At 48.4% G+C, this 52,591-nt stretch overlaps 3 protein-coding genes and 1 pseudogene across 3 annotated transcripts; 2 read left to right on the forward strand and 2 right to left on the reverse strand.

The window, feature by feature from the left end:
• Positions 1–15,755: 15,755 nt before the first annotated feature.
• Positions 15,756–16,118, reverse strand: LOC142425331 (methionine-R-sulfoxide reductase B1 pseudogene; annotated as a pseudogene).
• A 15,563-nt stretch (positions 16,119–31,681) lies between these two features.
• LOC142426121 (cadherin-3-like) lies at positions 31,682–34,307 on the forward strand. Its single transcript, XM_075531592.1, has 4 exons — positions 31,682–31,838; positions 32,721–32,896; positions 33,444–33,539; positions 34,290–34,307. The coding sequence occupies exons 1-4, from the start codon at positions 31,682–31,684 to the stop codon at positions 34,305–34,307; spliced, it is 447 nt and encodes a 148-aa protein (XP_075387707.1).
• Positions 34,308–34,559: 252 nt separating this feature from the next.
• LOC142426259 (5-hydroxyisourate hydrolase-like) lies at positions 34,560–36,230 on the forward strand. The gene is made up of 4 exons (XM_075531751.1): positions 34,560–34,625; positions 34,859–34,998; positions 35,633–35,768; positions 36,141–36,230. Exons 1-4 carry the CDS (start codon positions 34,560–34,562, stop codon positions 36,228–36,230), a joined length of 432 nt encoding a protein of 143 aa, XP_075387866.1.
• An 11,995-nt stretch (positions 36,231–48,225) lies between these two features.
• Positions 48,226–49,622, reverse strand: TMEM121 (transmembrane protein 121). The gene has a single exon (XM_075532101.1). The coding sequence runs from the start codon at positions 49,485–49,487 to the stop codon at positions 48,537–48,539; it is 951 nt and encodes a 316-aa protein (XP_075388216.1). The 5' UTR covers positions 49,488–49,622; the 3' UTR covers positions 48,226–48,536.
• Between the last annotated feature and the right edge of the window lie 2,969 nt (positions 49,623–52,591).

Here is a 52,591-nt window from a genome sequence, read left to right on the forward strand (position 1 = left end):
AAGCCCTTTAATTTGGCTGAATTCCCTACTAGTCATTCCTCATGACCCCCTGAAATGACCTCACCATGCTCCTTGGATTCCCAAATATTTTTGTGCCAACCTTCCTCAGCTTAATAAGAACATAGAGGAACCATTCTCAGACTCAGGAGGCTGGTAGCACCTGGGAGAATTTCTGAGAAGAGTCAGGAAGCATTTTGGTAGAGGCTGTAAGCATGACACAGCCTTCCTGCTGATAGCTCTTCCTCCTTCCTCCCTAGAGAGAGTCTAAATGAACTTAAAATTTGTGAGGATCCTGGACCAGGTTATTTTTAATCTTTCCTTCCCTACACCACTCCACATCTGTTTATCTTGACCAAACTTTTCCCAACGTCTCAGCCTCAAATTCACTTTCCTGTGAAGCTTTCTACTCCTGTAAAGAGTTACAGACTCTCCCAGCCCCCACCTCACTATCATGACTCCAGTTCTACCTTACAAATCCGGCTAGACCAAAGCATGTACACTGGTGCAGATAAGAGCTCTGGACATACAGAATTCAGGACAGATAAACCCCTTAGGAGCAGTGATGGGAGTAGCGATACCACGAGGGTAGGGGGAAGGTGGGGGGTGAAAGGGGGGAACTGACTGCAATGATCACTGTATAACCACGCCCCCCTGGAGGATGAGTGGGGGGCATGAACAACAAGAACTTGGGTGAATGGAGACAGCGGATTCTGTACAATATGAAAAATAATAATTTATCAAGTGTTCATGAGGTAGGGAGGGTTGGGAAGGAGGGAAATAAAAGGAGCTGATACGCTCACATTGAAAGAAAATGATTACAGCATATGTACAAATGTGCTTGACAAAATTGATGTATGGATTGTTATAAGAGCTGTAAGGGCCCCCAATAAAATGATTTACAAAAATAGAGAGTTTCAGACTTGGAAACTCAGAGGTAGTTCTACCATGTCCTGTGTAAGGTTGCTATGGGTCAGAATCAACTCTATAGCAATGCGTATGGTTTTGGGAGTCAACCTTGAGATTCTTACCTCAGTGTTGCAGGCAATTGCTGGCTTTCTGGCGGTTTCTGCAGTAGTTTACTAGTAATCTGAGGGATGGAATGCTCTCTTGGTTCCCTCTACATCATCAAGTGAAATTTAAAATGACAATTGGTTGTAAGCGAAGGCATTCTTTTAAGAACCAATTTCTCCGCTCAACTCATATTTTTAGCTATGCTGTTTAGGAGGGAGTAGTGTTATGGTGTAGTTTTATGTTAGGTAGCTAGAGCTGGGACCAGGGGGTCTACTGGGCAGGCTCCAAATTCAGGCACTTGAGGCAGGGAGGCAGTGCACCTAGGTGGGTGCAAACCAGGCCAGGTGGGCTTAATTCAGCCAATGGGGTCAACCAATAATGTCAACCACGCCTCCCAGCCGAAGCCACTAAAGGCGGAACCTGGAGACCACCTCCCTGTTTTTCTGTGGGGTCTCTCTCTCTCTCAATCCTTTCTTTCCCCCTTCCCCCTCTCTCCTCTCTTTCTCTTCTCTTCTCCTCTATCACCTTCTCTCCTTAATACAAACCCATTTGGATCAACAATCAGTCTTCGATATGAATTCTTTCTCCTGTGATGCCAAGAACTGAGGTATTTCCCACCCGAGAAACCTAACAGTTATGCTGTGATCCACATGGTTGGCAGTTCAAAACTACCAGCAGCTCTGAGAAAGACTGGTTTTTCTACTACCATAGACAGAGTTTCAGAAACTCAGAGGGTCACTGCAAGTCAAAAGTGACTTGATGACAGTGAGTTTGGGTTTTATTTTTTGGTTTTAGGGAGAGGGTTCACAGTTCATATACCAGCACACCTGCACAGAGATTGTTTCTGAAGAGGTGGAGGACTCCAGGCCCTAGGAGTCCCTGAAAGCAAACTCAGATATGGTCAATTTTGACAGGAAAATTGGTAAAATACACAAAGAAAAAAGAGAGGTTGGTTAGATGCATTTTATCATAGCTGTATTGTGTAACAGCATGCACTCTTAAATGAATGAGGTCATTCTGTATGAATCCATTTGGAAGAATCTCCAAAATATAATATTTAATGAAATAGGCAAGATACAAAAGAGTAAAAAGTAAGCTTTACTTGGACATGCGTACATGATCATCAAAAAGAAACAGAAAGGCCATGGTTGCCTCCAAGGCGGAGATTCAAAGGCTAGGAAGCGAGTGGAGGGAATAATGGATTTGCTCTGGTGATCATCCTTTCCCCAGCTTCCTGGGTGACATAACAGCGAACTTCTTGACTACTACCTAAAAAGTTGGCAGCTGGAATACACCCTGAGATGCCTTGTGTTTTAGGGTAAGAGGATACCCCAAATCTCAAAGATAATTTATTAAATCTTAAACAGGACAAACACATGCCATCCAGATGAGGGGAGGGAAACTATTAGCAAGAGGTCTTATTGATATGTAAGGGCTATCTGAGATTCACAGACTTGAAAGGACATGGCGGCAGATCCCAACATCACAGTTCCAGGTGGGACTACAGAAGCAAGAATAGGACAAGGATTGGGACCTGTGTTAAAAAGGACAGTTTACAAGACTGGTCCAGGGCCGAACAACCAAGGCTTTGGGGGCATGACTCATGACTGTGCAGCCCAGAATGGCAGCCTCGATTCAAGGATACACTTAGGCAAGTCTCTAAGCCCCACCATGGGCTGCCTAAGGGGTAATCCACTTTCCAATGCCCTCTGCCTGGTGGCAAGAGTGTTCACATTCCTGGTCAATGGTCTGAAGGAATTCACTGGAAGCTTAATCCACGTGGGGACTATGCAAATAAAATTTTGGCTTTCACTGTTATCCACAGACTTCTGCAAATTGTGAATTCTCAGAATTTCAGTTGAAAGGCAGGCTTGATGATCTGCTTCTGAGGAGGTCACTATGGTGCACACAGCAGGTCACTGTGCATGTGCACAGGAATCAGTTCAACAGCAGCCAGCAGCATTCTCCCTTATGTTGCTTGACGTTTGCTTTATGCCCACATCTCTCTCTCTCTCTCTCTCACACACACACACACACACACACACACACACACTCACACACTGGTATTTCAAAAAGTCCCTGAAAAATTCCATTCTCTTTTGATTCCTTGTTCCACTGACTTTTGGGAGCCCGCTTGTGTGCATATATGACAACATTTATTTGCTGAAAGTGAGGAGGAATTGAACCACTTGCTGAAGATCAAGGATTGTAGCCTTCAATGTGGGTTACAATTCAATATAAGGAAGACCAAAATCCCCACAACTGGACCAATAGGTGATAAACAGAGATAAACAGAGAAAAGGGCTTCAGTTGTCAAGGATTTTGTCTTGCTTACATCCACTATCAATGTTCATGGAAACAGCAGTCAAGAGATCAAAAGGTGTATTGTAATGGGTAAATCTGCTGCAGAACACCTCTTTATAGTGTTGAAGAACAATGATGTTACTCTGAGTACTAAGGTGCACATGACCTAAGCCATGCTATTTTCCACTGCATCATATGCATGTGAAAGTTAGACACTGAATAAGGAAGGCTGTAGAAGAACAGATGCATCGAATTGTGGTCCACCAGAAGACTACTGACAGTACCATGGACTGCTGAAGGACTGACCAATCTGTATCAGAAGAAATAAGGCCAGAGTGCTCCTTAGAGGCAAGAATGGCAAGACGCCATCTTACATACTTTGGACATGTTGTCAGGAGAGACCAGTCCCTGGAAAAGGACATCCTATTTGGTACGGTGGAGAAGCCATGAAAAAGAGGAGGTCCTCGAAGAAGTGGATGGACTCAATGGCTTCATCGGTGGTTCGGGCACAGGAACAATTGTGAGGATGGTGCACGACCCTACAGAGTTTCATTCAGTTGTATGTGAGGTCACGATGAGTCCAAGTGTCCTCAATGGCATGCAACAACAACCAGCCAGAGCAGAGAGGAGCAATCTTCCTTCTGGGACTTCCCTGGGAAAGTCTTCAATGGAAATTGGGAAAGTCTAAGACCCTATGGTCATGAGTCATAGTGGTCAGAAGGCCCCAGAACAAATCCAGTAAGCCTTTCTAATCTGTGATCCTCTCCGTGTCTCAATAATGGCCCCATTCTCACTTATGTAGTCCTGCCTGAGACAGTGATGAATTGCTCTTCCGCCAATCACATTTTTGTGGCAGATTTCATCCATTTCTATAATTAGCGACATGGCCACACAGCCTTTGGACCCCATTATGGCCTCATGCTGATGGTCTCCTTCATCTAAATCATTTCTCCTACTTTTGTCTTTCTTCATTAATTGGATATCTGAGATACATATGGAAGGGGCATTATCTCTACAATAAGAGAAAGGGATGAGGTGGTGGTGGTATGGAGTGGGGTGGCACACCATCTCAGAGAATGAGAACAGCTGTTTCAATGGTTCCCACTGCAGTGTGGAAACTGCAGGTACACTAAAAGAGCACAGTAACGACAGCATTAAGGTCTTAGAGCTTAAGGACTCCCTCCCTCCTTAGGCCTCTCTTTCAACTATAAAATGTAACTCTAAAGTGCAGAGCTTCTCGGACACAGCTTTCAGGAAGCCTGTGGATCCAGGAAAGCCCCGATCTCAGCAGAACCAATTTGGTAATCCACAGGTCTGATTTTACACCAGTCAGCTCACTTGGTCTAGATCACTCAATTATGTTCACATAAATTACAACAAACAGGTTCACACTGTCACCACATTTTCTAGATAAGAAAACTGGAACAGAAATAGGCTGCCAAATTACTTGGCTTCTTCTTGTTTTTTTTTTAATTCAACCATTTATTGGGGGCTCTTACAGCTCTTTTTTAATGTTTTATTACATTTATTGAGTACAGCAGAGATTTAAAAACAACACTAACCCAATGGTCATGTCCATTTTGGACGTGCTGGCTTACACCGGACTGCTGAGAGGTTATATATTTTTTTCCTTTTTTACATTTTATTATGGGCTCATAAAACTCTTATCACAATCCATACATATACATACATCAATTGTATAAAGCACATTCCCCGCCCCAATCATTCTCAAAGCATTTGCTCTCCACTTAAGCCCTTTGCATCAGGTCCTCTTTTTTTTTCCCCTCCATCCCCGCCCCCCCTCCCTCATTTGCCCTTGGTAATTTATACATTGTTATTTTGTCATATCTTGCCCTATCTGGAGTCTCCCTTCCCCCTTTCTCTGCCGTCCATCTCCCAGGGAGGAGGTCACTTGTGGAGCCTTGTAATCCATTCCCCCTTCCCAACCCACTCACCCTCCACCACTCTCCCAGCATCGCCCCTCACACCCTTGGTCCTGAAGCTATCATCCACCCTGGATTCCCTGTGCCTCCAGCCCCCATATGCACCAGTGTACAACCTCTGCCCTATCCAGTCCTGCAAGGTAGAATTCGGATGATGGTAGTTGGGGGAAGGAAGCATCCAGGATCTGGGGGAAAGCTGTGTTCTTCATCGGTACTACCTCACACCCTGACTGACCCATCTCCTCTCCTAAACCCCTCTATGAGGGGATCTCCAGTGGCCGACACTTATAAAAGAAATAGCCAAGTGAATGTTTGGGAAAACAACAGCTCCCACTATGTTGCGCAGGGAGCCCTGGTGGCATAGTGGTTTTCACTTGGCCTGCTACCAACATAGTTCAAAACCACCACCCGCTCTGAGAGAGAAACGTTAGGGCTTTCTACCTCTGTAAAATGTTGCAGTCTCAGAACCTCACAAGGGCTGTTCTACCCTGTCCAATAGGGTTGCTGAAAGTCAGGGTTGCTGTGAGTCACAAAAGATGCAATGGCAGTGAGTTTTCAGTTTGATTATTAAGCAAAACTATCAAATTCTGAAACTATTGTTTCTCAACCTATCCTCCATCAAGACCTACCTAAACACTTTTAAAAAATAAGTCATTTTATTGGGGGCTCTTACACCACTTATAACAATCCATACATCAATTGTATCAAGCACATTTGTACCTATGGTAGCATCATCATTTTCAAAACATTTTCTTTATACTTGACCCCTTGGTATCACCTCCTTTTCCCCCCTTCTCTCCCACTCTCCCACCCTCATGAAACCTTGATAAATTATACTTTCATATCTTTCAATGTCCACGGTCTCACTTCACCAATGTTTCTGTTGCTTGTCCCCTTGGGGTGTGGGTGTTAATACATCAATCATTGCTATTGGTTCCCTCTATCTCACCCCTACCTTCATGTTATCACTACTTCCATTACTGTACCTGAAGGGTTTATCTGTCCTGGATTCTGTGTGTTGAGAGTTCTTATCTGTACCAGTGTACATGCTCTGGTCTAGCCGGCTTTGTAAGGTAGAGCTGAGGTCATGATAGTTGGAGGGAGTGAGCGGGAGAGGAAGCATTGAAGAACTAGACAAATGGTATGTACTGTGGTATGAGTTGGGGTGCCAGTCCCCCCCACTAATCTTGGGTTCAATAAGCACAATTGTATGGTTAAGATATATAAATATTATATTAAAGTCATCAGGAGCATGAGCAATAAAAGAGACATTACAATAATGCAGTCAGACACAATTCATGGTAGCATGCTCACCTCCTGGATGGCCATGATCTTACCAGCCAGGTCCACGCACAGTGTGGGACGAAGGGAGGTGGGATGGAGACCAGGCAGGAGGCTCGAGGACTGGGCTGGAGGCTGGAGCCCCAGCACAAGGCTGGCTTCCCCAGACAAATGGCGCACAACGTGGGACAATATGAGTTATACCCCATATAACAATTATATGGCCCCATTGGTATGTAGAGTGAATTTGAAAATTGTATTAAGTGAGGATCCGGTGTGGGGATTGACAGAGAAGTAGTGGAAATAGTGAATGAGTATTTTAAAGAGGATAATGGGAGCAAGGTAAAAGTAAACCTGAAACTTATGGTACCATGATCATCTATTTACTGAAAAGACAAGGTGTAAAAGTAACGAAGAAAAAGATACAATGTTTTCTAAAAGTAGTAAAAAGGTATACTTCATGGTTCTCAGAGGAAGGAACTTTTGATTTAGAGACCTGGGAGGAGGTCATTGTAAACTTAAAGGAAGCACAGAGATGGGGAGAGTATCCCTATGGAGAAGTGGTCTCTGTGGGTATGTTAGGTAGCTTAGTCTAGCGAATTGGGAAGTCCATTTACGCATGCCCAGGAGAGCCAGCAAAGGACAAAAGCTGCATTTTCCCTCCAGTGGGCCCAGATGAGCATTACACCTGGAGCAGCCCACCTGGGCCAGGTGATTGCAACTCAGCCAATGGGATCGACCTGGGGTTGTTCACCACACCTCCCCGGGAACCCTTGAAAAGGCAGGGACCGGAAGGGAGAGGCTCTCTTTGTCTTGTCTTGGCTTGTCTTGTCTTGCTTGGGTGGTCTGGTCGTCTTCGTGGGAGGAGAGAGATTCTTGTGTGATCTGGGGCAGTCTCTGCCAGGCCGCATGGTCAAAGGAATCCTATAGGTGCCGCGTAAAACCTGAAGCTTCTTTTAACTCTCATTAAATTCACTTGGATCACGAGCCCGGCTTCGGCGTGAAATCTTTCTCGCCTGGAGCCAAGGACTGAGGTTGAAATTTAGGCCGGAGAGAGAAACCTAACAGGTACAAGTTAAGATGGTTTTAAAAACTTTTGCAGGAGGAAGAGAATGAGGATGATCAGTCTAGTGAGAAGTCTTGTGTCTATTCAAATCTAGAAAAGCAAGCTAAAGTGTCTGTGAATAAGCATGATATAGGTTATGAAACTTTAGGAAAAACGGAAAAGACAGGAATTGATTTGTTATCTAAAGCCTCCAATTCTAGAACAGAACCTCATGGCCAAAGCCTATGCTCTCACGAGACTGCAGACTCCGAAGGTTTAAAGGTGATACAGTACTAGAGGCAGTGGATTGCAAGATCCAAAGCATGGCTATAAAGCAATCCCAGGAAGCTCCCTTGCTTTCAAAGGTAGAGAAAGCCAAGAAGCAGAACAGGCAACATCTAAGATGCCCAAACTTAAATCAGATGAGAAGCAGTCAGAACGGGTTTCAGACAGATGAGAAGATTTTAGGCAGGGCCAAAAGAACAGAGCCTGAGTCAGAAGGGGACATAATAAAAGCAGCTGCTCTCCTGCTGGAATTTAGTGTAAGAAAGGCCAGAGATTGTAAAACAATCAAGCAAGCCAGCCCTGAAGATAGAGAGATTAGCTCCAAAGAAATGCAAACTAGGAGAGCTAGCACAGAAGGGGAAGTTCAGGAAGTGGAACTCAAAGCTAGACAGATTGAAAAGAGTAGCTCAGAGAATAGACATACAGAAGCAAAGTATAGGAAAGCACCTTTAATCTCTACAGTAGGAAGAGGGATTGCAGGAGATTTAGAATGTAAAATGGCAATCAATGATTATGGCCCAGACTGACATTTTGTAATTAGCTTGATAAGGGCTCTAGCAGAGTCTGACAGCTGGACCCCTTCAGACTGGAGAGCTTTATCGAGAATTTGTCTTTACTCTTCAGAATCCTTGCGATATCAAATGCTATGGAAGGAAGCAGCCCTTGCAAGAGCTGGGAAGAATGCTGAGGATGGGATAGATACAGGAATTCATCAATTGCTAGGGGATGCGAATTATATTACAGTTGAGTCTCAACTACAGTTTACAGAACAGACAATAGGACAGATACGTGAGGTTTGCTTACAGGTCTGGGAAAAGATAATTCCATCAGAAGAGAGAAAGCCGAATTACAGGGCTATAAGACAACGGAATGATGAGCCTTATGCTGACTTTGTGTCCCGACTGGAAGATGCTATTTCCAAGTGTGTGAAGAATGTTCAGGCAGTAAGAGACCTAGTGCACAAGCTATCTTATGATTTCTCTAATAAGCACTGTAAAAATGCCTTGCATCCCTACAGCGAACAGGGCACTTTGCTGGGTTATTTTAGGATATGCAGGAATGTAGAGGCAGAGGAATACAAGGCAGGCCTCGTGCCAGCTTCATTGGCAAACTATATCAGAGCTGGAAGAAAGTGCTTTAGTTGTGGGAAGACAAGTCATCTTCAACGAGTGTAGGCAGAGCAGGCTGCGGCCAATGTCAGAGCATGGGCCAGGACCATGGAGATCGGGTTTAAACGAACCTGAACTCTGCCTCCATTGTAGGAAGGGAGCTCATTGGGCGAGCCAATGTCATTCAAAAATCAACAGTGAAGGGTCGCCATTAGCAAAGACTTCCTGGCGGGAAAATAGTGGAAGGAGCTTGATGCAGAACCCTCATAGCAGAGCGTGGGAGGCAAGGTGTCTGCCTACTGGAGCAACGAAGATCTTTGAGAGAAATCGCCATTACCTCGCAGCCTCACAGCAGGAGACCAGACCTAGCTAAACAGGCAAAAACCTAGTCTCTGTTCTCACTGCAGTTGGTTTGAATAACCAAGAGATGGCTCAGAAGCCCTCACAGGAGCTTGATCCTCAAAAGCAGGGACCTCTTATTGAAAGATTAATACAGTTTCTATCAGGAAGATTTAACCTTAGTACTCAAGAAATTAAAATTGATACTGGAGTTGATAAGAGTTGTAAGGAAAAGTCCAAAACTGTGATTGAATCAGAAATTAGGAGCAGGAATTGGGGTCCACTGCCTAAAAGAACTATAGGATATTTATTAAGAAAGTCCAACATAAATTCTCAAGGTGTTGCTGGAGTTATTGGTCAGGATTGTGAAGAAGAAATTAAGGCAGTAATGAGTTCTGATATACCATGGTTTATAAAAATGTAGGATCACGTAAGCCAATTTTTCCTTCCTTGCATTTCTAGAGTAAAAATTTATACCTATCAGGAAAGAGTACTTGAGAAGTTTGACCTCCCTTTAAATCAAGCGGTCTTCTGGAATGCTGTTGTGGAGAAACAGCGCCCCCACATGGAATTAGAAACGGAAGGAAAAAGGTTTTTAAACTGTGGATGCAGGGTCATTTCCTTAGGGCATTCAGGAGGGCCTAAGACCCTCCCATTAACTTCCCCTAAAGCCAGCATAGAGGGAATGAGTGAAGTTAGCCAAGACAGAATATTGCAAGGTAAAATCATACAGTGTGAGAAGCCTGAAAGGCAAAACGGCTTAATTGAGCCTATAACCTTATTGGTAAGCTTGGAGAAAAAAATGTCTGCTTGGTAAGTTACTTCAAGATCAGCTGAACAAATTTATTAAGATTTTTTTCAGTCTTTCAAAGTATAATAAGAAATTCTCCCAATTAGTTAGCTCTCTTAATTCTCTGAGGGATGGGAGCCAGTACTTACATAACAATGAAGGCTATCTAACTAGTAGTTTTACTGGTTCAAGATCTAGCAAGGTAACTGAGACTGCTAGCAATGCTTTACTATTTAAATTGTTAAAACAGAAGGGGGAGAAGAGGAATCCTATGTGTGACAAAGTTCATTTACTCATTTTAACTAAAAATTTTTTCTCCTTACTAAAAGCTTGTAATAAAATTAGGGAAGATAAACACGTTTTCAATTCTACAGAGAAAATTGATCCTAAGAAATCTGAGGATGATGGAAACCGTGTTTGGGATCCAGGTCCATTCACCTGGAGAAAAGGCTATGCATGTATGTTTTTTACAGAATAAAACTGATGGACTCCATTTAAAAGGACACAACCACATTTGGAGAAAGATGCACAAGGAAGAGATGGAAAAGCCACCCAATATTAATCATAAATCCTTTTTTCAGGTTAATGATACTCCAAAGAGAGAGGCTATTTGTTTATATTTTCACAGGCAAAGGAGATAGGTGGATTTCTCTTCAGCCAGCAAGGCCCAGAAGAAAGCAGGGAAGCTGATGTGTGACCTGACCCCCGTCCTGTTATTGAAGTTATTCAAAACGTCAAGAAGACCTCGAAGATTCCTGAGAATGGCGATTGCTGACTGCTGAGATATTTCTTCCATTGCTGATGCTGTCTAAGAGACACTCTGGGATGCTATCATAACTGAACATTTTATACAATGTGACTGGAATATTACTGCAGACTGCTTTGCGGAAAGATCAGGATTTTGAATTTGTCAATGCTATAATGTGATTGGAATGTAACTGATTTCTGTATAACCCCTTATCCTTATAATAAGACATTGCATGATTGGGATTTGATTAGGAAACATTTGCAAGGGTTTAAGGGAAACATTTCATTAGATATTGATCAGCTTAAAAAGGATATTTTCTATACATTCAAAGACAAGCTTGAGGCTTCTCCTGGCTCTGATGTGATTAAGCAATTGACGAGTAGCATGGAAGGGTTGGACCCGGGAGCTTGGGGGCAAAGTACTTCACATAGCTTAAGTTCCAGTCTGTGTTTTTATCATCATAATTGTGATGCTTGCAGTCTCATGTCACTTCTATAGGAAGCTAATAGATATGAAAAGAGACCATGTTGCCTCCGTGACACTATTGAATCTTAAACATAATGCAGAGAGGGGAAATGTGGGATACTAGCACCAAGGGAAATAATACTGGGACTTATTCCCTGACTGGTACAGAGGGAATCTGGGAGACTAATGTTCCATGGCTGGAAGACCGCCACTCTGGTAGTTGGAGATATACTCCAAGTTCATGTTCCTGCAGTAATCTATCATTTCCACATATTCTCCCTTAAAGCTGTGCTGCCTTAAAGTGAGCGCATGGTTGATTCATTCTCCCTATAGAAGCAGACATTCCTATTTGGCTCTATTTCTTCCCACCGCAGTATCCAATCTCTCTCATACCTTCCTCAAATAGCACATGGGAATAAGGGGACTTTACCCCCAGTGCCTGGATTCTAAATGTTTCTATTAAGCCTGAATTTTTGGCTATATTAATTGGATCATGAAATTTTGCCGTGACAGCTTTAAATGTATAGAAAATGAATGATTTAAAAACACGTCGGTCGATCACACAGGCTGGTGTGTTCTTCCATGTGGGCTTTGTTGCTTCTGAGCTAGATGGCCGCTTGCTTATCTTCAAGCCTTTACTATCTTCAAACCAGTCACTATCTCTTTTGATAGCCGGGCACCATCAGCTTTCTTCACCACATTTACTTGTTCACCCACTTTGGCTTCAGCAGTTGTGGCAGGAGCGTTAGCATCATAGAGTTCCAATTTAATAAAAGAAAGTATTCATGCATTGAGGGAGTGTTTGAGTAGAGGCCCAAGGTCCTTCCGCCACCTTAATACTCAAGCTATAAATATAGACACATAGATCTATTTCCCCATCCTCCTATATATATTTGCATGTACATGTCTTTGTGTAGACCTCCATGAATGCCCTTTGACTCCTAGCTCTTTCCTCCATCTCCCTTGACTTTCCTCCTGCCCTACTACCATGCTCCATCACCACCTGGGCTACAGCCATACCTCCTCTCTACGCAACCTTACCCTTGATCATTCCCCACCAGACCTGCCACTCCCCCCTCTCTCTACCATTTTGGGTCCCAGAGGGATCAGTTATCAGGCATCAAAGAACAAAAAATCATATCATTGGCTGCACACCTCCATGATAGGATCGCTGAAGACAAATGGGTGCCGGAGCCGCCGGCCAGGACCTGCAGGAGCTCACCGCCGGTCAGCGCGGGGCCCGGAGCCGCCGCGACCCCCGCCCTCGGCCGCCCTCAGCCGCGCGCCGCATCCGGGTCCCGCGCCGCTGCTCTCACCTGCCCAGCGCCCCGCGCAGCGCGCTCCGGATCCTGTGCGCCGTCAGTAGCCCCAGCCGCTGCCCGCCCCGCTCGTCACCTCGCGCCCGCCCGCCGCCCACGGCCCACTCCGCCGCCGCCGCCCGGAGCCCGCCGGGGCCTCCAGCCGCCTTTCTGGAGCCTCTCCTGGCGGGTCCTGAGGGACCGCAGAGCCCCCGGACCCCTGCCTTCCGGAGCGGCCCGCAGCCGCCTCGCGGGGACCCCTCTGCCTCGGCGTTATCTCGCAGCCCTTTGCCCCACTTGTGCCCCGCGGCGCCGCAGACCCCAGAACCCCCTTCCTGAGCGTGGGAGCGCGGGGATGTTGCCCCGCAGAGTCGATGCCCTTGAAAGGCTGAAGTTCCCACTTCCAAGTTCAAGAATATTCTGTGTGTTCATTTTTGTGATAACAGCTAACACTTTGCTGCAGTTTCATCGTTTAACCAATCCTTTTCGTATTCTGCTCTCCTGTTCGCTTTTCTCTCAACCAGGAAATGTCACACCCCTCATTCTTGGATCACAGTTGGATTTTTTATTGATTATAAACCCTAATGTCGACTTACTGTAAAGCACCTGTACGAGGAGGCTTCAAAAATTCATGGGAAATTATCTTCTCTTTTCATTCCATTCTCCCACGATCTTTCCGAAGCTCCCGCATATTGTGATGCCAGTGTACAATTAGTAAAACCCCTCTGGCAAATAATTCAGTAGTCTGGGATATAATTTAGAACTATATGCTATGCAAAGCAAAGGTGGCAAAACAATCCAGTGGTAAAGGAATGCTTTGGTTAATGAGTGGTTGAATTGGCTGAATTTACAAGAAATCAAAGGAAGGAGCATACTACATTCAAAAATAAACTCCAGGAGGATTAGAGCGATAAAATATTCAAAGCATTAAAAACTTAGAGGGATTTATTTTCAAGAGTAGCAAGTTAGCTTTAGTGAGGTGTAAACTTTAAGCAAGACAGGAAGGCTCATGCCTTTAAAGGAAAGATAAAGCTATTTGACTATGTACAAATATGTTTACCTTTTAGCATGGTATCACAATGACAAGAAAAGTGTTTTAAAAGAACAATTGGCTATGCAAAACGCATGGCAATCTAACATAAAGTTTCTATAAATTATTTTATAAGACAAATTGCTCGGTTGTGTGTGTTTTTAATACAGACAATGCATACACATAGACAACTAACAGAAGAGAGGTTCATAAGCATGATTCATAAATATTGAAAAGATGCCCAATGTCATTGAAAGCCCTGGAAACATAAAGGGTTGAGATATAAATATGAAAGTCATCGAGAGTATGAGCGATAGAAGAGATATTACAATAATGCAGTCACACACATTTCATGGTAGCATTGCTCACCTCAGCCCCGCTTGGTGGCTTGGTGGTCCACGTGGAGAGAGGGGGAAGGGAAGGAGGACAAGGGGAAATGGAAACGGGAGGGTAAAGACATACATCACAGGAAGGACTTGCACTATGTTATACAGCAGTGAGAGGGGGTGGTCTAGGGCATACCTGCAATAGGAAGAGGAGGGATTGGGGTATACACGTGACAAGATGGGCGGATCCTACATTTAGGATGGCAGCTTAACTTTGACCTGTGTTCTGGATCTCCATATGAACCATTATCAGTAGGGTGTGAACGCCACCTACAGGAACCAAGCTAATGGTTCCAAGTTTTTACAGAGAATCAATCCATTGTCTCCAGCAGCAGGGAGCAGAGACTGCAGTCTGGCAGCATTGCCTTGAGGGACTTTGCAAGCATCTGACCCACACACATTATCCCTCTAGTAGGAATCAACCCAGTTAACAACTTAAATTGAGGCTTTTTATCTCCAGACTACATATTTCTATAGGAGTAGAAAGCCTCATCTTTCTTCCCTGGAGCTGGCTGTTGGTTTTGAAGAGTGAAACCTTGTAGTTAACCGCCCACCCCATAACCTCCTATGGCACTAGAGCTCCATGACTCTGAACTAGCCAGGTAAAATGCTTTGCCCTCAGGCAGCATTTGTTTGCTTCCACCCACTCCCCTGGCCAGCCCTGTGAGGAGCAGTCTAGCCCTCAAGAACTTGCCTGAGTATGCCCTTGTTGGGAACTGGGGTACTGAGGTTGCATGTTCATGCCCTGGCCAAGATGGTTGGAGGGCCCTGAACCAATCCTGTAAACTTTTCTAATCTGCAATAATGTATTTACTCCAATCATGGTCCCTTTCCCATTTCTGTAGTCACATTTCCAACTGTGATGGTCTGATCTACTGGGAACGTGACTTTTAAAGGGGCTTCCTTTGTTTTCCATGTGACCGAGCTGTTGTGGATCCCTCAGTCCCCATTATGGCCTCATGCTTACGGTCTCCCTCAACCAGATGATTTGTTTTGTCTGGACTTTGTCCCATTCAAGACTTTTTTTTTCTGGGTCTCCTTGCTTTCTTAGTTTCCAGGCGATCGGTTCAGAAAGTTGGAGAGGGTGAGGCTGCCACCAGGAGCTCTGGACATACTCCCCTGGGGCAGGCTTGGCAGGTACAGACTGTGGACAAAACCTCCCAGGCCATACAGGGGACTGGTAGGAAGACCATGGATCAGTGGCTGCTCTCCCACACAGATGGATACTTGGGATTCAAGGGTTGTGCCATGGGCCTGCATGCCCCAGCAGGTCACGGACCATCAGTGCCCTGGTGAGCCTGGAAGGATTTGACCAGAGCGATTCATACAGTGACCTGACTGGAGCTGCCGGCTGGGACATAACCTTGTGGAGGTTGCATCTGCTCACACAACTTAAGGGGTCAGCCTGGGCCCTGGTGAGGGCTGGAGCCCCTTTGGGAATTGGGGCTCATAGGGGTGAGACCAGACAGGCAGGTAGGGGCCGCCAGGCTGAGGAGAGAAGCCAAAGGTGTTATGTCTTTCAAGACACAGACACCCTAAGACCAGAGTCCCAGCCTTGAGCCTTGGAGGCCAAGATGAACCAGCCCTCTGCCCCACCCTGGTGCAGGGGGTAGGATCGTCAGGAAGCACCGCCCCACCCCCATCCAGCCCTCCCTGCCTGAAGGTCAGTAGGCTGTAGTTCTAAGGGGGGGGAGGGTGACCAATGCCTGTGGCCACTTGGGGTTGGGCTGCCCGCTTACTTCCCCTGGGAGGCAGATTTGTTGCCTTTAGGGATGAACTTCAGGGAGCTGCTGAATATTCAGAAGCGGGACTGCCCCCGTTTGGGGCTATCATTGATGAATTTGTGGCCAAGCCCATGGCCGCATTGACCGCAGGACACCTTAAAGGCATCATCAAGCTGATTGCGCTCAGGACCCTTGGCCACGCTGTCATCGTGGACGGTCTCCGTGGAGGCTGGCCACGGCGACGAGTGCTGTACTTGGAGCGGCTGGAGAGCAGCTCGTAGCCGCACTTGGCTCACACGTAGACAGCGGGTTCAAAGTGATTCTGGAAAACCTCGCCCCGGAGAAGCTGCAGAAAGACATAGTGGCACCGGGCTCCTGTCCTGCTCTCACACTCCGAGTACGCCGACCCCACGGCCTCGGGGCTCCCAGCTGGACCCCAGTCCCGAGACCAATCACACCTGCTTTTATGCACCTGCCCCGGAGCTGGGCGCCCCGCCCTACTCCGGACCCCATTCAAGATTTAACAAGTGGGTCTCTTTAAATTATATTTGAACTTGGGGTCTTCTCCCTGCCCTAAAACAATGCACAAAAAGTATATCCCAATTCAATCATTTCTACACGTACAATTTGCTAACATTCATTATATTTCTGAAATTAGGTAACCAAACTTTTCACCTAACCTTCCAAGTTCCTGTGTCAATCTGATCACAGACAGATTATTCTTTAAAAGAACACAATGTCCAAAGCAGATCTTTTTTACTGATTCAGCTATTGGTTGGCTTTTAAAAGGCTTTCCAAAAAATCAAACCTGCTGCTATCAAGTCAATGCTGACTCATAGTGAATACCTGCTATGGGCTTCTGAGACTGTAACTGTTTACAGGAGTAGAAAGGCCCACCTTTCTCCTGCAGAGCGGCTGGTGGTTTCAAACTGCTGACCTTGTGGATTACAGCCCAATATGTAACCACTACACCAACAGCGCTCCTCAAAAGGACTTTAGGGGATGTTTTTGGTTTAAGGTTGAAGGATCTCCACTTTTTCTTTCCCCCCCTTCTTTTCATCCACTTGATATTTGATTCATACTATTTCATACACATAAGATAGCTCTTTTTCATAACAGTTCATACAGTGCTTCTACATTCTCCTCCTATAGTATATGTGCAAAAATGTGTACCTATCATTAACACTTTTACAAAAGGAGCACACATGTATAACCAGTTCACAGATCAAGAAAGAGAACCTGACGACATTGCAGACTCACACTTGAAACCCCTCCCACTCTGTCCCCAACTTCTAACATCAGAAATCTATTTTTCCTAGTTTTGAATTTTATTAAGTGAATTCATACAATGTGATCTCTTTTTATGTCTGACTTCTTTTGCCATATATTGGTCCTAGACTCTTGGTGATATTCCTATACAACTGTGTGTAGCAATACCTTGTTCATTTTCAGTTGATAGGTATCATTGTATCATTGCCTTCTCCCCAGGTTTCCCTCCGATGGTTCAACCTATATAAATTAGGCAACCCATCCATGTCCTAGTCTGAACAATAAGAAAACATATAGTTGAAGAAAGAAAGGGTTAACAGAAAAAGATGAGAGAAAAGGGAAAAAAAAGTACATAGGTCTAGGTCTGTTTCCTGGTCCCCATGAGACCCTCCCCTCTGTTCCTGAGGGAAATTTGGGGGCTCTTCCTCCCAGCCCTAAGTCCATTCTTGGCCCATCTTGGGGCTCCTCAGGGGCTCTGTGCCTCGGCTTTACTCCAATTGCTGATCTGTTATGTTCCATTCCCACATTGTCTCCCTGACATGTGTCCTCATTATTGTCCTCTGACTCTGTATGCTCGTTAGGGGACAACGGGTATTGAGTAGTCCCACAGTCCTCTCTGTGCCCCAGCAGCTCCATGCAGGGACCTCATCCTCTGGGCTTGGTGTGCCCATATGGAGCCTAGGCCAACTGGCCCTTTCTCTTTTTCCTTCTTGGTTTGCTTCCGTCTGGATATGGTAGGTCCGTTGCTTCCCCCCACCAGAAGGTCTAGTGTCATTCACTGCAGCTGACACTTCCAGGGTGGGGGTCAGGCTTGCTCTGACTGGGGCCGGCCCTGTAATCCAGTCTTTTCATGCATTCCTCCACATGTTACGTTGCCCTCCTGGTTGGGCGAGCCATGGTGGGGTCTGTAACACAACCAAAACTCTCCCCCTAGGTGGGTTAGTGCCCTGTTCCCCACATGTCATCATCTCAGTTTCTCCCTACCCACATTCTCCCTCCTTCTTCCCTCTTCTTTATGTTGGATTCACAGGTACCTCCCTGTGTTTGGTCTGACCTCCCCCCGATTGCCTATGCTTCCACCCGTATATTGTGAGATAAGTGTTTTTTCTTCTACTTTTGCTGTGCGGTTGTATTTACCTCAGGGGACTCATGTTATGTTTGTCCTTTTGAGATTGGCTAACCTCGCTTAACCTAATTCCTTCCAACTCTTCCATGATAGCCTGTGCTTTTTAGTGCTGCACATAAGACTCCATTGGAGAACACATGTATTGATTGCAATTACTATGTAAATAATTTATTCTTGTTTATTATTTCTCTCCTCTGATCCTCTGCTCCTTTTACAAATCATGTTCTTGTTCTTCAGACTTCTTTTCTGTGCCAAAATCCGTTCCACCCTAAAGGGGTCGTGTACTTTCAGACAGGCCATCTGAGGCAACTAATTATGCATCACATCAAGGTCTCTACTGAGAAAAATTTTCTAACTTGAACTAAATATTTTAAATGTTGCATTTGGGAGGGGCGGGGGACCAACATTTAACATTGCTTTTCCAGCAAAATAGCACTGCCCGTTCTGCTGTTTTTACCCTCAACAATTTTATTTTCTACTGCTGCTTTCTTCATGTGCACCCAAAAGGAAAATTTTTAAATTAACCGTGTGTACAAAATGTTACCCAACACAATTTTTTTTTAATTAGTAGGACTTTTGTTTAAAGTTTTAAGTCTTCCAAAGCGGGTGCATATGCAAATGTGGTGAAGAAAGCTGATGATGCCTGGTTATCAAAAGATATAGCGTCTGGGGTCTTAAAAGCTTGAAAATAAACAAGCAGCCATCTAGCTCGGAAGCAACCAAGCCCACATGGAAGAAGCACACCAGCCTGTGCAATCACGAGGTGTCGAAGGGATCAGGTATCAGGCATCATCAGAATAAAAAAATCATATCATTATGAATGAGTGGGAGTGCAGAGTGGGGACCCAAGACACATCTGTGGGGAACTGGACATTCCCTTACATAAGGGTCTCTGGGAGGAGACAAGCCAGTCAGTGTGCAGTGTAACAAGAATGAAACATACAACTTTCCTGTAGCTCCTAAATGCTTCCTCCCCTCACCCACTATCATGATCCCAATTCTACCTTAAAAATCTGGCTAGACCAGAGGATGTACATTGGTACAGACAGGAACTAGAAACACAGGGAATCCAGGACAGATGATCCCTTCAGGACCAGTGCTGAGAGTGGTGATACCAGGAGGGTGGAGAGAGGGTGGGGTAGAAATGGGAAACCGATTACAAGGATCTACATATAATCTCCTCCCTGTGGCATGGACAACCGAAAAGTGGGTGAAGGGAGACATCAGACAGGGTAAGATATGACAATATAATAATTAATAAATTATCAAGGGCTCATGAGGGAGAGGGAAGTTGGGTGGGAGGGGGGAAATGAGGAGCTGGTGGCAGGTGCTCAAGTGGAGAGCAAATGTTTTGAGAAGGATGAGGGAAATGAATTTACAAATGTGCTTGACATATGGATTGGAATAAGGGTTGCATGAGCCCCTAATAAAATGATTTCTTAAAAGTTTGAAGTCTTCATTTTGATTTTTTTTTTTGGTAAGGATGTATGTTGTGTGCTTAACTTTTATTAGCTACTGTTAAAAACTGTGATGTGTGAGTAGAATATTACATATGCAAGTTCATGTTCAAAGAATGGCTGCTGCTGATAAAATAAAAACCAGCATTTATTTTTCTAAAATAATAATGGAAACAAAAGATCAAAGTGAAAGTCCAAAGGGACCATGAAACCTGCTCTGGATCATAGAATAGCTACAGCAAATAGAAGGGAAAAAAATAAAGAGCTGATTTTTTTGTTCTTTGATGCCTGATACCTGATTCCTTTGACACCTCATGGTCACACAGGCTGGTGTGCTTCTTCCATGTGGACCTGGTTGCTTCTGAGCTAGATGGCTGCTTGTTTATTTTCAAGCCTTTAAGACCCCAGACGCTATATCTTTGGATAGTCAGGCACCATCAGCTTTCTTCCCCACATTTGCTTATGCACACATTCGTCTTCAGCGGTCGTGTCGGGAAGCTGTGCATTATGAAATGCCAATTTAATGGGAAAAAGTGTTCTTGCATTGAGTAAGTTCTTGAGTGGAGGTCCAATGTCCATTGGCTGCCTTAAATATATGCACGTAGATCTATATCCCTACCATCATACATAAGTATATTTACATATGTATGTGCCTGTATTCAGACCTCTACAAATACCCTGTGCCTCCGAGTTCTTTCCTCTAATTCCTTTTACTTTCTTCTCGTCCCACTATCATTCTCAGCCTTCACTTGGGTTTCAGGAATTTCTCTTGGTTACTTGCCCTTGATGAATCCCTATCAGGTGTCTCACACCCTCCTTGTCACTAATTTTGGATCACTTTTTACTCCCTTGGCCTTGGATTGGTCAACATCACCTCCTTACCCCCGCTTCCCACTCTCCCATGTCCCCATAGAACCATCAGTCTCATTGTTTTCTCTTCCAGACTGTTCATCCAGGCTATCTTATCTAGATAGATCTGCATTGATAATAATATGCACCAAAAAACAAGGCATAGCAAGACAAAGCAACAAAAGAGAACACAACGATGACAACAGAAAAGAAAAACAATGACCCAGCAAAGAATAAATTATTTTAAGAGAAAGAAAAAATTTTAAAAAGAAAGAAAAACCTTTAAATAGATCAAGGTCTGATTTTTGACCTCAAGGCGTGTCCTCCAGTCAAGTCTGATGGGGTCTGGCCCTAAAGTCTATCCTTAGCACTCCCTCGGGAGCTCCCTGATCTGCTCCCTCCATTGCTCTGCCGCACCCCTTCAGTGTTTTGCCTCCGTGTCTTGCGGTCAGTCCGGGCCAGTCCCAACCCTGAGTCTCCATCAGGTAACTTTTTATAGGAGTTGCATTGAGACTACAGATCAATTTGGTAAATTTTACTTATTCTTAATAATATTATGTTTGTCAATTCATTAACACATGATGCCTTTTGATTTAGTTTGGTCTTTATTAATTCATTTTAATGGGTTTTTGGGGTTTTTTTTAGTTTTCAATGTACAAAGTAAAGTGTCAAGAACTAAAGATGCCCCTTTGAGGACTGGTGTGTCTGTCTATGCATGCAAAAGCAAAACAATAAATAAAGAAGATAGAAGAAAAGAAAAAGAATCTGACACCAACCAAAATGACATGCAATGCCAAGAGCTGGTGCACTATGACGCCAACACTATCATTCAAATGCACCAATTCTTTGACTTTCCACATTCGTTGTCCAAGTTTCACAAACCTCAGTCAATTGAAAACACCAAGGTTTAGGTCAGGCACACTTCAGCCCTCAAAGAGGCAGCAGAATTGCCTAGGGCAGTGCACTGAGGCGCAGACGTGAGGGAGATCAGGGAGGAAGTGTATGCAATAGAAAGGTGCAGTTACAAAGTACAGTTTGTTATGACTATACCAGTGTATGGATGATATAGATATAAACCAAAACTAAAATCACTGCCATCGAGTCAACACTGACTCACAGCGCCTCCCTGTGGGTTTCTGAGACTGCAATTTTATCACAGCAGAGAGCCCAGTCTTTTTAATGAGGAGCTTCTGGTAGTTTCAAACTGCCGACCATGACGATAACTGCCCAACACAAAACAAATACACCAGCAGGGCCCCTGGAAATATATGTATATAAATCATGATATATTTAACTTTATAATTTTGTGACAACAAGGGATCTAAAATAGATGGTGAGGAAGGTGTGAAATGCCTGGTGGGGGTTGATCAAGTGTAAACTAGCTGAGAGGAATTATCAAGAGCTGAATGAAGGTTGAACATGAAAGCAGGATAGGAGGAAAATAAAAGGACATAGAGTAGCGGTTCTCAATCTGTGGGTCTGGACCCCTTTGGGAGTCAAATGACTCTTACACAGGAGTCACCTAAGGCCATCAGAAAACATGTATTTCCAAAGGTCTTAGGAACCGAGACAACGCTCCTTTATCTGCTACCAGGCAGGTCCGCCCACCTGCAGATACGCCCACATGTGAGTCCCCTGTGAGATGACATCATCGCACAAACCCCATCACATACACCCCATACAAATACAGGTGTATGTGACAGGGCTGGCAATAAAATGTACTTATGTGGACCACTCACACATGTGTAGAGAGTGGCTACTGTGTAGAGAGCAGCTACTGTGTAGAAAGCAGCTGCTATGTTGAAAGCAGCGGTATTGGGGGTAAAGTGACATTTCATGAATTATAGTTACTGGGTAAATGTAAAATCATGTACTGTAAAATCATCAACTATTGCAAAAAAAATCTGTACCATGGGAACTTAATCTGGATGATGATCAGTTGATTTATATTCAGCTGTGGTTGATGTGAATACTGCCACCTTGTGATATTAACAAGTATGTAAAAAAAAAACAACAATAAAAATTAGGTTGAAGATACAGATAATTAAAACAAGTCCAAAAGCAAACCTATGACCTTTGAGTACATCCCACAGATATTTACAGATCATCTCAAAAATAACTCTGCTGCACTAAACTTGACCAAACAACAAAGGATGACATAAAAAACATCATACATGATGTAATTTAAAAATTAAATTTAAAATACAAGTGAGGGAATAGGTGCTAGAAAACTGTGAAGCATACTCTTGAAAGTAGAATAGCTAAAGCAGATAGAAGAACTGATGAGATACACAAGCTGAACAGAAAAATTTCAAACAGCTGTTTGAGAAGACTAAAGTGAAATGTGAAAAGACCTGTAGTTAGAAAACCGAAAAGGAAGAATAAAATTCAAGGCTTAAGTTGTAATACTGAAGGATTCTATAAGCAACTATTAAGTGATATAAGAAGCATTAAAATAAGATAGAAAGAAATAGTAATTAAACTAAAGAGAACTGGCTAGCATTCAACCATTTCCAGTGGTAGCATATGATATATAGTCAATTAATATGGCCGTTCTAAGCATCATTCTAGAGGAGCCCTGGTGGCACAGTGGTGATGCATTGGGCTGCCAGCCTCAAGGTCAGCAGTTCTGAACCATCAGTTGCTCCTTGGGAGAAAGACAGGTCTTCTACTCTTGGAAACTCTTTTTTTAAAAAACATTTATTAGGGGCTCATACAACTCTTATCACAATCCATACATATACATACATCAATTGTATAAAGCACATCTATACATTCTTTGCCCTAATCATTTTATCATTTTCTTTCTTTTTTTTTTTTTTTTACATTTTATTAGGGACTCATACAACTCTTATCACAATCCATACATATACATACATCAATTGTATAAAGCACATCCATACATTCCCTGCCCCAATCATTCTCAAAGCATTTGCTCTCCACTTAAGCCCTTTGCATCAGGTCCTTTTTTTTTTCCCCTCCCTCCCCGCTCCCCCCTCCCTCATGTGCCCTTGGTAATTTATACATCATTATTTTGTCATATCTTGCCCTATCCGGAGTCTCCCTTCCCCCCACTTCCCTGCCGTTCCTCTCCCAGGAAGGAGGTCACATGTGGGTCCTTGTAATCAGTTCCCCCTTTCCAACCCACTCGCCCTCCACTCTCCCAGCATCGCCCCTCACACCCTTGGTTCTGAAGGTATCATTCACCCTAGATTCCCTGTGCCTCCAGCCCTCATATGTACCAGTGTACAACCTCTGCCCTATCCAGCCCTGCAAGGTAGAATTCGGATGATGGTAGTTGGGGGGAGGAAGCATCCAGAATCTGGGGGAAAGCTGTGTTCTTCATCAGTACTACCTCGCACCCAACTCACAGGGGCGATTAGACCCTGTCCTACAAGGTCTCTATGAGTTTATATCAAGTGAATGGCAGTGAGGTTTTGAGCCAAAATTCCTTAAGTGACGTCTTATCAATGTGCATTCTCTGCGGGTGGCTGTGATCCCATTCGGGAGTTCTTTGTTACAGGACAGAAGTGGGGATAAGCCCTAACCTTGGTAGAGGATATGAACCAACCCACATCCTGTTTTCTTGGGTGTATCTTTAAGACTACTTTAGTGAAAGGTATGACTTAAAACATCATCATTCATTTACAGTGGTTTATGGTCGGCTAACAGGTACACCACACATTCATCAAAGCCATTCCTCAGTATATAGGAGTTTGTAAGTGGCAGAGGCTGCCAAGGACAGATGCACAGGAGGCTGGCACAGAGGAGCAGCACCAAAACTATGGGGTACCTTCTTCTCATCTGGCCCAAGACCATGGAACTGTACCACAGAGTAAGAGGTGGGCTGGCTTCCTGGCCCATGGAGACAAAGGCCAAGGGATCACATGGCTAAAAGACAGGGACAGAGAGAGAGAGATCATGTGGCTTCTGGATAGGGAACAAATGATTTTATCCTTAATGTTTGCTGATCCTGACTTATGATGATCTATTAACTTCCCTAATAAAACCCCATAAACCTAAGAATTGTTGAGTTTTGTGTGGCCATTGGAATAAACTATTGAACTTAGCATAGAAATAGACTGCTGTGGGAAGAAAGGTTGATATCCCAATAGATAACGAAGGATAGCATACATCTGCATTTGTATGCACATATTACTATATCTGCAGGTCCACCTAGATGAGATAGGCTGGACAAACAATGTGAGAAGAAAATAACAGGACCAACGGTTCTGGAGGGACATGAGAGTGTGGGAGGTAAGGGAAGGGAGGAGGTGTTGGCCAACCCAGGGACAAGGGAACAACGAGTGGTTCAAAACCAGTGGAGGGAGGGGATGAGAGGACTGGTAGGCAGTGACCAATGGCAAGGTAACCTTGAGGAATTACTGAAACCAGAATGAAGGCTGAAGATGGTAGTGGGACAGGAGGAAAGCATAAGGAAATAGAGAAAAGGAGAAGGAGGCAAAGGGCATACATAGACACCCAAGTACAGACATGTACATATGTAAATATATTTATAATTATAGGGGAAATAGACCTAGGTGCATATCTTTATAGGTTTAGTAGTAGGGTAGCAGGTAGACATTGGGCCTCCTCGCGCACACTCCCTCAATACAATAGCACCTTGCTCAGCTAAACAGTCATTCCATGATACCTACCTTCCCGATATGATCGCTGAAGACAGATGTGTGCATAAGCAAATGTGAAGAAAGCTGATGGTGCCCGGCTATCAAAAAGATATAGCATCTGGGGTCTTAAAGTCTTGAAGGCAAACAAGCGGCCATCTAGCTCGAAAGCAACAAAACCCACAGAGAAGAAGCACCCAAGCCTAAGTGAACACGAGGTGTTGAAGGGATCAGGTAGCAGACACCAAAGAACAAAAACCATCATTGTGTGATCACCTTCCCCACATAAATGCTGAAGATGAATGTGTGCAAAAGTAAGTGTGGTGAAGAAGGCTGATGGTGCCCGGCTATTGCGAAAAATAGCATCCGGGGACTTAAAGGATTGAAAGTAAACAAGCGGCCATCTAGGCCAGAAGCAACAAAGCCCACATGGAAGCAGCACACCAACATGTGTGATCATGAAGGGCCGAGGGGACTAGGTTTCAAGCAACAAAGGCGGGGGGAAAAATCATATCATCGTGAATGAGGGGAGTGCGTGATGGGGACCCAATGCCCATCTATAGACAACTGGACATCCCTTGCAGAGGGGTAGTGGGGAGGAGATGAGTCAGTCAGGGTTCAGTGTAGCAACAATGAAACTCAAAACCTGCCTCTAGTTCTTAAACGCTTCCTCCCCTCCAATTATCATGATCCCAATTCTACCTTGCAAACCTGGTTAGACCAGAGATGCACAGTGATACAGTTGGGATCTGGAAACACAGAGAATCTAGGACAGATGAACCCTTCAGGACCAATGGTGAGAGTGGCGATACTGGGAGGGAAGGGGGTGTAGAAAGGGGGACCTGATCTCGGGGATCTACATATAACCTCCTCTCTGGGGAATGGGCAACAGGGAAGTGGGTAAAGGGAGACACCGGGGAGTATAAGATAAAATAATAATTTATAAATTATTAAGGGTTCATGAGGGAGGGGCAGCAGGGAGGGAGGGGGAGAGAAAAAAGGAAAATGAGCTGATTCCAGGAACCCAAGTGGAAAGCGAATTTTGAGAATGATGAGGGCAACAAATGTATAAGGGTGCTTTACTCAATTGATGTATGTATGGACTGTGATAAGAGTTGTTTGAGCCCCAGTAAAATGATTTATAAAAAAAGAAGGATGGCACACAGAGGCCGAGTAACCTCTGCCTAGTGGCCAAAGGGAAGCCAGAGGAGATCAGAGATGCGCAACTCCACTGCTGTTTATAGCAGCACATAACCAAGCTTCTAGTGCAATGGACATGCTTACAATGCATTTCTGTCGTGAAAGGCAAGATAAGTAGCACAGGGTTGATGTAAACCTGTACTATTCCAAACTGGTCCAAGAGCTGCCAGCTACCCGTGTGGCTCTGGCGGCTCTTTACCCCGTGAAGCAAGACCTTCCACATCTTAGCATTTCAGCTCCTTTCTGCTTGTGTTGAACCAATGCCTGCCATCCCAACCCCCCAGACACCCCTTCCCATCCTGCCTCTTTTCCGTGATTGTCTGCACCTTGCAGCCTCCTCTCCCTCTTCCAGCTGTCTGGCTGACTCACCCCTTCAGTGTCCTATTTGAATTCCTGAGAGAATCATGATGGTTCCTGCTATGTAAAACTGCATGATCATCCATCTCACAGACTACCGGTTACCTTTGTTCAAGTGGTCTGTCTAGTTATAGGCTGTGGCTGCAAGGATGACGTAGTGAGTTCAAACCACAGCCACCATTTAGAGATGAGCTACCATCCAAACTCTGTCATCCGCAGGAACCTATCTGGGAAGAGCATGTTCAGCTGGGTTCCCTAGAGAAGCAAAGCCAGTGGTCCTTGGAGGTGTTGTATGCAGAAAGGCAGTTCTACCCAGAAACACTTTACACACCTGTAGTAAGAGCTCCATCCAGTCAGGTTCAAGTCAAGCTTCTCCTGTCCCGTGGAAGCTAATGAACAGGAAGCAGGATGACAAAGCAAAGACAGAGGTGGGCTGAGAACAGTGGCACAGACTGGTCATGCAGAGGTCTGAAGTCAGCCAAATGAATCCACCGACAGTCCACTCAGGACCCCTGGATTGGCAGCTGATGCAACAGAAGATCAAGGAACCAGATGCATGGTTCAGTCCTGGCAGATAGGAAAGGACCAAAGAGGATTTGACTCTTCTCAGTCGCTCACTCTTACACAAAATGGCTGATGACATCAAGGAGGTGTCGTCGGGCTGCGACCCAGTTGAGAGCTTGGGCACCACCCCTACCCTTACCCGGGAGAGGCTAGCATAATCCCTAACCATCCCACAGAGACCAAGATGTGACAGATGTGAGTCTTGAGCTGAAGGATTCATATAAAACCAACCATTTCCTGTCTCAGTTGATGCTACTGATTTTTCAGAAGATTGACAGACTTTTCTTGGAAGGCAACTCTGAGTAGACTCAAACGACCAACTTTTCATTTCAAATCCAGGCCAGTTAACTGTTTGCATAGCCCAGGGACTCCTAAGGATTTGTAGGCTGATTTAAGATTTGATGTAAAATGATGTGATGTGCTTGGTGAAAAGTTATCATTAACATTAACATCTCCCCCATTGCTTGAAGGTCCTCTGATGATTGTGAAACTTGTTCACTATCCCCCACTCCAACCTGACAGGAAGTCTGGGGCAGATGACTTGTTGGATTCTCACTGGATTCTTGAAGCGGTCCGCTGGCTGTTTCGCTCTGTCAGCCCTTGCAGGAGTAGACTTAGAATGTCTCAGATCAACCTGATCTCTGCTTCTGGCCACAAAGACAGGCTGTCCTAGATAAACACCTTGCAGTCCAAAACCAATACGCTCCTCCACATATATAATAATATATAATATATCCCACATAATATGTAATAATATATAATATATGTCCCACATCATATATAATCATCATCATAATAGTAATGACATGAATGAACTATTATTGATCACTGATCAAAATATAAATAACACTATGAAATGGGACTATATGAATGAGGTTACACTTAGTAATGAGTTTTTTTAGATACAACACCATAAGAATATCTACATAAAATAAAATATTGATTAATAGGATATGATCAAAGTCAAAACCTCTTAACTGTAAAAAATAATTCCCTAACAAGAAAATATAAAACATGCAACATACTTGGTAAAGTTTTGCAAATAATCTGTGATAAATTAATTTTAGTTTAAAAAGACAAATCATTCTTAAGTAAATAAGAATGTTTAATAAACATTAAATATTCAGAATATCTGATTAAATGTCAATAGTCATTTAACTATAGATAAATACACTGAAAAGTTATTTAAGTAATTTTATTTTTGAAAATGCACATTGAAACAAGAAGATGATACTACTGACCAAATAAACTAAATGTTTCCCATCCCAAGACCATACAAAGTCATTTGCTCCCAAGTAAGCAAAAGACAAGGGATTCTCATGATTGTATTGTTTTAATGTAAATTGGTTCAGCTATTTTCAGAAATAATTGGACAGTTTCTTAGAAAATCTACCATTGCTTTACTATTTTATCTTGAAACAGGCTCCAAGGTGTTTGCCTCGATGAGTTGAAAATATATGTCACCCAAAGCTGCACACTAATGATTTATAGTAGATTTATACATAATTAACCAAGTTTGTATTATAATCAGCATGGCCTTCAACATATGAATAAAAAAATCAGTGTTATATCCATGCAATAAATATTATTGTTATTTTTAAGAGCTATCAAACCATGAAAAATATTTAGATAAATCCTAATTTGAAGTAGTCATTAAAAAAACAGTATTTATTATATGGTTTTTATTTAAAACTTTTAAAAAGAGAAACCTATAGAGATATGACAAACTGATCAGTGACTGCCAGGAATCTGGAAATACGGCGTTCAATAGGGGGAGGCATAGGCACATTTTTACAGTACCAAAATCCTTCTCCTTGTTATTGCCATGGCGTACATATGGCATTTTGATTTACAAAAGCACTTAAAACTTCACAACGTAAAGAGTCAACCTTAGCTACGCAAAAATAAAAATAAAAGCTTAGAGATCTTAAGATAGAAATAAAATTATAAAAAGTGATGTTATTAAAAATGTATGAGACCAGGGAATCCAGTGTGGATGATACCTTCAGGACCAGGAGTGTGAGGGGCGATACTGGGAGGGTAGAGGGTGAGTGGGTTGGAAAGGATCTACATGTGACCTCCTCCCTGGGGGATGGACAACAGAAAAGGGGGTGAAGGGAGATGCCGATAGGGCAAGATATGACAAAATAACAATTTATAAATTATCAAGGGCTCACGAGGGAGAGGGAAGCGGGGAGGGAGGGGAAAAAAAGAGGACTTGATGCAAAGGGCTTAAGTGGAGAGCTAATGCTTTGAAAATGATTAGGGCAAAGAATGTACAGATGTGCTTTATACAATTGATGCATGTGTATGTATGGATTGTGATGAGTTGTATGAGTCCCTAATAAAATGTTTTAAAAAAAACAAGAAAAATAAAATAAAATAAACCTAAACAAAAAAATATGTATGAGACAACTGTCTGAAGTTGGCAGGGACACCATGCAAACATACATAACTCTAAGATGAACAATGACTGTAAACCTAAAGGCAACATAAGTGCACACAGCAGCACCATGCTCTCTCCTTTACAAATTCCTTTCCCATGACTACAAGGCTCAAAATATTAAATCATTACACATGTACAGTACAACTAAAAAGTATAACATTGCAAATATATAATAAGAAATTAAATCAAAATGTTCTCTATACAACAAAATGCTGGACAACTTTAAACAATAACAAAACACAACATAGTTTTGGATTATAATGCAAAGTGTAAAATCAATATGTCTGAGACTTTATCATATTAGTAAATGATTGAATGAGTAAAACAAATGGGGTAAAGAATCACCTCCCACAATAGAATTTCAAGTAACTTGTATATGTACTCATGCAGCCACTAAAAGAGTAAAGTGTGAAGTCCTTCGAGATTGCATTTTACTGTGGCCCACAATTAATTTAATTAGATGGCATATTGAATTTAGTGAAGCTACTGTAAAAGCTATCTTTATAGTGCTGGTTACAAAGAAGTCACCTTGAGGAATAAGGTGCACCTGCCACAAGCCATAGTATTTTAAATGGTATACACCTGAAAAAGTCTTTGCTTGACCATAAATTATTAAAACTTAAAATATTTGATACCTTTGAATTATGATGTTGATGATGAATATTTAATACATAGTAGACTCCTAGGAAAAAATAATTATATCAGTGTTGGAACCAGTGCAGCCAGAATCCTCTGTAGAAGTGAGCTTGGCAGGACATCATCTACTATACTTTGGACATATTCTCAAGAGGGGTCAATTCTTGGAGATGGACACAGTAGCTGCCACAACAAACTCAAGCCTAGTTTGTGAAGATGGACCAGGACCAGGACCAGGCAGTGCTTTGTTCTGATGCACAGAGGCCACTCGATGCCACCTGACAGCAACAGTACAAATGGAAACAAACCAACTTAACATATCTTGCTGTTTGAACTGGAACAACTCAGAATAGCACACATTTTTGTGTGTATGTGTAGTTGCCTCGATAATATGAATGTGTTTACATTCAGAACATGAACATTTTGGCAACTGTAAATGAGATAACTCTGCTGAACTAGAAAGAAGAAAACAGGCTAGGAGATTAAGGGATGCCAGGTCATATTTGGCTCCAGAGGGACTCTTCTGTGTATGAGGAAAGAGGGTCAGATGTCCTGGCCGACTCACCTGGAGCAGGAGGTGTCTTCTCAGAGTGACAGGGGTGTGTCAAAAAGCCAGGACAAGGAAAGTAAGCTTCTGGTCACATCTCCCTCGCAGCCCAGCTCTGGAGGGAGCTCTCTGGCTATGCTAGTTTGAAGGCCTAGATCCTGGACGAGTTACCAGGCCTCAGGGAGTCTGTCCCCACACCTGGGAGAGCAGGGTGGCAATCTGCAGTGCACAAGCTTGAGTGAGGGGGCCATGAGGTGCTCCTGAGCGGACAGAAAGGGCCTCCACAAACTGAGGAAGCCGAGCCTCAGAAATGCTGTGCCGAGCCTCAGTTTTCCCACCTCCATGGGCAGCGTCTGTGAAGTGCTGAGGACATGTGGTCACTGCACAGCAGTGGTTGTTCGTCGGAGTCCTCAGGCTCGACCAAACTAAAGTCCAACAGGGACTAGTTCCTCCACTGGATGTGCTCGAATCAAGTCCACCCCCAACTCTCCATACCTCGCCTGAGGGTCGGCCAGGGATGCAGAGACTGCTCATATCTGCTCCCTCAGACTTCCTGGGGTCACTCCCAGCTACAGGGAGTCTGGGCACTGAGGGACTGGATTGTCGCATTCAGATAACACGGGGGATGGTGAGGAATGAGTGTGTCCTGGCCCTGGACTGGACTTTCCCCGTGCTCAGCAACAGATATGAGAGGAAGTGGGTCTCTCCAGGCCCGGCAGGCAGCAGGGATGCACGCTAAATGGTCCCCATCAGTGGGACCTGCACACTGTCCTCAGATGTCAGGAAGACAGCCATGCCAAGTGCCCCCTGGTGCCCTGCAAGGCCGATTCCCACCCACTCCCCCATCATGCACCCACAGCTCTTCCTCCACGCCACGGCAGAGGACAGCACTGCCATCGAAGACCCACAGGAGACTGTGATCTCGGTGAGGGACCAGAATGACAACAGGCCTAGGTTCACCCAGGAGGTCTTTGAGGGGTCTGTGATGGAAAAAGCCAGCCCGGGTGACTGCACTGACAGGGACGAGGGGCACTGGAGGCAGAATCAGGGACACGGGAAGATTCTGGAAGCAGGCAGAACAGAGAAAGTCCTAAGCTCCAGGGGGAGGCCGCAGGGACAGTGTCAGCTCTGAATGTGGAGAGCAGCCCTGGGGCCCCAGGAGGCTCCCTTTGGCTTCGAGATCCTTTGAGACCCTAAGGTAAGCAGGGAGGGAGGGGCTTCGGGCACTTGTGGAGGTGGACAAACTGGACAAAGGCCATTCACGTTTCCGGGAGATGCCCACCAAGGGCTTGCTGGGGACCCTCATGGCACCCCTCCCCCAGCCCCACCCCAGCCCCTTCTTTACTCCGTGGCTGCCCACAGAGCTGCCTGCGCAGCCTGGGCCTTCAACATCTGTGTCTTTATCCTGCCGGCCACTGATTGCTGGCCACACAGTCTCCCCCTTTCCTGTCCCAGGCCTCCTCAGCCAGCCCCAGTTGACTGATTAACTCATACAGGCAGTTTCAGGTTCCCTCGGGGCACTTGTTTGGTTCTAGCAGCCAGGAGGCAACATCCCACCTACCTCCTCAATGGCCAGGACCCCTGACCAGTGTGGGGCGGGGGTCCTGAGGGACAGTGAAGCAGGAGCTGTGGGTTGACATCCAACAAGACAGGCCCTGATGCCCCCGAAACAAACGAGTATGGGTGTGGGTCCTCCACAGTGACAGGAGGTCTGAAAATGCCCGAAAGATTTCTAAAACAATCAACAAAGAATGTGGAAAGGGCTACAGCCATGGATTAATTTCTTAGCCTTGCCAAGCAGTTAGCTGCTGAGCAGTAGGGGACAGAGCTGCTTTCAGAGGTATGTGCTGGCCGCTGTGAGGGTAACCACACTCCCATCCGCACAGAAACCTCAGTGATACAGGTCACAGCTACCGACCTCGATGACAGCGAGAACACCGACAATGCAGCCCTTGCCTACTCCATCCTCAGCCAAGACCCATCCTTGCCTCGTGGCACCGTGTTTGCCATTAACCGAGACCCTGGGGTTATTGCCGTACTGGTCGGACTTCTGAACCGAGAGGTCAGGGCTTCTGGACCCAGAGGGTGGGGTGGTCACATAGATGCAGCCGCTGGCAGATCAGAAGGCATACCTGAGAGATGAGACTGGGCCGTGACCTGCCAGAACTACCACCGACAAGGTGGACAGATGCCGAGCACAGCAGCCAGGACAGGCACTGACTGTCGGCCCAGGCACCTGTAGACAGTGCCTGGCTGTTCTGAAGCCTGGCCTGTACGGAGTGAAAGAGTGACATGCACACCCCATTTAGCAGGCAGGGAGTCAGGTTCGCCTCCCACAGAACCAGACAGGCAGGGAACTTGGCGAGACTAGAGACCCCTTATGAGCCCCAGGAAGTGCTTACAGGGTCCCAGACCCAAGCACAGTGCTGGCACTGGGAAGGACCTGGCAGTCCCCTGAGCAGATGTGCGAGTTGTCTCTGTGAAGCATGGTGGGCGAGTGACTAGGTGTCTGGAGGGGCCCCAGCCTGATGATGACAACTGGGGGACCCGAGTGTGATGAACCCCCACCAACACCATGCCCAGCACAAACTCATGTGCTTGGCTCACAGACCGCGCCCAAGTACACCCTGAACATTCAAGCGACTGACTTCCAAGGGTTTGGCCTGAGCACTACAGCCCGGGTGGTCATCATGATCCTCTCTGAGGTGAGTCCACTGCACCCAACGCCACGATGCGTTGGTGGCAATGACACGCTGCAGGCAGTGTCCACCAAATCACAGGGCCTTGACTGCCACTGCCCAGTTCCCTCTGCAGTGAGCAGACCGCTTGTGACTGGGCGTGGGGACAGCAGCGGGCTCAGCCCTTGCCCAGAGTTCATCACAGAGAAACCCCCTTGGGGAAGACGAGGGTTTGCCAAGTCGTTGTACTCGGCTGGCGCCCACACCCCTCCCCTCTGCTTCCACACAGTAGGGGGCTGCAAAAGTGGGGGGAGCTTCCATGATCTTGTCATTTCATTGTTCTACCACCTTTTTGCAGTCTCCTTCTGTACAGACTGTATGCACCACACACACACACACACACATACACACACAAGCTTATTTAGAGACAACTCTGTGCCGGAGTCTCTGGGGAGGGGGCGTGTACAGCAAGCTCAGAGGCTGGAAGGTCAAGTACACCCCAGGTGCCTTTCCTAAAGAAAGGCCTGGAGATCTACTTCCTAAAAACAATCATCCATCGGCAACCCAGTGGGCTGCAGCTCTTCTCCAACAAACAGGGGGCGCAAGGAGCAGGGTCCTCCATAGGAATATCTGGGAAGAGAGGGTCAAGCAGCCCAGAAAGCTTCCCTTTATGCTACGGACGCCCCTCAACAACCCAGGGTACAGGGAAGGAAACTGAGGCAGGCCAGGGCAGTGTCCAAATCCAAACTTCACCTGGCTCACGGGGGACCCTTGCAGGAGCCCTACATGTACTAGCCCCCCTGCCCCACGTGGGCTGGGCGGGATGGGGTGGGGTGGAGAGGTCGACCGGCCACGCCCCCACCCAACTCTCCGGTCTGGTGATTCTAACTTCCACCAGAAGAACCTCCGACACAGACAACCGAAGGTGTGTGGACCACCAAGAGAGACCCCTGGCAGAGGACCGGGTGGGGCGGGGCGGGGGTCGGACCGGGGAGCGGCCGCTGGGCTGGCCTGTTGGTGCCGGGACAGGTGGACAGACCCGAGGCCATGAGCTCAGGGGCTGCCTCCAGGCTGCAGCCGCTTCAGGGGCACCTGGGCACCCAGAAGGTGAGAGTCCCAGGTGACCTACCAGCACTTTTCCGTGCAGGTGGGCGGCGGGGTCCAAGAACGGGAGTGGGGGGTGAGGGAGTCAAGCTTCATTAAGGTACCCCTGGTATTAACACCCTTGGGCCCTCAGGAATCAGGTTGGGGAGGAGGATTCAACTGGAACTGTGGTCTCCTGGTTAAGTGGGGACCACAGGCACAAGATTCTGACAAGCTTCCCCCTCCGCCCAACTCTGGCCCAGGGGAACAGCATGGATCCCCCCAGCAGCCCAGTGACCACACACGTGCTGGACACCACATCTGGGCAGCCAGCCCAAGGCCTCAGCTTCCATCTGTCCCAGCTGGAGGGGTCTGGCCAGCAGTGGACAGAGCTCAGGCAAAGGTAGGAAGGGGCCCATGGCAGGACCTCCATCCCAGAATAGGTTGTAGGGCGAGGTCTGGTTGAGGATCTGGATAGTGAGGGTCTGACCTGGCTGGAGGGAGGGCCTCACCTGGGAACAAGGTCAGTGCCCCAGTCATGCACTGACTGCATGTTCCTGTAGGGGATAGCGGAGGGGTCTCCACTCCTCCCTGAGCAGGGCCCAGTGGGGCGTGGCTGAGCGGTTGAGGGCTGAGGAGGGTCTGGAGGCCCATTCACACCCCATGCACGATGGAGAAGCCCAGCAGGGCATGGGGTCACCTTGCCCAAGCACAAATGCTCAGATGCTAGGGACACGTGGACTGGAAAGCTACACTGGAAAGCCACACGCAGTAAGACAGTGTACAGAGCGTGTACAGAGTGGCACAGCCACTGTGTTAGTTTGTAACAACTCACACTGTGCTCGGAGAACCTGGCAAGTACCTGCTAGATGCCAGTCTGAGGCAGTGCACCTTGCTCGTCCTTGCTTCTCTGCATTTCGACTTTTCTCGAATCAGCTCCCCCCAATCCCCGCTCCCCCATGCCCCAGCCCAGGGCCCTGTGTAGCTGCGTCAGGGGATGGAGTACAGAGCCTCACCCAGCCCTGTCTTCTCTGCAGTTACACAAATGCAGACGGCCGTTGCCCTGGACTCCTCGAGCCCGGCCAGATGAAGCGGGGCACCTACAAGCTGTCCTTCAACACGGAAGGCTACTGGAGGAAGCGCGGGCAAGAGACCTTCTACCCTTACGTGGAGGTAAGGGTCCCAGCTGCCCGAGGGGCGCCAGCCTCTCTACACTGTGTGTGGGGAGGGTGCAGGCACCTGCTCTGAGCTCCTGAAACAAAGGTGGACATAGGTCCTCGGCCTCATTAGGCTTTGTGAGGATGCGCCTGTGCTGGGCCTGCCCCTGGGTCAGGCTTTGGAGGGAGCCGGCTGCTGTGACTCAGACACCTGCGGGCTGAGGTCACAGGAGCTGAGAACCACCCTCCAAGCAGTGCCATTTCTCGGCCAGTGTGAGTCTTTGCCCTGTGGGACCCTCTCTCTGGGCAAGCTGCTGCCTCAGCCTGGCCCTCCCAGGAGTCGGGGACAGCATGGGGCTCCACCCTCAGGGTCTGTCCCTCGTCTCAGGTGGTCTTCACCATCACCAACGACATGCAGAAGTTCCACGTGCCCCTGCTCCTGAGTCCTTGGTCCTACACCACCTACCGTGGGAGCTAGCGCCCAGGACGAAAGGGCTGCCACAGGGCTGGTCCCATGAATCATGGAAGGTCGGGCTGCAACCCCTCCTCACCTGAAGTGTCAACAGGTATCAAAAGTCCACTGGCACGTGAGGACTGGGGTGATGGGTCGGGGAGAGGTAATGGGGGCTCCTGGAGGAGGGTCCCTGGAGGGGATTGAGGGAAAGAGGCCCACAAAGGCCAGGCAAGGAGACACACATATCAAAGGGAAAACTTTCCATTGTTAACCATACAAATCTCAAAAACATCAGCCCACCCACTTGGTGAATCAGGGCTGTCCACAATGGGGCTTCAATGGCTACGTAGGGGTGGCCACCAGCCCGGCAGGGCCCTGGCCCAGTGTCTGCCCAACAATGGCTGCTTCCAAGGGCCTGAAGCCCACGTTGTCCATGGGGATCCCGAAGGCCAGGAGCTTCGTCTCGTAGGTCCAAAGGAGGTCATTGTGCGCCTGCAGGAAGAGCAGTGTAAGAGAACCTGGGCAGAGTCCCTCCTGTGTTACCGGACCTGGGGGCCAGCTGTACTGGGGACAGCACGGCCTTTGTGGGATTTTAGCAAGTCAGACACAGGAGGACCAGAGACTGGCATTCCATGGAGGCCCTAGTTGCTGGCTGGAGGAGAGGTGCAAGATCACTGAGCGAGTGGTCAGCTGCTGGGCAGAGATTCGCGCCCAGAACACAGGGCACGAACTCCAGCTGAGTGGTCTGCCCTGGAGGCATGCAGTGGGACACTGGTGGGAAAGGGCGTGGAGTCAGTCATCCTCGAAGGACCCATGTGCACTCATACACTCATACAGGCCCCCCAGCCCCAGGATGGAGAGGGTGCACAGGGCCTGAAGTGAGGATGCTGTGAGCCACACCTCCCCTGGGGTGTGCTCCGTCCAAGGTTCTTGACAGTGACACATAGTCAAGGACAGTGGAGCCTTGGCTGCCACAGGCTCTGGGTAACAACTCCATCCTGGTGGACTGGGGCCATGACCGGCTGCCCTCAGAGTGATGTCCTCATCCTGACAAGGCTGGTGGTCTCTGGGGACCTTATGAGATCAGAACTCTGGCCAAATGTGCTGGGTCGGGGGGGAGGGCATGACTCTCCCAGATGTGCCGGGCCTAGGGGGGCAGCTGCAAACCTTGTGCACTCGGGCCAGCTCGTACTGAAGGTCCTTGATGGTGCTCTTTTTGGATTCCAAGATGTCCTGTGGGGGAGGAGACAGGCTGGCATCAGTGCTCACCCTGACACACAGCCACAGTGGACCTGAGGGAGGGTGAGTGCACGACCCACACCCATTTCTAATTCCAGGGAAAAGCACTTTGCTACTGGGTCTGAGTGTGCAGGCCTAGGGGACAGGTGCATCCCTACCTCAGGGTCTGTCCCTGGGAGCCCCCACCATGCCCAGCACAGCTTCACCCACCCCGAGGGACCAATGCCTAACCTGACCCCAACCCCTCACCCAAACCCGAACCTGAAGGCAAACCCGAACCCTAACCCTTACCCAAATCTGAAGCCGAACCCTACCTGAGCCTGAACATGAACCCAAACACAAACCAGAACCCTAACCCTAACCTAATCCAAACCCGAACCTGAACCCTATCCCTAACCCTAACCTGAACATGAACATGAACCCAAACCCTAACCTAAAGCCGAACCCTAATCCTAACCATAAACTGAACCTGAACCCGACCCCAACCCCAACCCCAACCCAAACCCAAACCCTCACCCTCACCTGATCCCTCATCTGATCCCTAACCCTTACTCTAACTCCTAAACCATAACCCTTAACTCCACCCTCACCCTCACCCTAACTGAGATAGTCAGTTTATTGTGCCAGCCTGGCCAATAAACACATGTGGGATTAATTGAAGGGCAGAGAGATAAATGGCTCGGTGAGCCTCACCTTTCCTGTCCCTCACTCTTTGATCATCGGACCAGTGTGCAGGTGCCTTGCTTGTTCTGTGCCTCAATTTGCAAGTGCACTACCTGTGGGACACCTAACCCGTGGACTGTGTCACTATAATTTGAGGTCCCTTTAAGACTTGTCTCACCAGAGAATTGGAATGTACATCTCTGGAGCTGGGGACTGACAGTTGTTGACCTGGCTGACGGTTGGTGACCTGCCTTGCTGTTTGCTGCCTGTGCTGGGATAGCCTAGCTCTCTCTACAGAGGACTACTTGGTGGCCCTGAAGACTTGAAGGACTGCCAGTGTCTCACAACTCTCTCAGGGGAATGAGTTGCACTGAGTCATTTGCACTGCTTTATAATTTAACAGTTCATTTCTTATGTTTTATATATATATCTTTATAAATATATATATAATTATCAGCAATCTGGTTTATCTTTCTAGAGAACCTTGTCTAACACCCTAACCTTAAACCCTAAATCCTAACCCTAACCTTGAACCCTGAACCCTGAACCCCAACCCCAATCCTAAACCTAACCCAAACACAAAGCTGAACCTGAACCTAAACCCTGACCCTGAACCTGACCCTAAACCCGGACCCTGAACCTGACCCTAAACCCTGACCCTGACCCTAACCCCTAACCCTAACCTGAAACCCGAACCCCAAACCAAACCCTCACCCTAACAGTTAAACAAAGCTTGATCAATTAAGAAATCAATCTTTACAGAGCAACAACTCATGAATTGCAGCTCACAGTTAAACTATACTCACATTAAGTGTTCATATCAACGTTACCTTAAATTTTATGCCATTGGATAAATTACTAATGTTATCAATTCAATCATCGTTTTCCTTTTTTGACAATATTTTGGGGTTATTTTGGCTTGATGTGTGTGTGTTTGGTTGTTCTTGTTGGGTTTTGTTTCTGTCATAATATGACCACCAAAGTAAACCTGAGCCATTCACAACCTGGGGGCAAATAAATGGATTCCGGCCTCCCACATAATTCTAGGCCCAATCCAAGAAAAGTTAGTTCTTGTGAACATGGCTCTGCTGGATACTCACCTTCATGAAAGAATCACTGATGATAAGGGTGCTACAGCAAAGTGTAATTGGAATAGTGTCTGGGGTCTTAAAGGCTTGTATTCAAACAAGAGCCATCTACTTGAGCCGTCGACTAAGTCCACATCGAAGAAGCACTGTGGGACCCAAAGACGACACATAACAAAATCCAAATAGAATGAAAGGAAAAGTTTCAGAGCTTAAATTGTAAACATCCAGTTTGTGAAAGGTTATGGAAGACAGTGGGAGCCCAAAATCCATCTGCAGAGAATTAGGTCAGATGAAGTTTCTGGCAGATCCTCTCTGGCCACAGGTGAGGGACTGCTTACTATTAGAGATTATTGTAAACTTGATTATGGTGGATTGAACCCCTTTGTGATATGAGACTTGGTACGTTGCCGTCCCCCTTGACCAAACCTGAATTTGTTCGAGGCTCAAATAGTTCTCACCTGTTCCATCCACAACAAAAATTTCTTCTCTGACTTTTAAAATATTGTTGGTGGTATTTTCTTTCATATTCTTTGTTTTTATCTTGCTATTATTACTATTCATTTCTTCTCTTTGTTTTTTTTATTGTTTCTGTGATCTTTCCCAGTTATGAAGCCGCAGGAGTGGATGCACAGGGACAGTAACTGATGCGAGGGTTTATCAGGGATGGGGGTGGGCTGGATGGTGAGAGTGAGGGGTATTGGAGAGAAAACAATGAATACAGAAGGGTGCATTCAAATTGATTGTGATGCTATATATAAATATATATACACATATTTATATCTAGATATATACATGTATATCTCTTTTTAAAGGGGATTTAATTATGGAAGTGTATGATATGTGAATATTATATTAAGAACACTATTAAAGGAAAAAAACTTGACTTGTGATTACCATGAGTGAAGGAGAAAGAGTCTTTGGGCATTGAGTTAATTTCAATGGTGGTAGAATAATTTGGAAAATCATTTATTTTTGCCACAATAGACAAAAAATTACACGGATAACAAGAAGTACAGGAAGAAGAAAATGTTACAAAGTTGATTGTGGTAATGATTGTACAACTTTTTTACAGCTCTTCTTGATATGATTGAACTATTGAATTATATGATATGTGCATGAAGTGCTGTGATAGGTAGGTCTATTGTGCCAACCTGGTCAGTAGGAACATGTGGGATTAATAAGGTCGCCGTTTGATTGGAGGGCAAAGAGACAAATGGCTCAGCAAGGCCTACCCCTCCCTCTCTTGCTCTATGGTGATTGGACCAGTGAGCGACTGCTTTAGCTAGTTCTCTGCCTCAACTTATGACCTACATCACCTGTGGGACAGCCAACCTGTGGATCTTGTCACTAAGCTTGAGGTTCCTTCGAGACCTACTTTGCCACACTGCTGGTGGGAACATCGCTTGAGCTTAAGGCTGATGGATCCTGTCTTCTTGCATTGCTTGAGTTCAATATCCTATCCGGGCCTGCCTGCTTCGCTAAGCTCCTGAGCTGCTGACTGTTGGTGACTGACCCTGCTGTTTGCTGCCTGTGAACAGACTGCCTGCATCACCCAAGGGAAGACTCAGCTGTTGCTTCCTTGACCTTGGATCAACAGCCCTCAAAAAGTGAAAGACTTCCAGTATATTAACAGAAGTGAGTTGAACTGAGCCCTCTATACTGCTGTGTGGACTAATTACCAGTAGCTGTTATATTCCTTTGTGCTGTATAAATCTATCCTCTATATGAATAAACATAATCATAAGTGTCCTGATTTTGTTTCTTTAGAGAACCCTGCCTAACACATGTGCCAATAAAACTTTTTAGAATTCTTGAAGATAGTAGATGAACTATCTGACAAAACAAATGAAACATTAGGAACCATTAAAAACAAAGCAAATAGGAATCCAAATGGGTAACACTAAGATTTCAGAAGTCAATAAATGCATTTAAAGAGCAAAGGAGTATAATGGAATCAGTGAAAGGCTGAATTAGCGAGTTTGAGGACAAATCTCTCAGTACGAATCTGCTAGAGGAACAAGGAGAAAAAAGAACAAAAACATCTGAATAGGGCCTACAGTTATGTGGGTTATGTGGGTCACTATCCAGAAGAAAAATTTACCTGTCATCAGAGTTCTGGAGCAGAAAGGAAAAAAAAGTACAGATAAATGTGTCAGTTATTGGACAAAACTCCCCTGATGAAGCAACCTAGCTCACATGGAAGAAGCATACCAGCCTGTGTGATCATGAGGTGTTGATGGGATCAGGTATCAGGCATCAGAAGATGCAGAGCAAACAATCATCAATTTTAACAAGGTGGCGAAGTGGAGGCCCAACGCCCATGTGTAAACAATGAGATATCCCCTCACAGCAGATTCACAAGGAAGAGACGAGCCAGCCAGGGTGCAGTATAGCACTGATGAAACATAGAGCATTCCTCTAGTTATTTAATGCTTCCTCCCCCCACCGCCCACTATCATGAACCCAATTCTGCCTTACAAATCTAGCTAGACCAGAGCATGTACACTGGTACAGATAAGTACTCTCAACACACAGAATCCAGGACAAATATACCCCTCAGGAACAATAATGAGGGTAGTGATACCATGAGGGTAGGTGAAGGGGAGGGAACAGTTCACAGTGATTGACACATAACTGCCCTCACCCCAAAGGGGGAAAACAACAGTCAATGTAAGATATGAGAATAATTTATAAATTATCAAGGGTTCACGAGGGAGTCTTCCCTTGGGTGATGCAGGCAGTCTGCTCACAGGCAGCAAACAGCAGGGTCAGTCACCAACAGTCAGCAGCTCAGGAGCTTAGCGAAGCAGGCAGGCCCGGATAGGATATTGAACTCAAGCAATGCAAGAAGACTGGATCCATCAGCCTTAAGCTGACAGAAACGAAGCCGGAGATCACAAGGTAGGATTTTGCAAAACCAACAACTTCACTATAAATACCTTTCTTGAGCAACATGCATGGTTATTGGGTTAAAAGGTGTGTGCGTAGTTACCTCCAAGGTCAATGATTCAAAGCACCAGCTGCTCCAAGGGAGGAAGATGAGGCTCTCTGCTCCCGTCACGATCGACCACCTCAGAGGCCCAGTACAAAGCAGCTAGGTGTTGGGATGGACTCACTAGCAGAGGTTCTTTTCAGTTGAACGCACATGGACTTCACCAGGTGGGCAGGAATCCCTTTTAGTGCACCTGTGGGAAGGGACTGTGGACTCCAGGAACTAAGAGAATGCGAGCTGAAATGGTTCAGTAACCACTGGAAGCACTCAGTCACCTTGGCCAAGAAATTTGGAAGACAGTTATTTGGCCAACCAACTGGAAGAGATCTATATTTGTGCCCATTATAAAGAAAGGTAGCCCGAGAGAATGAGGAAATTAAAGAGCGATATCAATATCACATGCAAGTAAAATTTTGCTGAAGATAAATCAATAACAGTCGTGCCAATACATCAACAGGGAGCAGCTAGAAATTTGAGCTGGATGCAGAAGAGGACATGGTCCCAAAGATCACGTTGCTGACGTCATACGGATCTTGGCTGAAAGCGGAAAATAGGAGGGGCCAAGGGAGGACAGGGATCGTGGTTTCTTGACTACGAAAAGGCATCTGATTGTGTGGATTATGACAAATATGGCGAGATCTGCCAAGAAAGTGAGTTCCAGAACTCTTGGTGGTGGTCATGCGGAACCTGGCCATGGACTAAGAACAAGGGAATACTGTGTGGTCTAAAATCAAGAAACGTGTTCATCATGGCTGTAGCCTCTCGTCATATGTATTCAGTCTGTATGCTGAGCAAATAGTCTGAGAAACTGGACAACATTCAGAAGAACATGGAAGGAGGATTCGAGGAAGACTTACTAACAACCAGTAACATGCGGATGACACCTGGAAGTGAGGACTTGAAGCACTTGCTGAGGAAGATCAAAGATTGCAGCCTTCAATACTGATGACGACTCAATGTAAAGAAATCCAAAATCCTCAGAAGTGGACCAATAGATGACATCACGATAAACAGAAGGAAAGATTGAAGTTGTCAAGGATTTCAATTTACTTGGGTTCCAGTGCTTGTGGCAGCAGCGGTCAAGAGATCAAACGAGATGTTGTGTAAATTTGCTGCCAGAGACCTCTTTAGGGTTGAAGAGCAAGGACGTCCCATTGAGGACTAAGGTGTGCCTGGTCAAGCCATGGTGTTTATCTCACACCAAGGAAGACTACAGAAGAACTGCAGCGTTTGGATGATGGTGCTGCTAACGACTGTGGGAAGCACCACAGGCTGCCAGAGATTAAAGCAACCTGTCTTGCAGCAAAGGACAGTCGGCAAGCTCAGGAGAAGCGAGGATGCCAAGGCTTCACCTCACACACATACTTTCTACATGTTGTCCCTGGAAAAGGACACCATGCTCGCTAAAGTGAAAGGGCATCGAAAGAAGAGGCTGGTCCTCAACAAGGTCCGATTGACTCAGTGACCGAAACATTGGGCTTCATCACAATTGTGGGGATGACGCAAGACGAGGCAGTGTTTCCTTCCGCTATCCACAGATGCCCAATGACCGCTGTAGATGTACACGTGGCCCTCTCCAAGCTGGTCAGACTGCCACCTTTTCAGACCAGGGGAAGTGGGAAACCATGTAAAACACTCCTAAAGAGATAAATCAAAATCGAGAGACGTACTTCACAAAGGCCTAGAAAAGAACATATAGGCTGGCACTTTCTTCTACCTTGGAACTCTCAGGATGCCTGAAAAGAATAAAAGGGCCTCCTTAAGGAACAAATGAAAACCTAGACAGGCCCGCCTGCTTCAGACCATCGTTTGTCCCAAAGCAACAGAAGACTGGAACAAACCTCCAACAAGTGCGGGAGAAGTCGCCTAGGGGGTGCTGGTTGAGCACAGGGTAGCTCACAGAAAAGCCCGTGATTTGAACCCACCAGGCAGCCGCTCCGAGCTAGACAGAGGTGGCAGTGGGCTTCCCTAGAGATGTCCAGGCTAGGAGACCTGGCAAAGATGCCCTTTGTCCTACAGGATCGCTGGAATTGACACAAGGGCGCTGTGTTTGGTTGGGGATTTGATGGGGGTGGGGCAACCTTCCTTTGAAGCATTAGTGAACCACCCCTGTGGAAGCTATATGAGTATGGGGACAGAGAGGGGAGCATGTGTGCAGGAACCAGGTTCCACCCAACCTGCACTATCACACAGGACACCCCTGAGAGAAACCCCTTGGTGGGAACCACAAGCTGGGGGGGAGGGGGCAGTGGCAGGTCCCAAGGGACTCGGATTGCAGATGCCAATGTGGCAGGAGCACAGCATTTCTTCCACCCCATGTTTCTCATGGGACAATATGGAGAGAAAGTGGCCGTGGGGACAGATGACACTCTTAGCTTGGGGACACCAGCCACAATGACACACCAGATCTAGCCCTCCACTTTGGTGAGTGACAGGACAAGCAGGTCCTCTTTGGGTGCAAGGGATGGCATGCCCAGCGGGGATACCCTGACTAGCAAGTTGAAGGATTAGGAGGTGAACCAAGACCAAGCTGCCCACCATCAAGTCCATCGCAACCCACAGTGACCCTGTGTGGGGGATGGCCTCCAGGGGCTTCTGAGGCTGGCAAGTCTCATGGGAGCAGGAGGCCGCTGAGGAGCCGGGGTAAGTTTTAAACTTGGTGGTGAGCAACCCAATCTGTGACCCACTCCCCCACTGAGCGTGGCCGTGTCATATCCCAGCTGGGAAGAGCATACCTCACCCACTTCTTTCTGCGAGGCTCACCACTCCTCATGCTGGAAATGTTCACAGCATGGTCGAGGGATTGGGGAGCTGGAACAAGGAGTGCGTGGGCTGCCGTGAGGAAGGTGGGGCTGGAAGTGAGATGGCTTTGGGCATGCTCTTGTGGGCAATCGTCTGTGCATTCCTAATGATGGGACACTGAGCAATCACTGGGACAGACGTGCCCACATGGGAGATGACTCTTGATGGGCAGAGATGGGAACTGAAGGACAAAGCTTCCATTTTAGGTCCGAGGCATGCAGTGTGGCACCAGCCCCACACTCTTTTAGGGGTTACAGTGATTTCGACATCTGTGTCGGGAGCCCCCTGGCTGAGGGTTCCACAACCAGATCCTGCCTGCCGGCCTGTGTCTGCCTTCTCTGTTCAACCTGCCCTGGATAACAAGCACAGGGAGAAGACAATGTGCGCCAAGGACGCCCAAGGAGCGCAACTTCCCACTGGTGCCCCACAGGAGCACACCAGGCAGAACCAGACCATCTGAGCAGAGGGGAGTGGGCTGTCAGTAGCGACCTGGACCTCCATCAGCACAGATTAGGTGGCTTCTGGGAAGAAATAGGGCTCTGACCTTCAGACCAGGGTGTGATGTTGCAGCACTCGGACAGCAGGGTGCCCGGGTCTGCAGACACACACATGGTGGAATATGGCCTGGACAGATGTTGGCATCACACAGCTGTCAGGGAGGAACACTTTGTTGCACTTGCCTTGTCTGTTGGTGTGGGTTTTACACATTGGGCATAAGACCCTAGTAACATAACTCTCCTCCCTCCCAGGCTCAGGGCAGACACCAGGAGGAGGAGGCCTGTGTGGGGCTGTAAAACCCAGTAGGAAGGGCACACAGTGAGGTCCAGGAGATGTCCCCTGCACAGAACTCTGAGAGGAAGCTGCATCCCTAACTGAGCAGTGACCTGGTCAAGAAGATACACAGCAAGCAGGTGACTTCGCAACAACAACCAAACTCCCTGCCAGCCCCTCCACTCGGACTCACAGCCACCCTGTAGGAGAGAGAACGGCCCCTGTGATGTGTGGGCCTGTAACTTCATGGAGCAAAGAGCCTCAACTTCCTCCAAGGGATTATCATTGACTGGTACAAAGATAGGTCAGACCGTGTTTTCCCTGGTCCCCCTACAGGTGTGCTCACATCTGAGCCCTTCACGTCACACAACGTGCCCTGGTGGCTCATTGGGCAAGGCATCCAGCTGCTACCCACAGTTTATGGTTCAGAGTGATCAGCTGTCTGCCCCACTGAAGAGTGAGTTCCAGGCTCAGAAGCCTTAAGGGGCAGTTCGACTCCATCCTCCAGGGGTGCTCTGAGTTGAGATGGACTGGACAGTGGTGGACTTGCATGGGACACCCCGTACCTCTTTGGGTGCCTCAGTGACACTACCCATCTGTCTGTAAGGTCCCAAATAAAGTTCCATCTCAGCACTCTGGCTTGTCTGCCTCTTTTCAGAAGCAGACCCTGCGGGTGCAGTGTGTACGGCACATGACTGCAAATGTCTATGAAGATGGGGGAACCACAGGTGAAAGGAAAGCCAGGACTTTAAACCTCATGTAAGATTTGCTGGGCTGAAAGGGGCGGGGGGAGGGGGGAGCATTGAGCACTGCTGGGAGGACACTTCCTTGATGGAGGTTGGGGATGTGTGTGGGGGCAGGAAGCTCCCTCCTCACCTCAGGTGTAAGGGTGGGCAAGTCCTCACCGCCCTTCTGATGCTGGACATGAGAGATACCAGGTGGCAGCTGACCCACGACCTTGGCTGTCAGGCCCACTCCATGAGCCAGGAAGTCAGGGCAGGTGTGAGCAGTCTGGAGACCTGGGCTCCACCCCAGGCCCTCCCTCTCCCAGCCCCTGCTCTGTTCCCCCCATAGATTCATCGCCAGTGAGATGCAGGGCCTGCCATGCTCTGTGATAGGGGAGGGAACAAGCTGAGGCAGGGAAGCCTGAGGGAGACTCAGACCCCCTCCCCCTACTGTGACCACCAGATCCAGACCCATTCCTCAGTGGTTCCCAATACAACACCCTTACACCCCCTACCCAACCCCCCCAATGCTTTTATGGGCAGCCCCTCCACTCTCCACATGTGGAGATCCAACAGATCCCTGACACACCTGGCACTGGCCCCTGCCCGGATTCACGTGCCTGCTCACACCGCCAGACTCTCACTAGCGGCCATGAGGGTCAGGAGGGTGGGGCTGGAGGTGAGACACTGGTCTCAGGTTCCTGGGAGGCCAGCATGAGGATCACAGTCCATGGTTACTACCAGACCCCTCAGGATGGTCCCTGTGAGCAGCTGTTTTGGACGTGGGTGCCCAGAGCTGGCTGGGCACAGGGTGCTTCTGGGAGGAACTTCCTGTCTTGGACAGCCACAGACGCAACCTAGCTCAGGCCATAGTTCACATAAAGAACCAGACAGCGTCCTTACTCACAGAGGGAGCAATGGACAGGAGCTGGCCAGCAGTAGGTGTGCCATCCAGACTGATGCGCCCTGGGAAAAGGTGCAGGCAGGAATCTTCCTGGGATCAGGCCCACTGGCCTAATATCACCAGTGCCCCACCCTCATCAGGTCTGAGATCAAAGAGACCAGTCTGAAGGTGCACATGGGGGAAGGGACCTTCCTGGTTTGGGTTGGCCCACAGGCTCACATCACCTGAGGGAGCAGTCCTGCAGGATGCACCCTAGTAGCTAAGCCTATGCCTGGCTTGTTTGCCAGGGACTGCACCCTCAATCAGCAGAGGGCACCAGTGAGGTGCCCCTCCCCTCTAAGATAACAGCATGCTGTCTCATCTGGGCTGCCAAGGGTCAAGTCTAAGACGCAGCACCAACCTGGGTGAAAAGTTGAGCCCAGCCCTCACCTGGCTTTGGGCTGTCCAATGGGGGGTGTCCTCAGCTGGGGAGGGCTGGGGGTTTGGGAACCTCTGTGGCCTGGGGTGTGGGGGCTAGACATACAAGGTAGGAATACCCTTTGGGGGCTTCAGATATGGGCCTAGGTATGTCCAAGGTTGAAGTGGGCTTGGTGTCCCACTATGTCCATGTGAGAACAGTGAGTGGGAGGTGAGGGGCCATACTGGTCCACTCAAGAGCACCCAAGAACCAGCAGTTGGAAGGACGTCTAGCAGTCAGGGAAGTGGACCTACCCGGCTGCCACCACACCCACACCCTTGCCCAGCCACTCTTGTGGGAGACACGGGCACAAAACAGGCAGAGAACAGTGCTTCTTTGAATACAAAACTGTAAACACAAGTCTTTAAAATGGCAGAGGCCTCCACTGGGGTGCAGAACAGCGCCCACCCTGCCCTCCCTCTCTACCCTGACAGCCTAGCAGGCAGGCGGGCGGGCGGGCAGGCAGGCAGGCCGCCTCAACTCAGCCTCAGGACCCACCAGCTGCTCTAAACCGTGGGGCTGGCGGGCCAGCCGGCAAGGCCCCCAGGGGTCGAGGTCCTTCGGAGGGTTTCCTGAGTTGCAGCAGCAGCTGGGAGCCCGCGCGGGGAGCCTGCCCCACCCCATGCCATCCCATGCAAACCGCTGGTCTCTCCACCTCCCGGGTGTCCTGAGGGGGCCCCTGCGGCCTGTCACGTGTCCAGGGCGTCCCGTGTGGGTGAGGGCCCGTGTGGGCGCCCGGGCGGCCCGTGCAAGGGCTGCGGCTGCTGCACTGAGTTGCGCTGCGGGGGCTGCAGCTCCAGGGCGAGCGAGGGCGGCGGGAAGTCGCGCACCTGGCGTCGGTACTCGAGGAAAGTGCAGGCCTTGGTGGCAAGCGCCACCACATTCTTGCCGACGAAGATGGCCGAGACGCGGCTATCACGAAAGAGGGCCATGTTGGCGGCGCGTGCCAGCACGGCGACCACGTTGACGGTGGCCAGGCTGAGCACCGGGTAGAGCATCATCTTCTGCGGCGCGATGTGCTCGCCCTGCATGCTGACCTCGCTGAGTGCCACGCAGGGCAGCACGAGCAGCAGCATGTAGCAGTAGAAGAAGGTCAGGCCCTCGGCCCACAGCGGCAGCCCGGTGCGCGGTGGCTCCCACAGGTTGGCCTGCATGTCCAGCAGGTCTAGCAGGTCCAACGCCACCCAGAAGAGCCGGCCGCGCAGGTCCTCGCGCTTGCGGAAGGTGCGCACGTACTCCATGCGGTCCAGCGCCACGAGCAGCAGGAAGAGGCCCGGCACACACACGGACAGCAGCAGGGTCAACGCCTTTCGTGCCACAGGGTCGGCTGCACCGCGCCGCGCCGCCTTGTAGTTCTGGAAGATGAAGTAGAGCTTGATCTGCAGCACGAAGATGTAGAGGAACCAGAGGATCATGGCATAGCCACGCTTGGCTGTACGCACCTCGGCGCCCACCCACACGGCCACGTAGCGCAGCACCAGCAGGAAGCACACGTCACCCACCAGCACGATGATGCACACACCGATCTTGCGCGGGCCCTGGTTCTGCTCCACCAGGTAAGCGTCCATGACAGCCATGCTGCCCATTATCACCAGCGTGGTCAGGCACACGTGGCGCCGGTCCGGAGGCGGCAGCACCATGGTCGGCCGCGCGGGCCTGGCCTGGTAACGCACGGCCCCCACGGGCGGCGAGGCGAGGCGAGGTGAGGCGAGGGCCTGCGGTGCGGTGGGGCGCTGGCGCTCAGCCTGCGGACATGGCCCCGCGTGGTCCGGCGCTAGGGCTAGCTGGCTGCCCAGAGGACGCCACAGCTCTTGACCGGCGAGCTCAGCACCTGAGGGGAGGAGGACCAGAGGAGTCAAGATCAGGGTGCGCTCCACCTCGGGGGCAGGCCATTTCTGGCACCAGGAGTTCGTTTTGCGTTGGATCGCCCCCCCCTCCCCCCAGCCCCAGCCCCGTGCGCGCTGGCGCATGAAGTGAGGCCCCCAGGGGGCGCTCCAGCAGGAGCCGAGGGGCCTGAGGCCTCGTTCCCGCCATCCGCCGCCAGGGCAGCGAGGGAACGGAAGTGGTTCATCCTTGGCTGGCGCGCACAGCCTCCGTGCTCTCTGCGGGGCCCACGCCACCGGCCCTCGCGGCTCGGACAACTGCCTGCTCAAGACTCAGCCTTCCTCCTATCCTCACTGGCCAGGAGGACCGCCTAAGCGGTTGCCACAGGTCGGAAAAGACCCCCATCCCAAATTGGGCCCTGGGACTGTGAGCCCTTTGAGCCCTGGAGATTGTGCTACCTGGTCCGTTATGTTGGACCACCAGCTGCCCTGGCTCCCCATTGCTTTTGGTGCCTCTAATTGGCCTGCCCTGTACACCCCACATCCCCTGCAATCACCTCCTCCCTCTTCAGTGTTCTATAACACTCACTGAGACCCTCTTTGGGCTCCCGGACCCCAACCCATCCCTCACACCCCTCTAACAAACAACAGACTGCCCCGTGGTCAGTGCTGCCTCCTGCATCCTTCACCCACACTGGCTCCTGGCCAGCCTCATTCCCTCCCTCTACTTACCCCTCCAAAGCCCTCTGGCCCAAGGCCTCTATGTACTGCCTCATCTAGAGAGATATTAAATTTTAATGTCACTCAGAACTGTAAAGGCTGCAGGTCAGCCCCTGGTGATAACACAGCCCCACTGGCCACAGCAAGCACAAGGCACACACTAGGTGTGCCTTCCTCAGACCAGCTCCAGCCCCATGCATGACCCCCAACTGCTCTGAGTGCCCAAATCTTTAGTGGGTCCATGCCTCCTAGGCTCTCCCCACCTACACAGGCACCTATCTCCATGCCTCTGGGATGACATCTCCTGACACAGCAAGCACACCTCCAGGCCTACAAACAGGCCTGGGAACTCTCCATCCCTCGACCTTCCCCAGCTGCTTCCCTTCGCACCCAGCCCCACGGACCGGATCAGATCGGACCGCCAGGCTAGCAGTCCATTGCCAAAGCCTAGCTGAGTACCTGGCGGTGGTGGCACTACCCCCACCGAGAGCCCACCAGCCTGGGCCAGCCACAACTCCCCCATGCCTTGCCAGCCTCTCTCCCCCAGGACCTGGCTCCAAGCCCACGCCCAACGTCGCCGGGTGAGCCTCGGGACTTTGGAGCCACCAGTGCCCCAACCTGCGCCCTGTAAGGGGTCTTCCTCTGCCCCCTCCGCCATGCTCAGCAGGCACCGGGCTGGGGATTGAAGGCGGCGAGCCCATGGAGACCGCAGTTACTAGCGGCTCAGCCCGCTTGTCGCGCCCCAGCAGGGCCTGCCCACCGCCCCGTTCCCAGCCCGATCCTGCCCCCACTCCGCTCCGGTAGCGCCTCGGGGCACCGGCCTCGCCTAGGCCCCATCGCCCGCTCCGCGCCTACCGCCGCTGCGCGAGCCCCGCCGCCCCGCGAGCCCGGCCGCCCCGCCACCTGCGAGCGCCGCTGGACACGGAACCGGCCGCGGCTCCGGGCTCCGCGCCGCCCGCCCCGCCCCCGCTCCTTCCCCACGCCTGCCTGGCTACCTGACGGGGTTGAGGGACTGGGGGCAAACCCGGGCCCTGATCAGCACCTGTCCACGGCGACACCACTGCGCAGGGGCGGCTCGGGGAGGCGGCACACCCCCCTATTCTCTGCCCGATGGTCCTCACCCTCTTTCACGCTCTGAAATTCCACCGCAGTCCCCCAGGCTCAAGCCCAGGACGTCCTCTGGGACGCATGGACCCCACTCACCGCCAGTGGGCAGCCTAGGGAGACCCCAGCCCACGCCCCCGGAGCTGGCCGGGAGGTGGAGGCGGGGCCGGCCACCGGGTTCGCTGCGGTTGGTCCCACTGGACCCCATGGGTGGCCATACGGCAGCCAGCGGGGAGGGCCACCTCCCGGGCGGAACTAGAAGGCGGTGGAGCCTTGGGTCCTGTCCAGAGAGCTGGGGACTGAGGTGCTCTGTCCCTCCCTGGAGAAATCCCAGCATCCGTGGTTTATGCCAAACAGGGAAAAGGGTGCAGTGGCAGGTGAGATGCATCCAGTCGGGCAAGGGTGCAGGCTGGGTGGGGGAGTGCGTGTGTCCCATCCCAGTGTGTCTATCCTAAGGAACGAGGTCGTCCTGTGTGAGCCCAAAGCAGGGAGCACGTCTGCTCCTCAGTGTTCCCAGCCCTCAAGACCAGGAGGAGAACAAGGCTGAGATGGGAAGGTAGGCCCAAAGCCCCAGTTTGCAGTTGTTGCAACCCGTTAGGGAGATGCAGGTGAGGACTATGAACCAGAAAACAAAGGTAGCTTCTGCTGTCCCCAAGTGCCACGGAGTCTGTTCAACTCACACCGATAGTGTGGAACAGAAGGAAACCCTCCCTGGGCTTCCCGTGCCACCCTTGCAATTGTTCTACTTGAGCCCGTTGTTGCAGTTCAGTCCAAACCCTGAGGTTGTCCTCTTCACTGACCCACTACCAAGCATGACCAGCCCTTCCTGTGCTGCGCGGGTTACGGCTCAGTGATCCTCTGCACAACAGAATGAAAGCCGGGTCCTGTGCTACCCTTACAACTGTTCCAATGCCTGAGCCCATTGTTGCAGCCACTGTGTCCATCAATCTTGCCAAAGGACTTCCTCTTTTTCGTTGTCCCGTTGCTTTACCAGGCATGCTGTCCTTTTACAGAGACTGGTCCCTCTGATGCATGAGATGACTTCTGGCCATCCTAACTTCTTAAGGAGCATTCTCGCAGTACCTCCAAGACAGATG

Source organism: Tenrec ecaudatus, chromosome 14 (assembly GCF_050624435.1).
Source record: "Tenrec ecaudatus isolate mTenEca1 chromosome 14, mTenEca1.hap1, whole genome shotgun sequence".
NCBI lineage: Eukaryota > Metazoa > Chordata > Mammalia > Afrosoricida > Tenrecidae > Tenrec > Tenrec ecaudatus.

Bases quoted from the DNA above. Each gene is read 5' to 3' on its own strand.
- TMEM121 (XM_075532101.1), bottom strand. From the start codon at position 49,487: ATGGTGCTGCCGCCTCCGGACCGGCGCCACGTGTGCCTGACCACGCTG.
- LOC142426259 (XM_075531751.1), top strand. From the start codon at position 34,560: ATGAGCTCAGGGGCTGCCTCCAGGCTGCAGCCGCTTCAGGGGCACCTG. The intron at 34,999-35,632 runs GTAGGAAGGGGC...TCTTCTCTGCAG, and splicing joins TGGACAGAGCTCAGGCAAAG to TTACACAAATGCAGACGGCC. The intron at 35,769-36,140 runs GTAAGGGTCCCA...CCCTCGTCTCAG, and splicing joins CCTTCTACCCTTACGTGGAG to GTGGTCTTCACCATCACCAA.
- LOC142426121 (XM_075531592.1), top strand. From the start codon at position 31,682: ATGCACCCACAGCTCTTCCTCCACGCCACGGCAGAGGACAGCACTGCC. The intron at 31,839-32,720 runs GTGACTGCACTG...CCATCCGCACAG, and splicing joins GATGGAAAAAGCCAGCCCGG to AAACCTCAGTGATACAGGTC. The intron at 32,897-33,443 runs GTCAGGGCTTCT...CTTGGCTCACAG, and splicing joins TCGGACTTCTGAACCGAGAG to ACCGCGCCCAAGTACACCCT.